This window comes from Loxodonta africana, chromosome 20 (genome assembly GCF_030014295.1).
Source record: "Loxodonta africana isolate mLoxAfr1 chromosome 20, mLoxAfr1.hap2, whole genome shotgun sequence".
NCBI lineage: Eukaryota > Metazoa > Chordata > Mammalia > Proboscidea > Elephantidae > Loxodonta > Loxodonta africana.
Genome location: NC_087361.1, coordinates 2,482,676 through 2,554,764, shown reverse-complemented (window position 1 = coordinate 2,554,764; position 72,089 = coordinate 2,482,676). Strand labels below are relative to the sequence as shown.

Below are 72,089 nucleotides of genomic sequence, written 5' to 3'. Positions count from 1 at the left end.
AAAAGAATGAAAAATCTGTCTTGTGAGAAGTACAGCCAGAGTGCTCCTTAGAATGGAGGACAGTGAGACTTTGTCGAATGAAATTTGGACATAATATCAGGAGGGACCAGTCCCTGTAGAAGGACATCATGCTTGGTAGAGTGTCAGAGAAAGAAAGGAAGACCCTGAATGAGATGGATTGACACAATGGCAGCAACAATGTGCTCAAGCATAGTAATGATTGTGAGGGTGGTGCAGGACCAGGCAGTATTTCATTCTGTTGTACATAGGGTCACTATGAATCAGAACCAACTCAATGTCATCTAACAACAACAAAAGGTCTAAAAAAATATATTTAATAGAAGCATTTGGAGAAAGAATGGAAACTAGAAACAATTTGTTTTGTTGGAGGATTAGCTATAACTGCAAGAATGTATACGTAGCTTGGAGACCAGAGCTGGAGACGGAGGGTAATAATGGCATACACTGGCTTTTCTCCCACTTTAGGTGAACCTGTGTGTGGTAGGAATTTCACTGGCTTGCTGAGGAGTTACTGCCTTGCATAGTTACCTAAATTGATCCTGGGCATTTACACGGCTTGTTTGGCGTAGGAGAGGGCAGAATCTGGGAACTCACTGTACAAGATTCCTTGGGTTTGACAGATGCCTCACTAGCTCTAATCTTCCAAATACAAATGCAAGATAAAAATATAAAAGAAAAGAGAGCTATGAAGTACAAAAGCTAACAATATTTAATAAAAGTTCTGGAAAATGAGAAAAAAATAAGTATGGGGAGAAGATATTTTAAAGAAATAATGACCGAAAATTCCCAGAATTAGAGAAAGATGTAAGGTCTCAGATTATGCAGTTCTTGGAAGAAAATTGTAGCTTTAAAAATACTGATCAGACAACAAGAAGGAGTCAATACAAATGAGCCAATCATTTAACTCAAGAAGCTAAAAAAAGAACAACTGAATGAATCCAAGGAAATAAAAAAATAATAATAATAAATGACAGAATTTAAGGAAAAAGAAAACATGAAAGCAAGGCAGAGAATGATCAAAACCAGAAACTGGTTGTTGTGGATTTGGACGTTAGTTGCCCAGATACCTCTTCAATAAAGGAGTTGCTGCTTCTGGGAGTTTTAAAGGACTGTCAGCACCTGAGAGATGCCCTAAATTGGAGAAAGGTCCCCTTGCCCAAGGTCATGTTCTTTCCTGAGCATCTCACATCCAGTAACCTATCCAGACTGGGATATAAAGCCTTTGACTTGAGGTGGAACAACTCTGACCAAAGATTTTAGCTACAGAGCTGCCCCATGGAGTTGGCCAAAGCTTTGATTCAGGCTTGTATCACAGCCTTCTACTTCTCTAAGTTTTGCTTTTGTCTCTTTCCTTCTACAAAGGTAGACCCCAAAGGCACTTCTCAATATCCTGTATCCTACACTCTGTCTTAAGGTCAGCTTCTCAAAGAAGCTAACCTGGACATTATTTTCTGGAAAGGTTAATAAGATGAACAAAAATTGGACAAAACTGAATTAAAAAACAAGAGAAAAATAACCAAAATCTAAAAAGGCAAATAACTACTTACACAACGGACTCAAAAAAAAAAATACTGTGACAACTTTCAAAACCTGAGAGAAATAGATAAAATTCTGGAAAAATGTAAGATGAGACAATTAGCATAAACATAAATAGGAAACTTTAATAAACTGATAATAATTAGCGAAATTGAACTGATAATCATGTACTTCACTCCAAATACAAATCCTTGCTTGGATGTTTTTACATGTGAATAGTACGAACTTTCAAGTACTAAACCATTCCTTTATTATACAACTTGATACAAAAGTAGAATGGAGATAACACTTCCAAACTCAGTCAATAAGGGCAGTATAATCTTGATTATAAAACTAGATAGAACTCTACATGAAAAAATGATAAGCTAATCACTTATAAAATTTCAAATAAAATATGAGCTAATTGAATACAGCAGAGTGTTTAATGTACCATAATATTAGCTGATCATAGCACATAACTAAAAATTAAATCTAAGAATAACTTTTAAAATTACAAAAAAAAAAAAATAATTAAAGGTCTTAGTCCATTAGCCAATAATGATACCTAAAAGGAAGACAGGGTGTCACGGATTGAATTGTATCCCCCCAAAATATCTATCAAATTGGCTAGGCTATAATTCCCAGTACTGTGTGATTGTCCACCATTTTGTCACCTGATGTGATTATCCTATGTGTTGTAAATCCTACCTCTACGATGTTAATGAGGCAGAATTGAGGCAGTTATGTTAATGAGGCAGGAATCAATCTACAAGATTAGGTTGTATCTTAAGCCAATATCTCTTGAGTTAAAAAAGAGAGAAGCAAACAAAGAGACATAGGGGCCCCACACCACCAAGAAACAAGAGCCAGAAGTGAGTGTGGCCTTTGAACCTGGGGTTTCTGCACTGAGAAGCTCTTAGATCAGTGCAAGATTGATGATAAGGACCTTCCTCCAGAGCTGACAGAGAGAGAAAGCCTTTCCCTGGAGCTGATACTCTGAATTTGGACTTCTAGCTTACTAGACTGAAAGAATTAACTTTTTGTTTGTTGAAGCTATCCACTTGTGGTATTTCTGTTACAGCAGTGCTAGATACCTAAGACAGAATTTGGTACCAGGGGTAGGGTGCTATTCTAACAAATACCTAAAATGTGTGGAAGTGGTTTAGAAACTATGAATGGACAGAAGCTGGAAGAGTTTTAAAATTGCCTTGAAGAGACTGTTGGTGGAATTATGGGCGTCAAAGGCAATTCTGATGAGGACTCAGAAGGAAGTAAGAACAGCTGTTACACGGGAGATGGTACAGACTACAAGAAGCAGTAGCAAAAAAATGGCAGCAGAAGAACCAGGAGACCATCAAGAGACAGCACTGGAGCTTACTCATGGAGTGAGGCAGCTGAGTGCCTTTGTGCAGGAGGCTTCCTGGTGGAGTAGGGTGCCTCCAGGCACTTATCAGTGCAGCTACAAAGCTTTGGAATACTTGCCAAAGCAGGGCAGATGTGGGCAGCGACATCCAAAGGGCCAAGAGGCCAAGGAACCAGGAAGCAGAAGGTGAAGACACAAGGAACACAGGAAGCTTGGCTGCCTCAGTCTCAAAGGGTGGAATTGCCACTCAGGTGGACTACTGAATGGGGCTGTCCAAAGCTGAGGTAGCAGAGTTGCCATTCCAATGGGCCTGGATGGTGGAGCTGAAGCTCAGGGTCAAGGGGCCTCCATGCAGCAAATCTGGAGAGCGTGGCCAATACCTAGAGTCTGGAAGGCTGGGCCATTGTGTAAATGGTCTCAGGAACAGAAGACTATTTTCAAGCCTTGAGAGCTAATATAATGTGTTTTGCTGATTTCCCTGGTGACTGTTATCCCTCCTTTGCCTCTAATTTCTCCCGTTTGTAATAGAAATGTCTCTCTTGTACTTGTTCCACCATTATACTTTGGAAGCAGAAAACCTGTATTCCAGATTTCACAGAGGAAGAGGAATTTTTAGATTTTGGACTTGGAGTTGATTTAAGACTTTTGCTATGATATGATGGGGTGAATGTTTTTTACATGTGACAAGGACATGAATTTGGGGAGACCAAGGGGTGGAATGTCATGGATTGAACTGTGTCTCCCAAAAATATCTGTCAACTTGGCTAGGCCATGATTCCCAGTATTGTGCGATTGTCTACCATTTTGTCATCTGATGTGATTATCCTGTGTGTTGTAAATCCTACCCTCTATGATGTTAATGAGGCAGGATTAGAAGCAGTTATGTTAATGAGGCAGGAGTCAATCTACAAGATTAGGTTGTGTCTTAAGTCAATCTCTTTTGAGGTATAAAAGAGAGAACTGAGCAGAGACGGGGGCACCTCATACCACTAAGAACCAAGAGCCGTGAGTGAGCATGTCCTTTGGACCCAGGGTCACTACACTGAGAAGCTCCTAGACCAGGATAATATTGATGATAATGAGCTTCTTCCAGAGCTAACAGAGAGAGAAAGCCTTCCCCTAGAGCTGACGCCCTGAATGTCACTTCTAGCCTACTAGATGTGAGAAAACAAACTTGTTTATTGAAGCCATCCACTTGTGGTATTTCTGTTATAGCAGCAATAGATAAGTAAAACACAAGGGAAGAAAAGTTCTTTTTTTGCAGTAGAATAGCAGATAATAAATGAAGGGGTACTGATAAGAGTTGATCATAGGATGCTAAAATCATTGGGTGAAGAGTTGTTTGGTGGGCAGGCAAGGTAATCATATGGTATCTAAGTATCACCTTACAGAATAGTTACAAATTTCAAACTGAATACTACCTTTACCTGGGAGAAATCACCTTAGGAGAGAAATAATAATATTTTAAATGTAATGAGACATTCTGAATTACGTACCTCCTGATACAATGCAATGTGAAATACTCAATATCATACATGAAGTATTGCAAAAATATTTTACGTGAATCTCTTCAAACCTTGAGATTAATTTCTAGTTTACAGGAAATATAGAGAATTAGTCAAAGAACACCATGAAGAAACAGATAATCCAAAATACGGTATATTGCACAAGAAAACTAACATTTTCTCTTCAAAAAGTCGATTACATCAAACAAGCGAACAAACAAAAACAGGCCTTCCTTGATTAAAAGAAGAAACTAGAGGGATAAAACAATTAAATGCAATGCCTGAACCTTCATTGGATCCTGGATTTTTAAAAGAAAGGTGCAAGATATATTTTGGGGACAATTAGGCATATTTGAATATGAACAAGATATTAGATGCTATCGTGGAATTACTATTTATTTTCTTAGGTTTGATTATGATACTATGATTATGGAGAATGTCCTTATTCTTAGAAGATGCACGCTAAAGTATTTAAGGGTAAAGAGTGTGTCAGGTTACTCTACCTACGCAAGGTAATCAATCATTAAGAAATTGAATACAAGCCTTACCAAATGTGGCAAAAATGCTAAGAAATGGTGAATTGTTACTATTTTTTCAATTTTTCTTTGATGCAAATTTTTTCAAATGAAAAAATGGCAGATATAATAATAAATTGTATCATAAGTTAGAACAACAACAAAAAATAAACCCAAATCTGTAGCCATCTAGTCGATTCCAGCTCATAGTGACCCTATAGGACAGAGTAGACTACCCCATAGGGTTACCAAGGAGGGGTTAATGGATTATAATAAGTTAGTGGTATCAAAAAATGCAATTGTATTTCTTTCTTTTGTGCTTCAGATTATTGTTTAAGCCAAGAAAATATGTCCTTACAGGTTGATTTTTCAACAAGAAATTCTTTGTGTCACACAACAGAATGTATTTTAGGCCAAGGTATTAAAAAAGCATTTTCATTTTTTTGAAGCAGACTCATTTTCAATTATGTTACCACAGACTGTCTGTGGATGGGGAATTAAGAATTAGCTCAACTCCAAACGTGCCTTTAGAGAAAGAAAGAAAAGATAGAAGAGTTTAAGCAGAAACTGTGATAAGATCAAAAGATTTCAGGTGTGAGTATGACCAAATTTCAAAGTGGGGGTTCCCTCAGTTTAATTTCTGTTTCTAAAGGCCCATCCAATCGGGGAAGACCAGCTTCTCCCATCCCTTCTGTTGCTGGGATTTCAGTGCACTTTTGGAAGTAGACAGCATGTTTGGTGCTGAAAGAGCAGTGAATGGGATATCAGGAGGACATGGGTTCCTCTGTAGACCTGGGACTCCCTGTAAAAGTCACTGTATTTTTACACCTTCATGCTCCTTGTATATAAATTGGGTAATAATATGTACTTTACTTTCTCATTGGAATTTTGAGAAGATCAACTGAGAACAAATTAGCTAATCTCTATGGAAGTATTTGGGATACTGAAGTCTAAGGCGGTATTATATTAGTATCAGAAAGAGGTCTTATCTGATAGGGAGCTCTGTGATAACAATGTTAGCTTATTTTTCTCTTTTAAATTTCCTTCATCAGGGCTGTGGGGACCATGGTCTCAGGGAGCATCTAGCCCAATTGGCATAACATGGTTTATAAAGAAAATGTTCTACATTCTACTTTGGTGAGTAGCATCTGGGGTCTTAAAAGCATGTGATCAGCTTTCATGGATTGAATTATGTCCCCCCAAAAATATGTGTATCAATTGGGTTGAGCCATGATTCTTGGTATTGTGTAATTTTCCTCTATGTTGTAAAGCCTGCCTCTTTGAGGTTAATGAGGGAGAATGGGTGGCAGTTGTGTCAGTGAAGCAGGACTCAACCTACAGGTTTGGATTGTGTTTTGAGGCAATCTCTTGAGATATAAAAGAGAGAAGCTGGCAGAGAGACAGGGGACCTCATACCACCAAGGAGGAAGCACTGGGAGCAGAGCATGTCTTTTAGACTCGGGGTTCTTTGGCAGAGAAGCTCCTAGTCTGTGGAAGTGGTTTTGAAACTGTGAATGGGTAGAGTTGTGACAGTGGCAGAGGACCAGTGCAGTAGAGAACCTGCAGCAGCAAAGAAGCCACAACAGCAGAGAACCAGCAACAGCAGAACCAAGAGACCAGTGGGAGACGGTGCTGGAGCCAACCCCCAGAGCGAAAGAGCTGAGTGCCTGTGTGCAGGCAGCTTCCTAGCAGAGTGGGGTGCCTCCGGGCACTTATTGATGGAGCTAGGCTTTCTGACTTATGGAGCCAGAGAGCTGAATGCCTGTGCGCAGGAGACTTCCTGGTGGAGCGGGGTGCCTCCGGGCACTTATTGGTAGAGCTACTGAGCTTTGGAACACTTGCCCCAGCAGGGCAGATGCGGTGTGAGGCCCAAAGAGCTCAGAGGCCAAGAAACCAGGAAACAGAAGCTGAAGAGACAAGGAAGACAAGAAGCTGAGCTGCCTCAGTCTCAAAAGATATGGCCATGACCTCAGGGGTTTCAAAGGGTGAAGCCATGGCCTCTGGTGTTTCTAGAGGTGGAGTTGCCACTCATGGACTAGCAGAATGGTGCCCTTAAAGCCAAGAAAGCAGAGTTGCTGTCCCAGTGGGCCTGGAAGGTGGAGTTGAACCCCAGGGCCAATAGGCCTCCACTCAGAATTCAGAGAGTGTGGCCGATGCCTAGCTAGAGTCTAGAGGGCTGGGCCATTGTGTAAATTGTCTCAAAGAACAGGAAATTACTTTCAAAGCTTTGAGGGTAGTGTAATGTGTTGTGCTGACTTGCTTTGGTGCCTGTAACACCTTCTTTTCCTCCCAGTTTCTCCCATTTGTAATGAAAATATCTAGCTTGTACCTGATCTGCCATTGTACCCTTGGAAGCAGATAACTTGTATTCTAGATTTCACAGATAAAGAAGAATTTTTGGATTTTAAACTTGGAGTTAAGACTTTTGCTATGATATGATGAGATAAATATGTTTTGCATGATGTAAGGATGTGATCTTCTGGGGACCAAAGGGTGGAATGCCATAGATTTAATTGTGTCCCCCCCAAAATAAGTGTCAACTTGTTTAGGCCATGATTCCCAGTATTCTGTGGTTGTCCTCCATTTTGTGATTGTAATTTTATATTAAGAAAATTAGGGTGGGATTGTAACACCACCCTTATTTGGATCACCTCCCTGACCCAGTGTAAAGGGAGTTTCCCTGGGGTGTGGCCTGTACCACCTTTTACCTCTCAAGAGATAAAAGGAAATGAAACCAAGCAGACAGTTGGGGACCTCATACCACCAAGAAAGCAGTCCTGGGAGCAGAGTGTGTTCTTTGGACCCGGGGTCCTTTTGCCTGAAAAGCTCTTCAACCAGGGGAAGTTTGAGGACAAGAAATCTTCCTCCAGAGCCAACAGAGAGAGAAAGCCATCCCCTGGAGCTGACAGCCTGAATTTGGACTTTTAGCCTACTTTACTACCAGGAAATAAATTTCTTTTTGTTAAAGCTATCCACTTGTGGCATTTCTGTTGTAGCAGCACCAGATGGCTAAACAGCGACCATCTAGGATACTCCACTGGTCTCACCCCTTTGGGAGCAAGGAAGAATGAAGAAAACTAAAGATACAAGGGAAAGATTAGTCCAAATGACTAACGGACCACATCTACCACAGCCTGTACCAGACTGAGTCCAGTACAACTAGATGGTGCCTGGTTCCACCACTGACTGCTCTGACAGGGATCACAATAGACGGTCCCAGACAGAGCTGGAGAAAAATGTAGAACAAAATTCTAACTCAAAAAGAAAGACCAGGCTTGCTGGCCTGACAGAGACTGGAGAAACCCTGAGAGTATGAACCCTGGACACCCTTACAGCTCAGTAATGAGGTTACTCCTGAGATTCACCCTTCAGCTGAAGATTGGACAGGCCCATAAAACAAAATGAGACTAAAGGGGCACACCAGCCCGGGAGCAAGGACTAAAAGGCAGGAGGTAACAGGAAAGCTGGTAATAGGGAACTCAAGCCTAGAAGGGAGAGTGTTGACATGTTGTGGGGTTGTTAACCAATGTCATAAGACAATACGTGTACTGTTTAATGAGAAACTAGTTTGTTCTGGAAACCTTCCTCTAAAGTACAATATAAATGAATAAATAAATAAATATCCCTCATCATACTTCCTCGTGATTTAGGGCAGGGCATACTCTTTTTCGTCTGTCTCAATCCAAAAACTTGTTGCCATCAAGGGAATTCCTACTTATAGAGACCTGTCCCATAGGGTTTCCAAGGAGTGGCTGGTGGATTTGAACTGCTGACCTCTTGGTTAGTAGCTGTAGCTCTTTACCACTGTGCCTCAATAGAAGAATAGTATTAAAGTCCTTCACGTCCCTGCTTGTTTTTGTTTGTTTTTAATATATCTGCCTTGTCTCCTCCTGAATATTCTGTCTAAATAAACTGGGCAATAAGTGGCCAGTGCTGTTAACTGTTGTCTTAATTACTTTTGATTTCAAATTGACCGTGGTCTTTGGAAATTCTGGAGGCCTTGTATTTCAAGTGGTTGTTTCAGATCACTTGAGTTTTAATTGACAAGCTGCTTCCTAGGAAATGGATATAGGAGAGATTCTGGTTCTGTGTTGAAGAAAATAGTATAATCTCTATTTCATAAATATGTTGTTGTGTTAAGTACTGCTGAGCCGTTTTCTGACTCAAAGCGACCTCACCTCACAGAGTAGAACTCCCCCATAGGGTTTCCGAGGTGTAATCTTTACAGAAGCAGATTACCAGGTCTTTCTTCCAAGGAGCTGCTGTGTGGATTTGAACCACCAACCTTTCAGTTAGCAGCCAAGTATTTAACAGTTTGTGCTACCAGGGCTCCATGATTTATTTATTCTACCATCGATGGGCATTAAAGTTGTTTCCAGTTTCTTTGTGATTATAAATAAAGCTGCTATGAATATTTCCATACATGTATATTCAGGAATGGAATTATTGGGTCATACAGTACTCAGATGTTTAATTCTAGTACAAAGATTTGAAAGTGTTTGTACCAGATACTGCGGTATGATTGCTACATAAAAAATCAACTTCTAAAATCAATATTTCTTCTTAACCTCTATTTATAGACACGTTTGCTTTTTAACATTCATTATATATAATCAAGATATATGAATTTATATATAAATTATATATATACACCTTTTGTTTGTATAATACACCTAATTAAAATGTCAATAATTTTTATAATTTCTGTTCTAAAATATGAGAAAATAAAATGCCTTCTAAAGTCATGAAAAAATATCAAGAAAATAATCTAACAACACACCTTTATTGAGACCTCGACTGGGATAATTTTTAACTTTATTGAAACCCATAAAAAAAGACATGAATAAATTGAAAGATACCATGTTCATGAATGAGATGGCTTATAAATGTAAAGGTGGCAATTCTCTCTAAAGTAACTAATAAATGGATTTTTTTCAAAATTCCATTAGGAGCATTTAAAAAAACCCAACAAAGGTATTGTATATCTTCTCTGGGAGAGAAAGTCCAAAAATAATTAAGTCAATTTTGACAAATAAGAACAAAGAAAGGAGATATACTCTAAAAGCTTTGAAGAAATACCACAAAGATGTAGTTAAAGTGAAACACACATGCATGTCTAAACGTACCAAATGATAGGTTAAAAAATAGTTCTATATGAAGATTAAACTTAGAATTTCCCAAATTAAATCCTGAATTAACAATTTAACTGGGGAGAAATAGTTTTTAACCTCTCCAAGAACTGACTTGGCGTCAGCAGGAGAGAGACCCTGCAGACATTCAGATAGGGAAGAAAAGACATAAAACTCAGGAGGGTAACAGTGAGACCCTTGCAATTATTAGTCAGAAACATCATAAAAGTTATTTGAAAGTGGTTGCAGTCCAGTAAAATCTCCTGGATTTTTTTATCTCTTTCTTTATGATTCATGGTACTGTCTTGGTAAAAAAAAAAAAAAAAATGTCTTGGTAGAGTGGTATTAATTTCTACAAAGTGTTTTTTTTTTTTTTTAACATAAAAATGAAATTATCTGCTATCTGCAACTTTGTTTTTCTGCATGTGAAAAGGAAAAGAATTTCTGCATGTGAAAAGGAAAAGAAATCCCAGCAGGAAAAGGATCTTGAAAAGTAAGTTCTATTAGGGAAAATAAAGAGGTTTGCAGTCAGTCACACATTAGACTGGAAACAGACCTGTTAGAAATATAAGGTCATTAGAACATTTAATTCTGTGTTTGATTTAGACGCTTAAGTCTGCAAGTTCTAAGTTCAGGCTCACACTGTTCAAATAAAATGTCATGGATTGAATTGTGTCCCCCCAAAAATATGTGTCAACTTGCTTAGGCCATGATTCCCAATATTGTGTTGTTGTCTTCCATTTTGTGATTACAATTTTATGTTGAGAGGATTAGGGCGGGATTGTAACACCACCCTACTTTATCGAGACATAAAAGAAAAGGGAAGCCAGCAGAGAGTTGAGGACCTCATACCACCAAGAAAACCACACCAGGAGCAGAGCACGTCCTTTGGACACAGGGTTCCTGTGCCTGAGAAGCTCCTCCACCAGGGGAAGATTGAGAACAAGGAACTTCCTCCAGAGCCCACAGAGAAAGCCTTCCCTTGGAAGTCAATGCCCTGAATTTGGACTTGTAACCTACTAAACCAAAAAAAAAAAAAAAAAAACCCAGTGCCATCGAGTCAATTCCAACTCATAGCAACACTATAGGACAGAGTAGAACTGCCCCCTAGAGTTCCTGAGGAGTGCCTGGCAGATTCGAACTGCCTACCCTTTGGTTAGCAGCCATAGCACTTAACCACTATGCCACCAGAGTTTCCTGTAACCTACCAGACTGTGAGAAGATAAATTTCTGTTTGTTAAAGCCATCCACTTGTGATATTTCTGTTATGGCAGCACTGGAGGACCTAAGACATAAAACACAGTGATTTAAACTTTTTATCAGGTACCCTTCAAGAAAGAAAATGATTAAAAGGGATTGAAAGTGCTTTACTTTCCTGATAAATTATAGTGAAGCAGAGAAACATTGACGATATTCTCAATTCTTTATTATGGACACAAAGACAAAAGGCTAAACAGTGGTGTCTTGCTTGGCATGGCGATTGTAATGTATAATTTATCAATTTCCTGTCCAAGCCATAAGACAAACCAAGAATGTATATGATCGTTCTGTAAATTTGAGAATTGCAGCAAAATTAACGTCAGAACTAAGGAAAATACTAAGAAATTTGCACCAGATTGTATATGTAATTAAAATATTAATTGTATAAATAACACACAAATTATTGCACAAGAAAATATAGATTTGCTCTATATAGCTCCCACAATCAATTCCATTTTCTTCCCTAGAAGTAACCAAGGTTGTTTGGTAAGTATCTCCCCAAAACTTTTCCTATATATTTGCATCCAAAATTAACATTTCATAATGTGTTTTATATATTATTGAAGAAATTAAGACAATGAACCAAGAATGTAAAATAAGATATTGTAATTTACTAACAATTGTACTGTAAGGAGGAAGATAGGGATTGTTAACCAGCCAGAAGCTGGGTGACCATCTCACTTTAGTTCTTTCACAAATCAAAAGACCTCTCCAAGAACTGACTTGGCGTCAGCAGGAGAGAGACTCTGCAGACATTCAGATAGGGAAGAGAAGACATAAAACTCAGGAGGGTAACAGTGAGACCCTTGCAATTATTAGTCAGAAACATCATAAAAGTTATTTGAAAGTGGTTGCAGTCCAGTAAAATCTCCTGGATTTTTTTTTATCTCTTTCTGTATGATTCATGGTACTGTCTTGGTAAAAAAAAAAAAAAAATGTCTTGGTAGAGTGGTATTAATTTCTACAAAGTGTTTTTTTTTTTTTTTTAACATAAAAATGAAATTATCTGCTATCTGCAACTTTGTTTTTGTGCTTAATTATGTCTCTGGGATCTTTCATGTCAGTAAATCTTTAGCTGTGACACACTTTTAAACTGCTGCCAAAAAATGGATAGAATGAATTTGCCTTTTTTTAAAATTCATTTCCCTAAAAAAAAAAAAAAAAAAAATTAGTTGTTTTCTATAATGCTCACTGTATACATATCCTTCATCTGGAAATGAAGTTCTCAAAGGTTGTATGCGTCAAAAATATTCAAAGATACTGTCAAATTGAACTCTAAGACATAAAGTGCAAATTTACACTCCCTGTAAGACAGTATAAAGTTTCACTCAGCATTGCTGAGACTTTAAATTGTCCAACTAAGGTCAGTCTATTTACTTGATTCTCTATCTTTGTTTCATCCTTCTATCAAGAGAATATTCCTGCCAAGCAAATATCTCTAGGCATAGAGAGCATTAAGAGCTGTAGTCAGAAATATTTTCCCTAAATTGTTAGTAGAAGTAACTTTAGATGGATGAGTTGGGGGTGGCATAGGGATATTTGCATTTTATTTTCTATACTTAATTATTTGAATATGAAGAACATGAGTTTGTTTTACAATTGGGGGGAAAGGCAGAGATCAAAATAGGAATTTCCATTCTCATCTAGAATGTATAACTTTCTATAAGACAACTGAATTAGACTTTTCAAAAAAAAATTATTTGTCACCAGAATAGCAGGAGCGGGCGTCTGGGGACCATGGTTTCAGGGGACAACCTAGGTCAATTGGCATAACAAAGTTTATTAAGAAAATGTTCTGCATCCCACTTTGGTGAGTGGCATCTGGGGTCTTAAAAGCTAGCAAGCGGCCACCTAAGATGCATCAATTTATCCCAATGCACTTAGAGCAAAGGAGAATGAAAAACACCAAAGAACACAAGGAAAATATGAGCCCAAGAGACAGAAAGGGCCACATAAACCAGAGACTCATCAGCCTGAGACCAGAAGAACTAGATGGAGCCTGACTAGCACCAATGACTGTCCTGAAAAGGAACACAACAGAGAGTCCCTGATGGAGCAGTAGAAAAGTGGGGTGAATAACTCAAATTCTAGTAAAAAGACCAGACTTAATCGTCTCACTGAGACTGGAGGGACCCCAGAAGACACGGCCCCCAGGCTCTCTGTTAGCTCAAAACTAAAGCCATTTCCAAAGCCGACTCTGAACTATAAGACATAAAATGATACTGGTGAGGAGTGTGCTTCTTAGCTCAAGTAGACACATGAGACTAAATGGAAAGCTCCTGTCCAGAGGCAAGATGAGAGGGCAGAGGGGGGACAGGAGCTGGTTGAATGGACACAGGAAATACAGGGTAGAGAGGAAGAGTGTGCTGTCACATTATGGGGAGAGCAGCTAGGGTAACATAACAATGTGCGTATAAGTTTTTGCAAGAGATACCAACTTGAATTGTAAATTTTCACTTAAAGGACAGTAAAAAAAATTATTTGTCATAGATAAATTGGCAAAAATTGATCTTAAGTTTTAACATACAAATATAATGCATGGGGTGCAGTCAAGATGGCAGACTAGTCAGATACACTAAGCCATTCCACTGCAACAAAGACCTGAAAAACCAAGTAAAACAGATATAGACATCAATCCTGGAACCCTTACCCTTAAATAGAGGGATGAACTATTAGATCAGAAGTCACTGAGAAGAGGAAACTGATATAAAATGGGGAAAGAATGGAGATATGAATGGAGGTTCCCAGCTAAACGGCATGACTCAGTGTGGCTGTCTTGGAATAAAACCAACAACCCCACAAGCAGAAAGGCACCTCTGCAGAATTCCCAGTAGGAGATGGAGATATGGTATGGACACACCCAGGGCTGCAGCTCAAGGATGACCCCAGGCTCTCTCACCTGATAACCACAGGGGCATGCTCCTACAACCCCCACCTCTTAGGTGAGCAGCGGCTATAACTGCCTCATCCTGGTAACCTTGACTCTTAGGAAACATAGTACCAACCCACCCTATTATTGTTCTTAATCTAGCCTCCAATGCCCCTGCCTTCCCCACCCTCCTACCTCTCTCCTCTGCCCTGCTGGCCATGGCCCTGAGGGGACACAGGCTGAATTCCAGCCAACTCATAAGAAATATTAAATGGTGTCCTTCAGGTAGAGAACTAAAAACATCACACAACAACCTGAATCAGGACACAGGTTATTATCAGCCAAATACCGACCTAGGTAACGACCTCTGAAGTATAAAACAAAACTAAAAGATTCAAAACTGGGAACTAGAGAAGTCAATCTCTAAATGATGACACCAGAACAATAAAAGGGGGGAATACATGGAGCAGATATAGGACTTTCAAGTGGAGAGGAAGTAAAAGTGATATCAAGTAATAAAAACTGGTTCAAACATAGGAAGATAAGGGTAATTTCAATTTCAAGTTTACCACAAAGAAAATAAACAAACCTACTCATCAAAATAAAGAAGAAAAACATAAAGTCTCAATAAACACAAAATCTACAATAATGAAAGAAACTTCACGAACAAAAGGAACTTAACAAAGGAGTGTAAAAGGAACAAAGAAAACGTCAGCACCACAAAAAAAAAAAAACACTACAAAATGACAGCAATAAACTCACACTTATAAATAATCACACTGAATGTAAATGGCTTAATGCACCCATAAAGAGACACAGTGACAGAATGGATTAAAAAAAATAATAATCCATCAATATGCTGTCTACAAGAGACACATTAGATACAAAGATATAAATATATTAAAAATCAAAGGATGAAAAAAAATATGATGAAAACCTAAGAACTATCAAGCAAAAAAAAAAAATAATAGCAACCAAAAAAGAGCAGGAGTGGCAATCCTAACCTCAGATAAAATAGACTTTAAGGCAAAATCCACCATAAAAGAAAAGTGGTTAAAGGGACAATCCGCCATGATGACATAACCACAATAAATATCTATGCACCCAATGAAAGGGCTCCAAAATACATAAAACAAACTCTAACAGCACTGAAAACAGAAATTGATAGTTTCACAATAACAGTAGGAGTCTTCAACACACCATTCTTGGTAAATGACATAATATTTTTAAAAAAACCTCAGCAAAGATACAGAAGATCTAAAGGCCACAATCAACCATCTTGACCTCATAGACATACAGAGAACATTCTATCCAACATCAGTAAATGTCTTAGGCTGTTCTCTAGAGAAGCAAAACCAGTAAAGCATAGAGACAGAGAGAGATTTATATCAAGGAAATGGCTCACGCGGTTGTAGAGACTGGAACATCCCAAGTCCATGGACCAAGATAGAGGCTTTTCCTGATTCACATAGCCACAGGGGCTGGCAAACCCAAGATCAGCAGGTCAGATTGCTCACAGGCTGTGAAGATCAATGAATCCCAAGATTGGCAGGCAAGACCACAGGCATGCTGCTAGCTCAAATCCCAAGAACTGGAGGTCAGATGAGCAGGAGCCAGCTGCAGAATCCAGAGTAGGCAAAAGCCAGAACGTTCGTCCACTTATATTCAGGTGCAGGTCACATGCCCAAGGAAATTCCCGTTCAACTGACTGGCTACTCACAGCAGACCCCATCATGGGGGTGGTCACATATCAAATTTCAACAGGGAAGTGATCACAACATTATATGACTGCCAAAACACAGAATCATGGCCCAGCCAAGCTGACACACAATCTTAACCATCACAGCAGAGCATACATTCTCTTCCAACACACATGGAACACTCTTCAGAACACACCACATCTTAGGCCACTACAGAACCCTCAACAAAATCCAAAACACTGAGATAACAAAGAGCATCTTCTCTGATCACATCACCATGAAAGTAGAAATTAATAACAGGAACAGCAGAGGAAAAAAATGGAATACAAGGAAACCAAATAACACCTTGCTTAAAAACCACTGAGTAATAGTAGAAATGAAAGATTGAATAAAAAAATTTCTAGAATCAAATAAGAATGAGAATATATCACACCAAAACCTTTGGGACACAGCAAAGGCAGTGATCAGAAATCAACTTATAGCAACAGGCACAGATATCAAAATAGAAAAAAGGGGCAAAATCCAAACCTTAGTCCTTGTCTTAGTCATCTAGTGCAGCTATAACAGAAATACAACAAGTGGATGGCTTTAACAAAGAGAAATTTATTTTCTCACAGTCCAGTAGGCTAGAAGTCTGAATTCAAGCCTTCAGCTCCTGGGGAAGGCTGTCTCTGTTGGCCTTGGAGGAAGGTCCTTGTCATCAGTCTTCCCTTGGTCTGGGAGCATCTCAGTACAGGAGCCAGATCCAAAGGACAAGCTCTGCTCCCAGGGCTGCTTTCTTGGAGATATGAGGTCCCCCTGCTTGCTTCCCTTTCCTTTTTATCTCTTGAAAGATAAAAGGTGGTGCAGGCCACAAGCCAAGGAAACTCTGTTTACATTGGATCAGGGATGTGACCTGGATAAGGGTGTTATAATCCCACCCTAATCCTCTTTAACATAAAATTACAATCACAAAATAGAGGACAACCACACAATACTGGGAATCATGGCCTAACCAAGTTGACAAATATTTTGGGGGGGACACAATTCAATCCATGACAGTCCTACAACTTGAACAAATAGAAAGAAAACATGGAAAGAAGCCCACAGCCACTGGAAGAAAGGAAATAATAAAGATCAGAGCAGAAATAAATGAAATGGAGAAGAGAAAAACAATAGAAAGAATCAACAAAACCAAAGATTGGTTCTTTGAAAGGATCAACAAAATTGAAAAACCATCGGCCAAACTGATAGAAGAAAAACAGAAGAGGAAGCAAATAATTCAAATAAGAAATGAAATGGGGGACATTACAACAGACCCAATTGGAATAAAAAGGATCATAACAGAGTACTATGAAAAGCTGTACAACAAATTTGAAAACCTACAGGAACTGGACAAATTAATAGAAACACACTACCAACCTAAACTAACACAAACTGAGGTAGAAAATCTGAACAGACCCATAACAAGAGAAGAGATTGAAAAGGTTAAAAAAAAAACCTCCCAACAAAACAAGTTCCGGCCCAGATGGCTTCACTGGAGAATTCTAGCAAACATTCAGAAAAGAGCTTGCACCAGTACTTCTCAAACTATTTTAGAACAGAGAAAAGGAAGGAATACTTCTGAATTCATTCTATGAAGCCAGCATAACCCTGATACCAAAACCAGGCAAAGACACTACCCCAAAAAAATGAAAATTACAGACCAATACCTCTCATGAATATAAATGCAAAAATTCTAAACAAAATTTTGGCCAATAGAATTCAGCACCATTAAAAAAAAAAAATACGCAACCAAGAAGGATTAATACCAGGTATGCAAGAATGGTTCAATATTAGGAAACCAATCAATGTAATCCACTATATAAATAAAGCAAAAGAATCATGCGATCATCTCAAACAAAACAGAAAAGGCATTCAATAAAGTCCAATACTCATTCCTGATAAAAACTGTCAAGAAGATAGGAGTAGAAGGCAAATTCCTCAAAATAACAAAGGGTGTCTATACAAAACCAACAGTCAACATCATTCTCAATGGAGACAGGCTGAAAAAATTCCCCCTGAGAACAAGAACAAAACAAGGATGTCCTTTATCACCACTCCTATTTAGCACTGTGCTGGAAATCCCAACTAGGGCAATGGGCAAGAAAAAGAAAAAAAAAGCATCCAAATTGGTAAGGAAGAAGTAAAATTATCCGTATTTATGGATGATACAATACTACACATAGAAAATCCTAAAGACTCCACAAGAAAACTACTGAAATTAATAGAAAGATTCAGCAGAATGGCAGAATACAAGATAAACATAAAAAATCAGTTGGATTCCTTATACACCAATAAATAGAACTACAAGAAGTAAGTCAGGAAAGCAATACCATTTGTACTAGCCCCCAAAAAAGTAAAATACATGCAATTAAATCTAACCAGGGACATAAAAGACCTATACAAAGAAAACTACAGAACACTACTGCAAGAAACCAAAAGAGACCTACATAATGAAAAAACATACCACTCTCATGGATAGGAAGACTCAACATTGTGAAAATATCAATTCTACCCAAATAATCTACCAATACAATGCAATCTTGATCCAAATACCAATAGCATTATTTAATATGATGGAAAAACTAATCATTAAATTTGTATGGAAAGGAAAGAGGTCCCCAAAAAGTAAAGAATTACTGAAGAACAAAGTAGTATCTGACCTCAGAACCTACTAGGCAGCTATGGTAGTCAAAACATCCTGGTACTGGTACAATGACAGACACTTTGAACAATGGAACAGAACCAAGAACCCACATGTAAATCCGTAGACCTAGGGCTACCTGATCTTTGGCAAAGGCCCAAAATCAATTAAATGGAGAAAAGACAGTCTTTTTAACAAATGGTGCTGGCAAAACTGGATGCACATCTGCAAAAAAATGAAGCAGGACCCATACTTCACACCATACATAAAAACTAATTCAAAATGGATCAAAGACCTAAGTATAAAATCAAAAATTATAAAAAACATTTAAGAAAAACTAGGGTCAACACTAGGGGCCCTAATATACAGCATATACAGGATACAAACCATAATTAAGAACACACAAACACCAGAAGATAAGGTAGATAAATGGGAACTTCTAAAAATTAAACACTTATGCGTATCGAAAGGCTTCACCAAGAGTAAAAAGAGAATCTACAGACTGGGAAAAAGAAATTTTGGCTATGACATATCTGACAAAGGCCTAATCTCTAAAATCTACAGGAAAATCCAACACCTCTACAAGTAAAAGACAAATTATCCAATTAAAAGTGGGCAAAGGCACCTGGATCAAAGGAGAATGAAGAACACCAAGGTCACATGATAACTAAGAGCCCAAGAGACAGAAAGGGCCACATGAACCAGAGACCTACATCATCCTGAGACCAGAAGAACTAGTTGGTGCCCGGCCACAATCGATGACTGCCCTGACAGGGAGCACAGCAGAGGACCCCCGAGGGAGCAGGAGATCAGTGGGATGCAGACCCCAAATTCTCACAAAAAGACCAGACTTAATGGTCTGACTGAGACTAGAGGAATCTCGGCGGTCGTGGTCCCCAAACCTTCTGTCGGCCCAGGACAGGAACCATTCCCGAAGACAACTCAGCAGACACGAAAGGGACTGGACAGTGGGTAGGAGAGAGATGCTGATGAAGAGTGATCTATTTATATCAGGTGGACACTTGAGACTGTGTTGGCATCTCCTGTCTGGAGGGGGGATGGGAGGATAGAGAGAGTTGGAAGCTGGCAAAATTGTCACGAAAGGAGAGACTGGAAGGGCTGACTCATTAGGGGGAGAGCAAGTGGGAGTACGGAGTAAGGTGTATATAAACTTATATGTGACAGTCTGACTTGACTTGTAAACGTTCACTTGAAGCTCAATAAAAGTTAATTAAGAAAAAAAAAATTAACTGTGCAAAATAAAAACAGAACTTAAAGATTTGAAAAAAAAAGTGGGCAAAGGATATGAACAGACTCTTCACCAAAGAAGACATTCAGGCTGCTAACAGACACATGAGGAAATGCTTGAAATCACTAGCCATTAGAAAAATGCAAATAAAAACTACAATGAGATAACATCTCACTCTGACATTACTGGCACAAATTTAAAAAAAATAGAAAATAACTAATGTTGAGATAATGGAACTCTTATTTACGGCCGTTGGGAAGGCAAAATGGTACAACCATTTTAGAAAGCAATATGGCACTTTCTTAAAAAGTTAGAAATATGGTTGAATGGACATGGGGTATACAGGGTGGAGAGGAGGAGCGTGCTGTCTCATTAGGGAGAGCACCTAGGAGTACATAACCAGGTGTGTATAAGTTTTTGTATGAGAGACTGACTTCATTTGTAAACTTTCACTTAAAGCACAACAAAAAAAAAAATTAGAAATAGGAATAAGATCCAGCAATCCCACTCCTAAGAATATATCCTAGAGAAGTAAGAGACATCACAAGAATAAGACTTATGCACACCCATGTTCATTGCAGCATTATTCACAATAGCAAAAAGATGGAAACAACTTAAGTTCCCGTCAACAGATAAATGGATAAACAAACTATGGTACATTCACACAATGGAATACTATGTAACAATAAAGAACAGTGATGAACCTGTGAAATATCTCACAAGATGGATGAATCTGGAGGCCATTATGCTGAGGGAAATGTCAGTCAAAAAAGAACAAATACTGTGTGAGACCACTATTATAAAAACACTTGAAAATGTTTCCATACAGAAACAATCTTTGATGACTTTGAGGGAGGGCGGAGGCGGGGAGGGAAAAACACCAATTAGGTAGTAGATAAGTAGTAACTTTGGTGAAGGGTAGCTTTGGGGAAGTAAGCACAAACTGACCAGGACAAAGACATGGAAGCTTCACAGATACATCCAAATGCCCTGAGGGACTGAGCGACTGGACTAAGGTCCGGTGTTGGATTGAACTGTGTCCCCCCAAAAATGTGTGTCAACTTGATTAGTCCACAATTCCCAATATTGTGTGATTGTCTACCATTTTATTATCTGATGTGGTTTTCCCACGTGTTGTAAATTCTCCCTCTATGATGTTAGTAAGGCAGGATTAGAAGCAACTAAATTAATGAGGTGCGGACTCAGTCTACAAGATTAAGTTGTATCTTGAGCCAATCTCTTTTGAGACATAAAAGAGAGAAGCAAGCAGAGAGATAGGAAAATCTCATACCACCAAGAGACAAGAGCCAGGAGAACAGTGTGTCCTTTGGACCCAGGGTCCCTGCACTGAGAAGCTCCTAGACCAGGGGAAGATTGATGACAAGGACCTTCCCCCTCAGAGTCACAGAGAGAGAAAGCCTTCCCCTGGAGCTGACACCATGAATTCAGACTTCTAGCTTCCTAGACTGTGAGAGAATAAATTTCTCTTTGTTAAAGCCAACCACTTATGGTATTTCTGTTATAACAACACTAGATTACTAAGACAGCTGGGTACCACGATCTTGGGGGACTTCTAGCTCAACTGGCATAACATAGTTCATAAAAGAAAATGTTCTACATCCTACTTTGGTGAGTAGCGTCTGGGATCTAAAAAGCCTGTGAGTGGCCATCTAAGATACGTCTACTGATCCCATCCTGGCTAGAGCAAAAGACAATGAAGGAAACCAAAGACACCAGGGAAAGATTAGTCCAAAGGACTAATGGACCACAACTACCACAACCTCCACCAGACTGAGCCCAGAACTACTAGATGGTCCCCAGTTACCACCACTGATTGGCCTGGCAGGGATCATAATAGAGGATCCCAGACAGAGTGGGAGAAAAATGTAGAACAAAATTCAAAGTCACAAAAAAAAAAAAAAAAACAGACTTGCTTATCTGACAGAGACTGAAGACACCCCAGGAATATGGGACCTGGACACTCTTTTAACTCAGCACTGAAGTCACTCCTGAGGTTCACTCCTCAGCCAAAAATCAGACAGGTCTAATGGGCCAATGATAACACGTGAGGAACGTGCTTGTTAGTTCAGTCATGTATGTGAGACCAATGGACACATCAGTCCAGAAGCAAAGATGTGAAGGCAGGAAGGGACAGGAAAACTGGACAAATGGAAAAAGGGAAACTGGGGTGGAGAAGAGAAGAGTATTGAAACATCGTGGGGCTGGCAACCAATGCCACAAAACAATTTGTGTATTAACTGTTTAATGAGAAACTAATTTACTCTGTAAACTTTCACCTAAAGCTATATGTATAATGAATAAACATTGATTGGATTTTGATTGAAAAATTTTTAGACACTTGTGGAAATTTTAAAAATGTCTGCTTTTTAGTTTTGGATATATTATTATGTCTGTAGTATGTTAAGTGTGACTGTAATTATTATAAAGTAATATGGTATTATAAGGCTCCCAGGTGGCACAAACGTTTTGCACTTGACTACTAACATAAAGGTTGGCAATCTAAACCCACCCAGCAGCATGTGGAAGAAAGACCTGTTGATGTACTTCCATAAAGATTATACCCTGGGGTCATCATGAGTCAGAATTGACTTGATGGAAACAGGTTTGGTTTTTTAATGGTATTCTGATGATGTAGATGGAGTCCTGGTGGCACAGGGTTAAAGTGCTTGGCTAGTAACTGAAAGGTGGGTGGTTCACACCCACTAGCTACTCTGCGGGAGAAATATGTGGCAGTCTGCATCCATAAAGATTTACAGCCTTGGAAACTCTTTGGGGCAGTCCTACTCTGTCGTATAGGGTCGCTGAGTCAGAACTGACTTGATGGCAATGGGTCATTTTTTTTTGTTGTTGTTTGATGCCCATGTAAAGGCTGTCCTTAGGAAATGCATACAGCATTTTTGGGGTAAAGTGTCTTAATGTCTTCAACTTACTTTTAAATGATAAAAAAAAATTCTATTTTTTATATAGACTATATATTCCAAGTAGGAAAAAAGCTAACACTTGTTGAATTTAGGGACGCTGTTCAGGTTTTTGTTCAGGTAATTCATTGTACTGTTTTCAACTCTTTTATGTGTTTTAGTATTTTCATAGTAAAGTTTAGGGCACAAAGGTGACATAGAGAAAAAAAAAATCCTATTTCTATGCGCACCTGGAGTCCCTGGTGGTACAAAATGTTAACACATTCAGCTGCTAACTAAAAGGTTAAAGGTTCAAGTCCACCCAGAGAAGCTTCAGAAGTAAGGCCCAGCAATCCAGTTCTGCAGATTCTATGAAGCACAGCTCTACTGTGACACACATGGAGTTAGCACGGATCAGAGTTGAATTAATGACAACTGGTTTCTATGGACACCTACCACTGGATCTTCTTCCAGGTGGTGAGAAGTCACTGAGAGTGACCAATTTATTCTAGGCTCCTTAGTGGGATTCATGAAAATAAACACTAGGAAATACCTTCTCCTCCTTCTTTAATACCTGGTTCTCCTCCTTCTTTAATACCTGGACATCTTTCCACGGTTACTATAGTCCCCATGCTGGTAAAAGACTATTATAGTGCCAACCCTCTGTCCGTGCGTTGCACCACGCAACTTCATTAGCCAAGAATGTTCTTAGTGGAATAGCCAAGCAACCAGTTTTCAGCTTTAGGAGTCAGAAGTAATCAATTTATCAACACTGTAACATTGTGTGGCTTTTTTTTAAATATATTTTATTTTGGTGCAAACGTCAAGGAGTAAGTGTTTATACACACACACTGAAACTAGTTGAGAGGATCCTACAGAGAACTGGTTAGAAGTTTTAAGACTAATTTCATAGGTTTTGAGTAAGACATCACCTTAGTGAACTCAAAATGCGAACATACTACATTAGATGAGATCTGTTATAACCATTAAATGACATTTATTACACTAATATTTTAAGGAACAACATTCAGAGTTTTCTCCTTTGGTAAGCAGATAATCAAGTTTCTTTCTTTAAGCTCTATGGTTACATACTCACAGGAAAAAAAAAATTATTTGGTTGTAAGACTATACCAGTTTGAAGAGTTAACATCTGTAATGTTAAATCATTCTTGTGAGGAAACACACTAATCTCACGCTTAAATTTGAAGCAAAAACCACACCAAGATACTACGTTCTACCATGTCAATTGACAAAATCTCCAAAGGGTAAACATTTCTAGCCAGGCCGTCAAATTAGAACAACCTCTATGGAAAGCAATTACATAATTAAAAATTACAAATGCATGTGCTCTTTTACTCAGCAATTCTTACAGGAATTTTATTGTACAAATACTCACATACAATATAATTGAACAGGGTTAACTGCATCAATTTTATGAGAAATATTTTACTCTATACCCTTATGTACCTTTTGAATACTGTGAATACATTTTAAGAGTAGTAAAGACAAATAGTCTATGTAGGTAAATGCTGAATATTAAAAATATTTACTAATATATTTTTCCACAGTGGAACTCTCTTCAAAGAGTATTTCATGTGGAGCCTAATATGCAGGAGAATGTCTTAATTGGAGTAGATGGGAAACCCTCTTCTTAATCCCAGCTTATGAAAAGCAGCAACACAGAAGTCACTTTTTAGCAGATCTCAAGCCTAAATTCAGACATTCTTTTCTGTAGTCAAAGATAAGACAGCACTTGGGATAGGTAACTCAGAGCACAGCAAACACTGGGATGCAAGTCAATTAGGGTATGGGCTCTCCATCATTGATTGTTTACTAATACTTTGCCCATCCAAAAGGACTGACGTTGGTGTGTTCACACCAGACTGCTTTTTCTTCTCCAGTGTAATTAATCTTTTCATCAACTTCTTATTCCTATAAGACAAGTTAGAAAACAATTTTGAAAATTGCTGAAATAAGAGAGACCATTCCCTACCAATGCCTTGAAAATGGTCAATAAAATAAGGAATCTACTTTTGTATTCTTGAATAATTTGCTCCACAACCTAAGGGTGGTTGGTAAATATAGTAAATGAAGGAACAGGGTGACCACTTATTCTCAGGACTCATGTTTTGTATAGTACAATCAGTCCTACTTTCTAATTCTTTACATACTCCCTTCTCTTCCCACATCTCCATCCCTCATTCAGACATGCTTATAGTTTTCCTATTAAATAACAAAAAGAAGTAAAGAAAGAAAGTGAGGAGGGGAGGGAGGAGGGAAGAAAAAAAGGAGGGAGTGAGAGAAGGAGGAAGTAGAAAAAAAAGACACCTTCCTTTACATTAGGGCCTCCTTTAACTGCAATTCTTCCATACGGATCACTAATATGTCTACTTTCTAGTTCTTCACATGCTCTATTCCTACCTATGCCAATCCCATTTCTGCTTCTACTGATCCCTTCAAGCTACTCTCAAATAGGCCACCAGTGACCACAAGAAAAAGTACTAGAACTGTTAGAAAAATTCAGCACAGCCGCAGTATACAAGATAAACATACAAAAATCAGTTGTATTCCTATACATCAATAAAGAGAACTACGAAAAGGAAATCAAGAAAGCAATACCATTATCCAAACCAAAAAACACGTTGCCATCGACTCCGACTCATAGTGACCCTATAGGACGGGGTAGAACTGCCCCATTCGGTTTCCAAGGAGCGCCTGGTAGATTTGAACTTCTGTCCTTTTGGTTAGCAGCCGTAGCTCTTAACCACTATGCTACCAGGGTTTCCAATACCATTATAATAGCCCCTAAAAAAATAAAATACGTATGAATAAATCTAACCAGGGACATAAAAGACCTATACAAAAAAACTACAAAATGCTACTGCAGGAAACCAAAAAAGGCCTACATAAACAGAAAAACATACCATGCTTATGGATAGGAAGCCTCAGCATTGTGAAAAGTTCAATTTTACCCAAAGCAATCTGCAAATACAATGCAATCCTGATCCAAATACCAAAAGTATTCTTTAACAAGATGGAAAAACTAATCATTAACTTTATAAGGAAAGGAAAATGGCCTGGAATAAATAAAGCTTTATTGAAGAAGGAAGCCTTGCACTAACTGACCTCAGAACCCACTATACGGATACCCACCCACCCACATACAGTGGTCGAAACAGCCTGGTACTGGTAAAATGACAGACACATTGACCAATGGAACAGAATCAAGAACCCACATGTAACTGTATCTATCTATGGCCACCTGATCTTTGACAAGGCCCAAAGTCCATTAAATGGGGAAAAACAGTCTTTTTAACAAATGGTACGGGCAAAACTGGATGTACATCTGCTAAAAAAAAAAGAAAGAAAGAAAGAAACAGGACCTATATCTCACACCATGCATAAAAACTAATTGAAAATGGATCAAATACCTAAATATAAAACAAAAAACTATAAAGATCATGGAAGAAAAAATAGTGTCAACACTGAACCTGTGGCCATTAAGTAGATTCCAACTCATAGCGACCCTATATGACAGAGTAGAACTGACCCATATGGTTTCCAAGGAGCGCCTGGTGGATTCAAACTGCCGACCTTTTGGTTAGCAGCTGTAGCTCTTAACCACTACACCACCAGGGTTTCCGGGGTCAACACTAGGAGCCCTAATATGTGGCATAAATAAGATATAAACCATAACTAACAATACACTGAGATCTCCTAAAAATTAAACACTTATGCTCTTCAAAAGACTACACCAAGAGAGTAAAAAGAAAACCTATAGGCTGGGAAAAAAATTTTGGCTATGACATATCTAACAAAGCCTAATCTCTAAAATCTATAGGAAAATCTAACACCGCTACAAGAAAAAGACAAAAAATTCAATTAAAATATGGGCAAAGGACCTGACAGGGAATACAACAGAGATTCCCTGATGGAGCAGGAGAAAAGTGGGGAGCAGAACTCAAATTCATGTACAAAGACCAGACTTAACGATCTGAGACTGGAGGAACCCTCAAAGCCATGGGCCCCAGATGCTCTGTTAACCCAGAACTAAAATCATGCTGAAGCCCACTCTTCCAAAGATTAGAACTGGACTAGAAAACAGAAAACAGTACTCGCTAGGAGTGTGCCTCTTAGTTCAAGCAGGAGACTGAATGCGTGGCTCCTGTCCAGAGGCAGGATGAAAAGGCAGGAAGGGACAGGAGCTGGTTGGATGGATACTGGAAACCTGGAATGGAAAGGGGGAGTGTGCTGTCACATTACAGGGATTACAACTAGTGTCACATAACAATATGTGTATAAATTTTTGTATGAGAAATTAACTTGAACTATAAACTTTCACATAAAGCACAATTAAAAAAAAAAGATACAGTATTTTAACATGCTCCATTAAAAAAAAAAATGGGCAAAGCACATGAATGAACACTTTACCAAAAAGAATATTCGGGCAGCTAACAGACACATGACACTAGCCAACTATGGTACATACACGCAATGAAATACTATGTAATGATAAAGAACAATGACGTGTCTGGGAAACATTTCACATGATGGATGAATCTGGAGGGCACTATTTTGGGTGAAATAAGTCAACCACAAAAGGACAAGTATTGCATGAGCCCACTATTATAAAAACTCATGAAAAAAAAAGAAACAAGATTTGATGATTACAATGAACGGGAGGAGAGAGGAAAATACTAACTAAACAATAGATAAGTGTTAACTTTGGTGAAGGGAAGACAGTACACAATACTGGGGAAGTCAGCACCACTGGACCAAGGCAAAGTCATAGAAGCTTCATAGATACATCCAAACTCCCAGAGGGACCGAGTTACTATGCTGAGGGCTGGAGACCATGGTCTCGGGGGGCATCTAGTTCAATTAGCATAACATAGTTATCTTAGTTATCTAGTGCTGCTATAACAGAAATACTACAAGTGGATTGCTTTAACAAAGAGTAATTTATTCTCTCGCAATCTAGGAGGCTAGAAGTCTGAATTCAGGGTGTCAGCTCCAGGGGAAAGCTTTCTCTATCGGCTTTGGGGAAGGTCCTTGTCATCAAATTCCTCTGGTCTAGAAGCTTCTCAGCGCAGGGACCCCAGGTCCAAAGGACATGCTATTCTTTTGGTTCTTGTTTCTTGGCGGTAGGAGGTCCCCATGTCCCTTTGCTAGCTTCTGTCTTTTATATCTCAAAAGAGACTGACTTAAGACATGACCTAATCTTGAGTCCTACCTCATTAACGTAACTGATGCCAATCCCATCTCATTAACATCATGGAGGTAGGATTTACAACACACAGGAAAATCACATCAGATGACAAAATAGTGGACAATCATGCAATACTGGGAATCATGGACTAACCAAGTTGACACATATTTTTAGGGGATACAATTCAATCCATAGCAATAGTTTATACAGAAAAATATTCTACATCCTACTTTGGTGAGTAGCATCAGGGGTCTAAAAGCTTGTGAGGGGCCATCTAAGATACACCCCATCTGGAGCAAAGGAGAATGAAGAAAACCAAAGACACAGGGAAAGATTAGTCCAAAGGACTAATAGACCACAACTATCACAGCCTCTACCAGACTGAGTCTAGTACAACTCGATGGAGCCCAGCCACCACCACCGATTGCTCTGACAGGGACCACAATAGATGGTCCTAGACAGAATGGGAGAAAAACGTAGAACAAAATTCAAACTCACAAAAAAAGACCAGACTTACTGGCCTGACAGATATGGAGAAACCCCGAGAGTATGGCCCCTGGACATCCTTTCAACTCAGTACTGAAGTCACTCCTGGAGTTCACCCTTCAGCAAAAGGTTAGACAGGCCTATAAAACAAACAATAACATAAGTAGTTCAACCACGTATATGAGATGAAATGGGCACACCAGCCCAAAAGCAAGGAGAAGGCAGGAAGTGACAGAAAAACTGGAAGAAAACGGAAATGGGGAAACCAAGGTCTAGAAGGGGAAAGTGATAACATATCGTGGTGTTGGCAACAACCCCACAAAAGAATTTGTGTATTGTTTAATGAGAAACTGATTTGCTCTGTAAACTTACACCTAAAGAGCGATAAAAAAAAAATAACTAATTTAAAAAAAGACTGCCAGTGATATCATAAATTGCCAATCCCAACGGTGCTGTATTGACCATTATATTACATGGCTGTCTCACTGCCAACCATTTCTTCCTCCTAAAACTGTTTACTGCTTCCTTTTTCTCACTTATCTCCCAGCCTCTTATTATTACTATTATTGTGGTAAATATATATGTAACAAAATATTTACCACTTCAACATTTTTTGCATGTAAAATTTTTTATCATGTTGTTCAACTACCATCATTATCCGTTTCCAGATTTTTCTATCGCCCTTAACAGAAGCTCACCTCTCCATGTACTTTCACTATTTCCATTGCCCACCTGCTGCTGATTCTCTTCAGGGTTCTGTTCTCAGTCCTTTGTTTCTTACTCAGTTTATGTGGTAATGGCTCCGGAAGTTGTTTATCTCTAACCGACACTTTTCTCAGAGCTCCAGACCCGTGTTAGAGCATGTCCCAAGTATCCTATATTCTTCTTCTCTGTCCTGGACTCCTACCTTTCTTCCATCTTATAAAACAGCATTCTGCTCCCTTTACTCCTTCATCTCTTGAATTTGTTCCATTTCTCTTTAAATTTTTTGTCAGGGTAGTAAATCTTTCAACTACCCTCCAATGTGGTCTCTCTGTTGCAAGATTTCAGTTCACTCTAAAATAGAATAATACTCCATCTGACATCCTTCTCACACCACCTCCAACCAGCTCTATCTCCTGGAGCTGAGTTTCCTGCTCATGAATGGACATCAGGACTTCTATGTTGTTAGTTCCCACCCCGTCAGTTAGGTCTTGTGGCGACCCATGTGTGGAGAGTAGAACTGCTCCATAAGGCTTTCAAAGCTGTGACCTTTTGTCACCAGGCCTGTCTTCCAAGGTGCCTCTAAGTGCGTTTGAACTAGCAAATTTCTGGCTCATAGTCGAGCACTTAACTGTTTGCCCCACTCATGGTCTATATACAATCTAACACAATGTATACTTGTACGCCCAAAGTATATTTTTCTGAAGGGAGGGTACGTAGTTATTGTTGTAGTCTCAAAAAATCTTGTGTCCCAAAAGTGAAAGACAAATAGTGACCTACAGGATAATACATGAGCCCTTTAACACAGATATAAACCCTTCGCGGTCTGATTATCCCCTCCTGAAACTTATTTCTCAGTATAAGCTTCCATCATACTGACCTATTTGCAGTTTCTAAGTACAGCATATTCTTTCATTTCCATGTGTATGTATGGGCTGTTCCCACTACCAATATGCCAAAATTATTACTTTCCCAGCTGGTAAACTCTTCCTCAGTATATCTAATCTCCCCTAAAGTTTCCTAAAGCTACTCCAATATAGATGCTTGCATCTATATTTAGCATCTGGGGTCTAAAAACTTGTGAGGGGCCATCTAAGATACACCCCATCTGGAGCAAAGGAGAATGAAGAAAACCAAAGACACAGGGAAAGATTAGTCCAAAGGACTAATAGATCACCACTGTCACAGCCTCTACCAGACTGAGTCTAGTACAACTAGATGGTGCCCAGCCACCACCACCGATTGCTCTCTTTGTATCTCTTACTCATTTCTATGAAGGCATATTATACGGATTTTATCTTACTAATCTTTGTATCCCCAGGTGAATATCGGACATGTCCTGAAAATTCTTAATATGTTTTTTGTTTAGTTTTTTCTTTTGCCTTTAAACTGGTGTTTTGGATTGAATTGTATCCCCCCAAAATATGGACTGGAATCCTGACACCTATGCCTGTGAAAGAAATCCCATTTGGGAACAGGGTTTTCCTTGTTATGTTTATGAGACTGTATCAGTGGAGGGTGTGTCTCACACCTACTGACTTTCCAGATATAAAAAAAAGCAGATTAGACACAGAAGCCAGCAAGCATAAGTGAAGTAGAGAATTCGCCTGGGGCGCCAGGCTACAGAAGCTCCAACAAGGACCTTCCCCCAGAGCTGACGGAGAGCTTTCCCCAGAGTCAGTGCCCTGAATCTGGACTTCTAGCCTCCTAAACTGTGAGAAACCACATTTCTGTTTGCTAAAGTCACTCACTTGTGGTGCATCTGCAGGAGTGCTGAGAAAGTAAGACGACCAAACCCACTGCCAACAAGTCGATTCCGACTCATAGCGACACTATAGCACAGAGTAGAACTGCCCCCTAAGAGTTTTCAAGGAGCGTCTGGTGGATTCAAACTGCCGACCTCTTGGTTAGCAGCCATAGCTCTTAACCAGGGTTTCCAGTAAGACCACCAAACCAAAAGACCAAACCGATTACCATCGAGTCGATTCCGACTCATAGCAACACTATAGCACAGAGTTGAACTGCCCCCACAGAGTTTCCAAGGAGCACCTGGAGGGTTCGAACTGCCGACCCTTTGGTTGACAGCCACAACGCTTAACCACTACCCCACCAGGGTTTCCGTAAGACCACAGTTTCCTCTAAATGGAGGCAGAGCTAACATGCCAGCAGGAGGCCTGACTTGCTGCCAAGAGATAAGCAGCGCCTGCTGCCGTCCAGTCAGTTCCAGCTCCGACTGCGACACTGCTCGTCAGAGCAGAACTGTGCTCCGCTAGGGCTTTTCAGTGGCTGGTTTTGGGGAACAGATCACCAGGCCTCTCTTTTGAGGTGCTTCTGGGTGGCCTCAAACTTACCAACCATCTTGTTAAGAACTCAGCACTTGTACCGCCCCGGGACTAAAATACATCTGTGTTCTAATCTACTACTAAGTTCTTTTTGCTTCCTATTTTTGCCTGCTCTAAATTGAAACCCTGGTGGCATAGTTGTTAAGCGCTACGGCTGTTAACCAAAGAGGCTGGCAGTTCGAATCCACCAGGTGCTCTCCTCGGGAGCTCTACGGGGCAGTTCTACTCTGTCCTATGGAGTCGCTATGAATATGAATCGACTCGACAGCAATGGTTTTTTTGGGGGTTTACCTGGCTAATTACGAAAAGGGCATACTTTCCCTCTGTCTTCCCCTACTAAATTATTTATGTACATCAGATACCCATATGGACATCTACTTTTCTGTCTGTTATGCTTAGAAAGACACGTCAGGGTTACCTCTTAGCACATTCAGGACACAGCATATTATCTTCTACATCTGGGAATGGGAAAACGCAAGCTGGTAACAGGAAGAGAGAGACCATCCTCCTGGGGGAGTCGGGCACCCAGGCCTGACCTGCATGGAACTGCAGGCGAACCCAGCCCTCTGTTTCTGCCGGGAGGACTCTGCCATGGACCACGCACCATCTGCTGCCTGGCAAGTGAAAGAGAAGTAAATAAAATCAACAAGATCAAGGAATAGCACTCCCAATCCAGCCTCTCAGCAAGTCAGTCTTAACTTTGCTCTTACATTTGGCTGACAAATCAACTGAGTGAGAAGCATGAAAATGTAGACCACTATACTCTAACACCACAAATACCACAGGAGGAGGGAAGACAACAGGTAGCTTTTTAGCATGCTTGCTGTGTGCCCAGGGTTTTGCTAAGTGACTTACAATTACTAACGCATTTATTCTTAAGAACACTATTAATATTTACCTTTTATTTACTTATTTACAAAGAAAGTGAAGTTTACTGTGTTAAATACAATACTTTCGCCGAGTCAAGACATGAACTCAGGTTCATTCACAGTTCATTTGCCTAACCACTACACTGCCCCACCTTAACTATAGAAAATGGGCAAAAAGTCTTTCTTAAAGTAGTGTGAGAAATTTGTACGTGTGTACGCAAAGACGTGAATAGGAATATTTACAGCAACATAAACAGATAACTAAATTGTGGTATATTGATACTATGAAATGCTAAACATCAATGAAAATGAATTGAAGCAGGGGTATATACAACAATGTGGATAAATCTCATGAATAATATTAAGGGAAAAAGCAAGTCACAAAACAATAAACCAAAAGCCCGTTGCCATTGAGTTGATTCCAACTACAGCAGCCCTATAGGACAGAGCAGAACTGCCCCGTACGGCTTCCAAGGCTGTAACTCTTACGGAAGCAGACTGCCACATCTTTCTCCTGAGGACAGGCTGGTGGATTTGAACCACCAACCTTTCAGCTAGCAGCTGAGCACTTAACCACTGTGCCACCAGCGCTCCATCACAAAACTATATATACAAAAAAAAAAATACAGTGTTATTCCATTTCTATCAAGTTGAAAAACAAGCAAAACTAAACTACATTATTTAGAGAAACATACATTACAGGTTACACTTTAAAGAAAAACAAAGGATTGATTATCACGGAATCTGACAGCGGAACTTCTGGAGATGAGGGGAGAGCCATGCTCGGGAAGCAAAGCCGTGGGGAACACAGAAAAAGTTCTGTTTTCTTTGAGCTAGTGTTTGTTTATAATCATTCTTTACAAAGGACACTTATGTCTTACGCATTCTACTCCATATGTGATGTATCTCACAATAAAAAGTAGGTTAAAAAAAAGTGTAAGAAACAATGCACTTGTGGGGAATTGGGATATCTGCAAGAGGACAAGGTAACTGGTACAGATACCAAGTGTCTAGAATTGAGAGAAGAGAGCAGTCACTGGAGGTTAAGTATCTGTAAATAAGCACTGATATAGCGTTCTTTCTCCGCAGGGAGACTCTAAGCAAGGGCAGAGATTATGTGTGTTCAGTACAATATGCACAATATGCCCAGCAACTAGGAATATTCTGGAATGAAGTTAAAAAAAAAAAAATTGCCGCCAAGTTGATTTCAACTCATAGAGACCCTATAACTCAGAGTAAAACTACCCTATAAGGTTTCCAAGGAGTGCCTGGGTGGATTCGAACTGCGAACCTTTTCGTTAGCAGCCCAGCTCTTAACCACTGCACCCCCAGGGCTCCTGGACTGCAGTTCATGTTTAATAGCTGCTGAATGAAGAGGGACATAAAAGGATGACTAAGTGTGGGATGCTACTAGCTCATAGAGCTTTTAATGAAAAATAGAAAGTTGTCATTTTTGAAGGCGTAGTCCCGCAGGCACACAGCTCACAGACAGTGCCTTTGCACAAATTACTAAAAGGGACATGTTCCTCCTAACATAAGGAAGTGCACCTTGGAAAAGAGAGACTGGGTAGGCCGATTTCTGTCCCTGGTCTTATTGTGGCTGGGTGCCCTGTGCAGTGAACAACTGGCTCTACCATACAAGCCAGCTGTGAGTAAAAGGGGATCTAGAGGACGTCTGGGGGTGGGAGGAGAGAGGATAAGGGTTCAAGCCATAATAAGGAAGGTGACTTTGTGCTGCCCTGACGAGTCTGCTGGAGGTGAAAACAAAAGTAGCAAGGTGTTTGAGCAGAAGTTGATGGAGACAGGTAGGGCTAAATTATTCTCAAGACATCCTATAGCACAGTGATCCCAGATCTTTTCATTATTATTGTCTCCTCAGTTCTGTGTCTCATATAAGCCTCACAACCCCTCTATGAAACAGGATACCAAGGCTCAGGAGCTAAGTCATTTACCAATGTCAATCCTAAAAAAAAAAAAAAACCCACTGCTGTCAAGTGAATTCTGACTCATAATGACCCTAGAGGACAGAGTAGAACTGCCCCATTGGGTTTCCAAGGAGCAGCTGGTGGATTCGAACAGTCTACCTTTTGGTTAGCAGCCGAACTCCTTTTTTTTTTTTTTAATTTTTATTGTGCTTTAAGTGAAAGCTTACAAATCAAGTCAGTCTCTCACACAAAAACTTACATACACCTTGCTGCATACTCCCAACTGCTCTCCCCCTAATGAGACAGCCCGGTCCCTCCCTCCACTTTCTTTTCGTGTCCATTCTGCCAGCTTCTAACCCCCTCTACCTTTTCATCTCCCCTCCAGACAGGAGATGCCAACATAGTCTCAAGTGTCCACCTGATCCAAGAATCTCACTCCTCATCAACATCCCTCTCTATCCCAATGTCCAGTCTAATCCCTGTCTGAAGAGTTGGCTTTGGGAATGGTTCCTGTCCTGGGCTAACAGAAGGTCTGGGGGCCTTGACCACCGGGGTCCTTCTAGTCTCAGTCAGACCATTAAGTCTGGTCTTTTTACAAAAATTTGGAGTCTGCATCCCATTGCTCTCCTGCTCCCTCAGGGGTTCTCTGTTGTGTTCCCTGTCAGGGCAGTCATTGGTTGTAGCTAGGCACCATCTAGTTCTTCTGGTCTCAGGCTGATGTAGTCTCTGGTTCATGTGGCCCTTTCTGTCTCTTAAGCTCATAATTACCTTGTGTCCTTGGTGTTCTTCATTCTCCCTTGGTCCAGATGGGTTGAGACCAATTGAAGCATCTTAGATGGCTGCTTGCTAGTGTTTAAGATCCCAGTCACCACTCTCCAAAGTGGGATGCAGAATTTTTTCTTAATAAATTTTATTATGCCAATTGACATAGATGTCCCCTGAAACCATGGTCCCCAAACCCCCGCCCCTAGCAGCTGAACTCTTAACCACTGTGCTACCAGGACTCTGCCACATACCTAATGTGGCAGGATTAATTACTTTTGTGTGTGGCCTTTCAAGCCATGGGCTTGTAACTCCCACCCAGGTGATTGTGTGATAGGGTAATCGTGACCTACCAAGGGGATTGGTCAGTTTTGCCTTAAAACTGATCCGGTTCCAGAGCAGAGAAGAGGAGCCCAGCAGCAGAGACCTGGCACCAGGGAATGGCAGGTGGGCCTCCTGGCCCATGGAGAGAGAAAGTCGAGTGCCTTTGGGCACAGACTGAGGGCCAGGGGGAGGAGTGCCTGCAAGCACAGCTGGCAAGAGGCTATCCTGATAGAAGAACTATACCCTGAGTGTTCTTGAGCCTGAATTGTAACTGTTACTTCCCTAGTAAACTCCATAATTGTAAGTATGGTCTGTGAGTTCTGTGTGGCCATTGCAATGAATTATAGAACTCAGCAGGGAAGTAGAGAGTGCTGTGGGAAGGACGGTTGGTGTCAGAGTTGGTAAAGGTGGCCTAGAGAGGAGGCATGTCTGACCTCCACCTCATAGGACTCAGCCGTGAGCTGTTGATCTTGGTTCTCCTTCCCCCTTGTGGGGTCGGAGGTGGTCACACACTGCCCCTGAGCTGTTTTTATTCCAAGGAAATGGTAAAGCAAGGATACGAACCAAGGCTATTCAACTCCAACACCTATACTCTTATCCATTATACTATGGTTGTTTTGGAGCCTTGGTTGCACAGTGGTTAAACATTTGGCTGCTAACCAGAAGGTTGGTGATTTGAACCCACCAGCCACTCTATAGGTGGAAGATGTGGCAGCCTGTTTCTGTAAAAATTACAGCCTTGGAAACCCTATGGGACAGTTCTACTCTGTCCTATAAGGTCGGTATGATTCTGAATCAACTGGGTGGTGGTGGGTTATGGATGCCTTGAGGAAAGGAAAAAGAAAATGGGATGACCTCAGGCTGTGGCTGATTCTACAATCAGATCATGCTTTCCTCCCACCTTGAAATTTTGTTTAGTGATAAGGAAGGATTACCACTTAATCACCTGGTTTAGAATCCATCCAGGAGAAACTCGGCTATCTATCCATCAAGGAAGAGATAAGCCTTACTTGAACAAATCCAATCTACAGATCCACATAACCTAACAGTTTCCATTTACTACCTCCTGTCTGGGACCAATAAAAGTTAACCTTGTTTCCCCTTCTAGAAGCGTGCTCACTCTTTAAGGTTGATCTTACCAGAGGCTTGCAGCAAAAAGGTCTCAGCTGAAGCAGGAATAGGACGTGAATTCACAGCCCTAGGCTGAAGAGCTTTGGAAGAAATTCTTGCCCAGGAAGCCAGTGTGGCCTCCTGAGCTGAAGAGACCACTTCAACTATATTCATCCCTTCCTCTCTCTCCCTAGCCTTACAACTTTCCTGAAGCTTTGCTCTCTTGGCCGCCATATTTCCTGGAAAACGGGCCTGTTTCCTGGAACATGGCTGCAGCTTGGCCTCCCGTGGTGTGTCAGGAATATCCTGCAAATGAAATTCATGGTGAGTCTTCAGTGAAGAGCTGCTGCAGTAGGAACCTCTGTCAGTTTATGACTCTTTGTACTGACCCAAACTGCATATCAGTGTGGGAAAGGTTTAGAAATATTAGTATGAGTCAGAATTGACTCAGCGGCAACAAGTTTGGGTTTTGTTTTAGAGCAATTAAAAAAAAAAACACCAGAAGAACTAGATGATTCCCAGCCGCCACCACCAACCGCTCTGACAGGGATCCTAACAGACAGAGCGGGAGAAAAATGGAGAACAAAATTCAAATTCACAAAAAAAAGACCAGACTTTTTGGTCTGACGGTCTGGGGGATCCCCTAAAACTATGGCCCCTGGACACCCTGCTAACTCAGAACTGAAGCTACTCCCGAAGCTCATGTTTCAGCCAAAGATTAAAACAAAAAAAACACTTGTTGCTGTTGAGTTGATTCCGGCTCATAGCCAAAGAGTACACAGGCCTGTAAAACAAACAATAACACACGTAATGTGCTGCTTAGTTCAGTCAAGCACATGAGACCAAATGGGTAACACCCGCCCAAAAGCAAAGATGAGAAGGAAGGAAAGGACAGGAAAACTGGACAAATGGACATGGAGAACCCAGGGTAGGAAGGGAAAGGGGGAGAGTTCTGACACATTGCAGAGATTGCAACTAATGTCACAAAACAATTTGTATATAAAATTTTTGAATGAAAAACTAATTTGTGTCATAAACCTTCACCTAAAACCCAAATAAATTAATGTAAGTGTAAACTGAAAAAAAAAAAAAGAAAAGAAACTCATTGCCACTGAGTCAATTTTGACTCCCTATTTTTTTTTTAATCAACCCTATGGGACAGAGTAGAACTGCCCTATAGGGTTTCCAAGGCTGTACATCTTTATGGAAGCAGGCTGCCACATCTTTCTCCATGGAGCGCCTGGTGGGTTCAAACCCCTGACCTTTTGGGTTAGCAGCCAAGGGCTTTAACCACTGTGCAACCTGGGCTCCTCTCAGAGCAGTGATTGTTAATCAGGTGATTTTACTCCTCAGGAAACATTCAGCAATGTTTGGAGAAATTTTTGGCTGTCAGAACTGAGTGGGGGGATATACCTCTGGCATTTAGTGGGTAGAGGGCAGGGCAACTGTTCAACATCCTACAACACACAGGACAGCACCCACAAGCAAAAAAGATCTGGCCCCAAATGTCAAAACTGCTTCGGCTGAGGAAACCTGTCCTAGAGGAGCAGCAAGCATGCAGAAGGTAGGAGAACCACCCAGGACCATACTCCTCACTCACCTGTTTTTGCTCAGGGTAAGCATGTTTCTGCAGCCTCCGATAAATATCTATTTTCTAAGGAAGTTAAGAAGGAAATAGAAATTGAAAGTTAACAAAGTTTCCTGTACATGTCTGAGCAGCAGATCCCCACCAGTGTACTCACCTGGCCGTGGGTACTCAAACGTACTTGCTGACACCAGTTCCTCAAAGTGTCCCGGTGTACCTCATTAACTGGGGGCAAAATGGCCGGCAGAGGAAGGGTTGGTGTCCTATAACTCGGTTTTGAGCGAGCTCTGAATTGTTCATTCATTTGAGGGAGAGGAACTGAGAAAAGAATGAAACCAATGTAGTCATAAATTACATTTGTAAGATTCTTCATAATTTTACACAGATTTTGTCACTTTTTTCTCCACCAACCAATTTGCACACACAAATATCACTTTTTTTTTTTTTTTCTTATTTTTCAAATTAGGGAACGGGAAGTAAAGAGCTTGCCCAAGATCACATGACCATTAAAATGGCAGACCTGAGACTCAAACCTCTGTCTAAAGATTCTAACTCCCAAATTCTTTACACTACATGCACCAGCCTGTTGTTTTCTGGAGCCCACGGCTTCCAAGTGGGTAGAAGGTTATGTTGGCTTGTTCCTCCATAACGTATGGATTTGGGACTAGAAATTTCAGCTGCTCCTACAGAAATCAAAGAATGTGCCCAACTCTACCCACAGCCAACTATGACAGCCTACCACATTTTTCTCTGTAGCACCCATGTCTCCTCACTCCCCTTAGCTCTGACCCTTCACTACTTACTTCATCTAAAAGTCATCATTATTGTCCCAGAAAATAAAATCATTCTGAAATACTTATTCTCTGCTCTTACACTAAACACTGAGAACAAATACAAAAGGTCATATTAGATACTTGATTAATATTAATTGCCAGGCAAACACTAGATGTTTCTCAAAATTATTTCCTTCCATAAGAGCCTAGAAGAGTATGTACGGACCTCATTTTTACAGGAGATTGAGCTTCGTAGGTTGAGAATTTGAGCTCATATCTAGCTGCCTGAAAAGCCCATGCTCTATTCAACGCTCTCCGGGTGCCTATTTTGTGACTTAAAAGCAAGGCAGCATGGTGCTTGTCAAATGAGAAGCGTGGGAGTTTAAGAAATCTCTTATGGTAGGTAATCAAAGAGGCCCGCTCCACGCGGAAGGTGAGCTTCAAGCTGGGTGGTGCAGTGAGAAGAGCAGGGGTAGGAACTGAACAATCCTGGCCTCATACCTTTGTTTTTCCTAGGCTTTTTCAGTGTGACCTCTGCCGTTTTTGCGGTGGAAGAAACACTTGGTTCTATTTGTTGCTCTCCGTTAGGTTCCTCTCTCACTGGAACCAATGTGATAACCAGACTGTCCTCATCTAACTCCGAGTCAAAGAAATTCTGGAAAGAGAAGGGTCAGTCACTGATTCTCATTTGATGCCACGCAACTAAACTGCTTACTTAAAAGGAACGACTAATGAAACGGAAACTGAAAAGCTAAGAGAAGGGTTACTGATATCCCTTGAATTTGATCTGAAGTCCACCACCACCAGTTGTGGTCCAGTCAAAACCGACTCCTGGTGGTCCTGTGTGTGTCAGAGCAGCACTGTGCTCCACAGCGTTTTCAATGGCTGGTTCTTCAGAAGTAGATCACCAGGCTTTTCTTCCAAGGCACCTTTAGGTGGACTCAAACTTCCAGCCTTTCAGTTAGCAGCTGGATGCACCACTCATCGTCAGACCCTTTATTAGATAAGGTGAGGAAATGGGCAAAAGCAAGTTACAAGTGGGTGATAAGGAAAGAGGAAATAGTGGGAAATCCTTCCGTTTAGGCTTAACAATTGCACTTTCCCCTTACGCCTTACTCCCAGGGGCAGACTGTCCAATAAGCAAGGTAAGCACAGGATTACTTGTGCTTACTTACTAATCTGTAGGGAACAATTCGCATGGGTTTCACCACATCAGAGATTTGGAGGAGGGAATGTGTCTGTTCTGCTCTCCGTTGCACTCACGGAAACTAACAGCACTTGGCACGGATCGCGCCCGCGGTGTTGCTTTAACGACCTAATAATCTAATGAACGAAAGAGAAAGTGGGAAAGCAGGAAGGTAGAAAGGAACTAATAGTTGTACCCCACTGCTAACCTAAAGGCTGGGGGTTTGAACCCAGCCACGCCACAGAAGACAGGTCTGGAGATCCAAAAAAACCCTATGGGGCAGTTCCAATCCCTAACACACGGGAACGCCATGAGCCAGAACTACTCCACAGTAACGGGTTCGTTTATTTATTTTCTTTTGCTTTTTGGTTTTACAGTATACTGACACTGTGCTAGGTGCTTCCTGTATTTCTATTTAATTCTCACAGTATACTTACAGAAATTCATTAGTTTTCCTATTTCACAAATGAGGAAGCTGAGTCTCAGAAATTAAATGACCAATGCCAGAGAGTAACACGTGCTAGTCTAAGTTTCTGAACTTAGCTTTTTCTTTCAAACTCAAAGGTGAATAAACTCCATTCCAGCATTCCAGTTCTATTGTAATACTCTCTAAGAAGAACAGGTAAATTGATCTCACGCTGCCATGCCCCTCCCCCACCATTTAAATCTCTTCGATGTCTCCCCATTGCTCTCAAACTCTCAACCTGGGTACAGGAATTTTGCATTCGTATACCACTTTTTCAAAGCATGGAGCTCTGGTGAGGTAGTGGCTAAGAGCTCGAAGGTTAACCAAAACCAAAAAGTCGGCAGTTTAAATCCACTGGCTGTTAAAAAAAAAAAAAAATTTTTTTTTATACCACTTTTTCAAAGCATGGAGCTCTGGTGAGGTAGTGGCTAAGAGCTTGAAGGTTAACCAAAACCAAAAAGTCGGCAGTTTAAATCCACTGGCTGTTCCTTGGAAACCCTATGGGGCAGTTCTACTCTGTCCTATAGGGTCGCTATGAGTCAGAACAGACTCTATCGCAAAGGTCTTTGTTTTTTTGTTTTGTTTTGTTTTTGTTTTCAAAGTACTCCCACACTTACTCTTGTGAGCTTAAAAACAAACAAAACTTGCCATTGATTTGGTGTTAACGATCCTGGGGATAAATGGGGCTCAGAGCAGTTAAGTGACTTGTCCGTAGTCATACACCTAATACTGGTCAATCCAATCCCCTAGGTTTCAGCAGTAACAGTTCTCCCTCTAAATACACCATTACGCCTTCTCACATACAGTTTCGCGTCCTGGCCACAACCCCCCAAGCCTAGCTGGAAGTCCATTTGGCACTAAGGCCGTTGGGAATAGGCTACTTCTTACCCCTGAAGAAAAGAAATCCATCGGTCGCTTCACTTTCTGACCTGACCCACATCACCCTTTCCCACTTTCTTTTCACCTTAAGTCTTCATTGCCTTGCAGTTTCTATCCTGCACACTACCGCACACCTCGTCTTTGTCACAAAGTCAACCTTTCCCTTTGGACTAGGAGCAGGGAGCTTTATTTCTGCTCCCCCCCCCGCCCCAAATGTACACAGAGCCACGATCAAGTGAAAGAAAAGTAACAATCCATTTAGAAAGGCGAGCAAAGAAGATGGAAGTTTCTTTCAGCCTGAAATTAAGAGCAAATTCAGGTTCCTGGCAAGAAAGGAACAAAACCGAGACCAAGAAAGAGTCTGAAAAGAGAGTCCATGGGGAACGAATTCCAGATGAAGCGAACTTACCTTTTCGCTGCTGCTCTGATTTGAGGATGCCATTTCCAGGAACACACAGGGGAAGAAAATGTCAGCAGTAAGGACACCTAAGTTTACTCCTTTTAACCTGAAGTGTTTCTTGTCCGTTTTCTCCTTTTATAAGCAAATGTCCCCTACTTCCGGTTACTCAGATGAGCTCTGGTTTCCTCTCTCCAGAAAAAAAAACCCAAAACAAAGTCATTGCCGCGGAGCGGATTCCGATTGGAGTGGATTCTGACTGGATTCCAACTCGAGTAGATTCTGACTCATAGCGACCCTATAGGGTTTCCAAGAAGCGCCTAGTGGATTCGAACTGCCAACCTTTTGTTTGGCAGCCAAGTTCCTAACCACTGAACCACCAGGGCTCCCAGCACCCCTATGGGATATAGTAGAACCACCGCCTAGGGTTTCCAAGGCAGAAATCCCTAAGATTGCGGTACCTTCGTCCCGCGAAGCGGCCGAACCCCTGACCTTTCGGTTAGGAGCCGAGCACTTTGAAGCACTGCCCGCCAGGGCTGGTGGTTCCTCTCTCCACTCCCTCGCCTGGCTGTGATGGTTTTCCCCCTGGGAAACCGTGGGTTGTCCACTAGCTGATCGTTGAGTTACTGGGTAATGAGTATCATTAATACTCTAAAAAAACCAAGATTTTTGTTCTTATGCCTTTATGGTGGGGTTTGGGAGAAAACGCAAAGTGACCGACTCTTGCTGACAAGTTTCAGTTGAGCGAACGGAACACGTTAGAAAATCTGTAGAACATTATTGGCAGCGGAGTGGCGCGATTATGGAAGGAGCAGAAAAAAATGCAGCGGATTGTAGGGAGGCATTTTTATAACTGATTTATGTGCACGGGTGTGTCCCTCGCTGGGAGACCAGATTTAAATTGTGGGGGTTGAAGAATGGGAACCTCTCTTGGATCTAGCTCTCCACGCAAGCTTTAAGCCTGCGATAATGGCACCAAACAGCAATAACAATGGTGAGCCAGGTGGAGAGGAAGGGTCCTGCTGTTTGAATAAGAGCAGAGAAAGCAGAAGTACTAAGGGCAAATGAGGGAATAATGAATACAAGGGAGGGAATCCCTGCAGCATAATTTGGAGGCAAGGTCCCAGGTTAGCACAAAAACAGTTGGCGCGCTTGTCTACTAATCTCGAGGTTGGTGGTTTAAACCGCCCCCACCCCCTGCGGCAATACGGAGGAATGCCTGGTAAACTGCTTCAATAGGATTACAGCCAAGGAAACCCTATTGAGCGGTTCTACTCTGTAGCATGTGGGGTCTCCATGAGTCGGAACCTACCGCAATGTTATTTATTTTAAGTTGGAGGGAAATACTCACGAACAATGTGGCATCACTGAATCTAATCGCCCAGATTCAGTGCTCTCGGCGGTTTTTCTCTGCCCTAGGAAAACCGTTTGGTCAGTCTGTCTCCGGACCCTAGAATACGGGGTCAGTTAAATGTTGCAGTATAATATCTTCAAGTTGTGGTCTGCAAAGGCTCAGCTTTTGATTAGCAGGGAATTGGGTAGAAATGTAAATTATCAGCTCCTCCAGACCTCCTGAATTTGATCACTGAGGAGGGGCGCAGTTATTTGTGTTTCAACTAGCCCTTTGAGTAATTCTTATGCACCTAAAGTCTAGAAGCACTGGTTGAGCCAGGGTTTGACCAAAGGGCTTAGAATTTGGCAGAGAGTGGTTGTAATTTTGGGTCCTCTTTTCTAGGATTTTTTTTTTTTTTTTTCCTAGGATAGAAACTTTGCTTACCCATCTGTGTGGCCCACCTGACACTGCTCTTTCTGGGTGATTATAGGGGCTGTGCCTTGGTGGTTTGATCTGGTCCTCGTGCCTTAGGTTGTGGGACAGGGCTACAAGTAGGGGACCATCTCATTGCCATATTTTCTTTTCCTCATAGGTTTTATTGCAATAAAGTTATCTTACTTATTTTCATGTTTTTCCACTTGCTTTTTAAAAATAAGAAAGTTCAAACATGTGTAAAAGTAGACAATAATGTCATGAGCTGCCATGTATCCCTCTACCATTATCAATTTACAGCCGATCTCATTTTACTCCCTGTGTTATTTTGAAGCAAATACCAGAGCTTTTATCATTTCAATTATAAATTTAGCAAAAGCACTCTTCTATTTTTCCTCAATCATAACCACAATACCTCTCTCATAACTAAAAATAATTTAAAATAATTATTTTGTGTTATCAGATTATTATTCTGTCCTTGTTCAAATATCCAACAGTATTCAAATATCCAATTGTTTTATATAATTTTTTGTTCTTTTATTGTGGTAAAATATATACAAGAAAACTTTTGACTTCAACCTTTTTTACATGTACAGTTCAGTGACATTGACTGTGTTTATCATGTTGAGCGACCATTACCACTATCCATTTCCATATTATTCCACCACCATTAACAGAAACTCATTGTCCCCTAAACAAAGACTTCCTCTTTCCGCCTTCCCGGTAACCACTAATAAGCTAATCTCTATAAAACCAAAAACCAAACCCAGTGCTGTGGAGTCGATTCCAACTCATACAGACCCTATAGGACAGAGCAGAACTGCCCCACAGAGTTTCCACGGAGCACCTGGCGGATTCGAACTGCCGACCCTTTAGTTAGCAGCTGTAGCACTTAACCACTACGCTACCAGGGTTTCCGATGATCTCTATACATTTCCCTATTTCTGTAAGTGGAATCCTGCAGTGTTTTTCTTCTGTGACTGACTTATTTCATGCAATATCGTGTTTTCTAGGTTCATTAGGACTTCATTTCTCTTTATGACTAAGATTCCATTTTATGTATGTACCACATTTATTTATTCATTCACCTGTTCATGGCCATTTAGGCTCCTTTCCCCTTTTGGCTATTGTGAAAAGCACTGTAATGAACATCAGTATGGGAGTTTCTGTTCGTGTTCCTGCTTTCACTTCTTCTGGGTATATACCTAGGATTAGGATTGGTGGGTCCTGTGGTAGTACTATGTATAACTTGCCGAGGAACTGCCAGACTTTTTCACAGAGGCTGTACTGTTTTGCATTACCACCAGCAATGGATGAGGGTTCCAATATGTCCAAATCCTTGCCGACACCTATTTTCCATGTTTTTGAATATGGCCATTCTAGTTGAGTTGAAGTATTATTTCATTGTGGTTTTGATTTGCATCTCCCTAATGCCCACCCACTGCCATCAAGTCAGTTCCAACTCACAGCGACCCTGTAGGACAGAGTAGAGCTGCTCCATAGAGTTTCCAAGAAGCACCTGGTGGATTCGAACTGCCGACCTCTTGGTTAGCAGCTGTAACACTTAACAAATATGCCACCACGGTCTCCCTAAGGGAGCCCTGGAAACACTGGTGGAATAGTGGTTAAGAGCTATGGCTGCTAACCAAAAGGTTGGCAGTTCGAATCTACCAGGTGCTCCTTGGAAATCCTATGGGGCAATTCTACTCTGTTCTATAGGGTTGCTATGAGCCAGAATAGACTCATCGGCAATGGGCTTGAGTTTTTTTGTTTTGGAATGAGAAATGATATCGAGCATCTTTTCATGTGCTTGTTGACCATTTGTATATCCTCTTCGGTGAAATGTCTATTTAAGTCTTTTACCCGTTTTTTGATTGGGTTGTTTGTGTTTTTGTTGTTATTGTAATATTTTCTCTTTTCTCATTTTCTTATTTTAACAGTTTGGTTGAATCAGGATCTAAATAAGGTCTACACTTCGTAGTTAGTTGATAGGTATCTTAACTCTTTTTAATCTGTAAATTCTACCCGCCCCCCCCATTTCTTCTTAATTTTTTGTTGTTATTGTTTGTTTTCATAGAAAGAATTGTGTGGATTTCCTGTAATTTCTTGTCTGGATTTTGCTAATTTCACTTGTTCCTCCATTTAGCCTGTTTATATATTCTCTGCATTTACTACAAATTGATTCGATCATATTCAGGGTTGGCTTTTTTTTTTTTTTTTTTAATGAGAATATTCTTTTCTCTCCTCTTTACCTGCCTGACTCTTCATACTTTAAGCTTAAATGCCCATTTCTTGGAGTGACCCTAAAAGAGATTGCTCCTGTTATCCTCTCATTTTTTTCTTCATAGGATTTGATTGTAATTGTAGTTACATATGCATTTGAGATTTCATTTGCTTAACCTCATCTCCCCAGTTAGACTGCAGGCTGCATGAGAGCAGTGGTGAGCCTCTTGGCCTCACCTTTGGTCTACCCAGCACCTTGCACCTATCTGGCTCAGACTTAGTTATTCATACTGCCTTGGTCTCCACCTTTCCCCTCATCCCACCCAGCTCCCTTTTAGAGTAAGTACCCCTACTCTGTGCTAGAGCACTCAATACAAATGCTGGTCATAGGCCGAAATGACTGTCTCTCCTACCAGATTATGAAGCTCTCAAGTTCTCAGGCTCATTTTCCTGGGGCCCAACACAGTATTTGACCAATAAAAAAAATAGAAAGCTTTTAATTAGGTGCAATGAATGACAAAAAAACAGATCATACCAACTTAAATGTGTAGTTTAGTATATACCTAAAGCTAAAAATTAGCCACTAAAAGAATTCAGGGCATTAATAATAAACTGGGTTCGATTTAATTCAGCTTCGTGTTCTAATAGTTATCCCAATAATACACAATAGTCCTGAAATAAAAATTCGTTATCTCATTTGAATAAATATTTCATTTAAAAACCAGTTGCCATGGAGTTGACTCCAACACATAGCAACCCAAGTGTCTCAGAGTAGAACTATGCTTCACAAAGCTTTCAGTGTCTAATATTTCAGAAGATCACCAGGCCTTTCTTCAAAAGCATCTCTGGGTGCAGTTAGCAGTTGAAAGCGTTAACCATTTGTACCATCCAGGAAAATTAAATATTTATAAATGCCTTGTATTTCTTATTTAGATAAATGCTTTTCAATATCTCTCCCTCCTCCCTTTTTTTTTAATTAGAAGAACATACTCAACAAAAGTAAATGTTCTAGAACTCCAATATATAGTAAGCAAAAGTAGAGAACTCTGTTTGAAAAAATCAAAACCCACAAGGCATCCATAGAACCCAAAGTTTCTGAGAAAAAAAAAAAACTCAGTTTAAAATCAATGGTTCAATGTCACTACATATTTGGAAGGTGTATCTTCTGAGTTCTTCAGTTCTCTTAGAGAAAAATGAAATGGCCCTGAAAGAGCTTCTCAACTCTCCACATCCTTTAGTTCAAGAAATTCCCACTTAAAAGGATTACACCTAACCCACACTTATTGGCTACCTTGTTATCCAACATTTCACATTCACAATAATAGTAAAGAACCTGCTATTCGACAATTTTGCGCATTAGTGACGTACATCTGGCAGTAAGGAAAACGAAGGTGCGAGATGAGAGTAACACTGGCTGTGATGGTGAAGGTTCTGTGTCAGCTTGGCCAGGCCATGATTCTCAGTGGCTTGGCAGTTATGTAATGATGTAATTTGGCAGTTATGTAATGATATAGCCATCCTCCATTTTTGCAGAATGCCATTTTCATGTAATGACCTGGTCTTTGGAATTTAATCCTGTTGATAAGTGAGGAGAGGGCATAGTGAATTAATTTCACTTCAGAGCAATAGTTACAGATCATTATCTTTTTACCTAGAATAAATTGGTATTTTTGTACTTTTTTTTTTCCTTTTGAAAAAGTCTCTTCCATATCATGGAGCAATAGTCACAATTGGGAGAATCTCAAATTCAGCATCCACAGAAGTTTAGGGCTGCCTCCTTAGTTCTGTGTTTAGCACAAAGAATGTGGTTAGGACAGGTTCTCCAATATTAATTGCAAATTTAGGCATAGCCTCACGAGAAAGTGTCCTTGGCTGTTCAAATAAAGTCTTTTCTCCTCCTCGTCTTTGTGTATTGAGAGCTTTTCATTAAGATCTGATTCCTATGAAACAAATGGAATATGTGTTAAACATACAGGATTTGGAAAGAGCGATTCGTTTTGTGCTTTAAAGGTAGCTGACCTCCTGGTGGTTAGAACTCCTGGACTCCTGAGCAATTGTCCCACAATCAGGGTGGTGGGTCAGGAAGGGTAGGGTATCAGTGGTCAAGCAAACCCAGACTGCTCCCATGTCCCCATCAGTCACCTGCTCTTTCTTGAGTTTTCTACCTCTCTCTCTTCACAAGTTCTTCCCCACCAGCACACAATATTTTTAAGCCTGTCCCATTAAAAACAACCCCGACCCAGTTTCCTTTCACATTTCCATTCCTATTTAAATATTATTTTCTACTTTCTTTTACAGTTCAACTTTTGAATATTATCTTCTTACTTTATATAGCAACTTGACATGCTGGTCTAATGGTTATTCAGTCTCTTTTTCCTACCTAACTCCTAAAACATTGATATCCCATGAGGTTAATTCCTCTACCCTGGATCACCCCTACATACTTCCCTTGAGCAGCCACATCCATTTCCCTAATTTCAAATACCACCTATGTGTTGGTGACTCCTGTATAATTGTTTCAAATTTACATACCAAAAACTAATGCCAAATGTGAAAAAAATTGAGGATTTTTTCAAACTTCTGTAGTCTGAAATTGATCAAACATGCAATCGAGGTGCACTGATAATTACTAGTGATTGGAATATGGAAAGTTGGAAACAAAAAAGGCTTGGTAGTTGGAAACAAAGGTATTGGTGATAGAAATGACTCCAGAGAATGTATGACAGAATTTTGTGAGACCAATGACATATTCATTGCAAATACCTTATACAACAACGTAAATGATGACTATGCCCATGAACCTCACCAGGTGGAATACACAGGAGTCAAATCGACATCTGTATAAAGAGACAATGGAGAAGCCTAATATCATCAGTAAGAACAAGGCTAGGGGCCAAACACGGAACAGACCATCAATTGCTCATAGGCAAGTTCAAGTTGAAGCTGAAGAAAATTAAAAGAAGAGCCAAAACACAACCTTGAGTATATCCCAGCTGAATTTAGAGGCCATCTAAGAATAAATTGATGCATCAAACAGTAATGACTGAAGACCAGATGAGTTGTGGGATGACATCAAGGACATCATATATATTTGAAGAAAGCAAAAGATCGTTAAAAAGACAGGAAAGAAAAAAAGAGACTCTGAAACTTGTTGTTGAATGTAGAGTAGCTAAAGCAAAGGGAAGAAAGGATCACGTAACAGAGCTGAACAGAACATTTCAAAGGACGGCTCAAGAAGACAAAGCAAAGTACTCTAATGAAATGTGCAGAGATCCAGAGTTAGAAGCCAAAAGGGGAAAGCATTCTTAGCATTTCTCAAGCTGAAAGCACTGAAGAAGCAATTCAAGCCTTGAGTTGCAATATTGAAGGATTTTATGGACAAAATATTGAACGAAGCAGGAAGCATCAAAAGAAGAAGAAAGAATACAGAGTCACTGTACCAAAAACAATTGGTCAATGTTCAACCATTTCAGGAGGTAGCACGTGACCAAAAACCAATGCTATTGAAGAAAGAAGTCCAAGCTGCACCTAAGGCATTGGCGAAAAACAAGGCCCCAGGAATTGACAAAATACCAGTTGAGATGTTTCAACAAACAGATGCAAAGCTGGATGCGTTTACTCATCTATGCCAAGAAATTTGGAAGACAGCCACCTAGCCAACAGACTGGAAGACATCCGTATTTATGCCTAGTTCAAAGAAAGTGATCCAAAAGAATGCTGAAATTATCAAACAATATCATTTACAGCACATGCAAGTAAAATTATGCTGAAGATAATCCAAAAATTGTTGCAGCAGTACATTGACAGGGAACTGCCAGAAATTCAACCTGGATTCAGAAGAGGATGTGTAAGGAAGGATATCATCACTGGTGTCAGATGGATCTTGGCTGAAAGCAGAGAATACTGGAAAGATGTTTACCTGTGTTTTATTGACTATGCAAAGGCATTCGACTGTGTGGATCACAACAAATTATGGATAACCTTGCGAAGAATGGGAATTCCAGATAGCTTAATTGTGCTTGTGAAGAACCGGTACATAGACCAAGAGGCAGTCTCTGAACGTAGCCTGCATGGTTTAAAATCAAGAAAGGTATGCTTCAGGGTTGTTCTACCTGTCTGCAGAGCAAATAATACAAGAAGCTGGACTATATGAAGAATGGGGCATCAGGATTGGAGGACGTCTTATTAACAACCTGCAACGTGCAGATGACAACCTTGTTTGTTGAAAGTGAAGAGGGCTTGAAGCGCTTACTAATGAAGATCAAAGACTTCAGCCCTCATTATGGATTACACCTTAACATAAAGAAAATCAAAATCCTCACAACTGGAACAATAAGCAACATCATGATAATCGGAGAAAAGATCCAAGTTGTCAAAGATTTAATTTTACCTGGATCCACATGGAAGCAGTAGTCAAGAAATCAAACGATGTATTGCAATGGGCAAATCTACTGCAAAAGACCTCTAAGGTGCTGTCTTAGTCATCCACTGCTGCCGTAACAGAAATACCACAAGTGGATGGCTTTAACAAAGAGAAATTTGTTCTCTCACAGTATAGTAGGTTACAAGTCCAAATTCAGGGCATTGGCTACAGGGGAAGGCTTTTTCTCTCTGTTGGCTCTGGAGCAAGGTTCTTATCTTCTGTCTTCCCTTGGTCAAGGAGCTTCCCAGGTGCAGGGACCCTGTGTCCAAAGGACCCATTCTGCTCGTGGTGCTGCTTTCTTGGTGGTATGAGGTCCCCAACTCTCTACTTGTTTCCCTTTCCTTTTATCTCTTGAAAGATAAAAGGTGGTCCAAGCCACACCCCAGGGAAACTCCCTTTACCTTTGGATCGGGGAGGTGACCTGAGTAAGGGTGGTTTTACAATCCCACCCTAATCCTTTCAACATAAAATTACAATCACAAAATGGAAGACAATCACTCAATACTGGGAATCATAGCCTAACCAAGTCGATAACACACATTTTTAGGGGGACATAATTCAATCCATGACAGGTGCTAAGAAGCAAAGATGTTACTTTAAGGACTAAGGTGTGCCTAACCCAAGTTGTGATATTTTCAATAGCCTTATATCCATGTGAATTCTGGACAATGAACATTGAAAACTGAAGAAGAATGGATGCACTTGAATTATGGTGTTGTCAAAGAACATTGAATATACCATGGACTGCCAGAAAAACAATCAAATCTGTCTTGGAAGAAGTACAGCTGGAAGGCTCCTTGGAAGAGAAGATGGTGAGGCTTTGTTTCACATACGTTGGACATGTTATCAGGAGAGAGCAGTCCCTGGGGCAGGACGCCATGCTTGGTAAGGTAGATGGTCAGCAAAAAGGAGGAAGACCCCCAATGAGATGGATTGACACAGTGGCTGCAACAGTGGGCTCAAGCATAACAACAATTGTGAGGATGGTGCAGGACTGGACTGTGTTTCATTCTATTCTACAAAGGATTGCTATGAGTCAGCACTGACTTGACAGCACCTAAGGACAACCCTGGTGGCGTAATGGTTAAGTGCTAGGCTGCTAACCAAAAGGTCAGCAATTTGAATCCACCAGGCGCCCCTTGGAAATTCTATGGGAGTTGGAATCGACTCGATGGCCATGGGTTACGGGTAAGGACAACAACATATAAATACTTCTAGCCCAATCTTTTTGCCTCAATCACTGATCCATCTATTAGCATATGCTATTTTTTTTTTATTTTATCCATTTCAAACATTTAAACAAACAACCAAAAAAAAAAAAGAATTCATTGTCTTCCCCACTGTTTCAGTCTCCTGTATTTCCTTTGTTGAGAGGTGTTATCATCCATCTTGCCATCTAAAGACAGAAATATAGCAACTGCCTTAAATCACCACCTCTCCAGTGGGTCAAAATGTTATGGAACCCAGCACTTACACATGTGTACTGACTAGATCTCTCCTGTTACTACACTGCCTCACTTCTGGTTTAAAGTATCTGTAACCTGGTTTATGGAAATCTCTAACTGATCATGATTACCTCCCAGTCCATCCAGTCTTGATGCTACAAAATATTGATTGCATGCCACCACAAGCTGAATTTCTTAATGAAGGAATTTAGGAGCTATGTACACCATGCACCCTCCCTCCCACCCTCCAAAAAAAAAATTAATAATTTTTTTCATAAATGCTGATTTTCAGTTTTCTGGGAATAGGGTACATTTTACTTTTTATTAAATTCTCAAAGGAACTTAAGTCCAAGAAAAAATTAAAAAACACTGGCTTATGGAAATTCAAGATCTTTAATTTGCTGTACAAAAACTTGTTTGCTGGAATCAGCTTATACCTGCTCTTGAGAAAACTGATTATTATACAGTCAGAAATTTTGCAAGCCTGTTAAATTGTTGGTAGCTAGAAATTGGCCATGGTGGGGATAGTCACTTCATGAAAGTTCACACCGACTGTATATCAAGATTTTTATTCACAGCCGGTTTACCAGCAGATGTCTGTTACTCAATCTCAAATACATTTGCTTCTGCTGTGCTGAATTACAGGGTTTCTCAAGTCTATGCTTTATTTGTAGGCCCCTGGGTGGAGCAAATAGTTTGCACTCAGTCTCAAGTCTTAAGTCTATGCTTTATTTGTAGGCCCCTGGGTGGAGCAAATATGTTGCACTCAGCTACAAACCGAAAAGGTCAATGGGTCAAACCCACCCAGCAGCTCTCTGGAAGACAGGCCTGGTGATCTGCCTTCCATAAAGATTAAAAAAAAAAAAAACAGCCTAGAAAACCTTATGGGACAGTTCTATTCTTTCCTATAGGGTTGCTATGAGTCAGAATCAACTTGATGACACACAACAACATAGAGGATGAAGAAATTTGTCTTTTACTTGCAGGGTATATCCTAGAATGCCCCTGAGCATTGGACCCCCATAGGCTTGTCTCCCACAATGGGTACATGTGCCTTACCAAGGTCTCCAGCATAATAGCCACCTCTTGCCCATCCTGCCCCATCAGTGTGATATCATTAATGTGATGAATCAGTGTGATGTTCTGGGGCACCGCCAGGCAGTCCAAGACTCTTAGGGCTATATGCCAACAGAGGGAAGGAGAACGAATACAGCCCTGAGGTAAGAATGAAGTGAATATTGTGGTTTATATCGTGTGAGTGCAAGTTTTCCTCATTATTAACCTGCCCTGGAAACTCTGGTGGCTTAGTGGTTAAATGCTACGGCTGCTAACCAAAAGGCTGGCAGTTTGAATCTACCAGGCACTCCTTGGAAACCCTGTGGGGCAGCCCTACTCTATCCTATAAGATCACTATGAGTCGAAATCGACTTGACAGCAATGGGTTTGGTTTTTTTAGGAATGATGGAGGAGGAGGCCTGGTGATGAAATGGTTAAGTGCTCGGCTACTAATTGAAAGGTCGGTGGTTTGAACCCAGTAGCCTCTCCGTGGGAGAAAAGACCTGGAGATCTGCTTTCATAAAAGTTACAGCCTAGAAAACCCTGTGGGGCAGTTCTGCTCTTTCCGTTAGGGTGGCCATGAGTCAGAATCGACTCCACAGCACACAACAGCAACAAGAACAGCAGAATCATAAATCCTGTCCAGCAGCTGCAGTAAGGCTTACAGCTTGTTTAAGTCTGAGGTAGTCGTCTACATAAGTCTGAGGTAGTCCACATAAGTCTGAGGTAGCCTACATAAGTCTGCGGTAGTCCACATAAGTCTGAGGTAGTCCACATAAGTCTGAGGTAGTCCACATAAGTCTGAGGTAGCCTACATAATTCTGAGGTAGTCCACATAAGTCTGAGGTAGCCTACATAAGTCTGAGGTAGTCCACATAAGTCTGAGGTAGCCCACATAAGTCTGAGATAGTCCACATAAGTCTGAGGTAGTCCACATAAGTCTGAGGTAGTCCACATAAGTCTGAGGTAGTCCACATAAGTCTGAGGTAGTCCACAGAAGTCTGAGGTAGTCCACATAAGTCTGAGGTGGTCGTCTACATAAGTCTGAGGTAGTCCACATAAGTCTGAGGTAGTCCACATAAGTCCGAGGTAGCCTACATAAGTCTGAGGTAGCCTACATAAGTCTGAGGTAGTCCACATAAGTCTGAGTAGTCCACATAAGTCTGAGGTAGTCCACATAAGTCTGAGGTAGTCCACATAAGTCTGAGGTAGTCCACATAAGTCTGAGGTAGCCTACATAAGTCTGAGGTAGCCTACATAAGTCTGAGGTAGTCCACATAAGTCTGAGGTAGTCCACATAAGTCTGAGGTAGCCTACATAAGTCTGAGGTAGTCCACATAAGTCTGAGGTAGTCCACATAAGTCTGAGGTAGTCCACATAAGTCTGAGGTAGTCCACATAAGTCTGAGGTAGTCTACACTCATTCTCATGATCCTTCTGGTTTCTGCCAGGTGGGCAGATATGACAGAGCTGTGCTAGAGACCCCACGTCTGCATCCTTTAGATCATTAATGGTGGCACTAATCTTCATCATATACCCTTCCCCCAGGATGTGATAACTTTGGTTTAATACCTTGGCCAGGATGGTATGAGAGGTAGTTCAGAGGTTTTTAATCGATCTTCCCTAAAAAAAAAAAATTTTTTTTTTTTTTTTTAGTCTGATAGCTATTACCCTGCAGGCCAAGAACCCAAGTGCCAAGTATATTCATTCCAATTAGACATTCCAGGATTGGGGTAATACCCCTTCTGTGGGTCCACAAACCCAGTGGGATCCCTTAAGCTAGGCTTTACCCAGGACTTCATTTACTACCTGGCCTTTGTAAGCTCCCATGGGTATCAATGTTAATTCAGATCCTGTTACATAGTCTTCAAAATGTTGTATTTCCTTTTCCAGTGTACAGACACAGGAAAATGAGTAAATGGCTGTAGATCCCGTGGGTGGACAAAAAAGGACTGGGGAAACCATTACAGGAAATGCTTGCCACGTTAGTACAAGATCCTTCATCTCAGGGACTCAGCAATCTCTTCACTCAGGGGGTTCCGTACCTGAACATAGACTCAGGGAAGTGAGCAAGAGATTACGACTTTCTATCAGGCTGACTACCCTCAGCCTCCTGCTCCTCCATTCTTGACTTTTTTGCTTGTAGGTGTTAAGCAGCACCCTTGTTAGCTGTCTTTCTATTTTGTCCCGTGGGACACCGTGTCCTATTAATCACCTCCACAATCCCCTGCAGGTTAAGCTCCCTTTGCTTCTCTTTAACCTTTCTGGTAATTGCTGCCTCCTGGCTTCTGATGGTTAAGTGTTATCACCTGAGCTCTATCCCATCAGAATGAATACAGCCCTAAGGTAAAAATGGAAGTGAATATTGTGGTTTATCTCAAGTGAATGCAAACTTTCCTCATTATTAACCTGCTCTGTAAACCCACATGGCTTAGTGGTTAAGTGCTACAGCTGCTAACCAAAAGGTTGGCAGTTCGAATCCACCAAGCTCTCCTTGGAAACCCTACGGGGCAGTTCTACTCTGTCCTATAAGTTTGCTATGAGTTGAAATTGACTTGACGGCAACCGGTTTGGTTGCATTAACAAGCCTAGCTCTGTGACCATTTCACCTACTGTCAGTCTTATCTGTAGAAGAGAGTCCCTGCTGAACTTAGTGATGCTGGTGCTATTCTCCAGCACATTCCTGATGGCCTTGAGGCGTGCTGGGTCTACTAGACGCTCCTGAGGAACATTCCTAGGTAGTCTCTGACTTCGCGTAATGTATCCATTCTTTCAGGCCTACTTCCCTCAGCCTGTTCTTACCTTTAGTCTCTGCCAGTGCAGCTTGGGCATTTCTACTTTATTCATTGTTGGCCGTTGCTTTCACCGGGTCTCTAAGAGCCACCCACAGTGTGATGGATTGCTTTCCGTGTGGCCTTTCTCACTGTGGTTTTGTAACTTCCACAAATGATTGGGTGGGACATGCTAATAAGGTACATCAAACTCTAATAAGGGCATTGGTCAGTTTTGCCACCCCGCTAGGCTTAAAAAGAGAGCCAATCCCAGAGCAAAGAGAGGATCCCATCACCACCAACGAAGAATAGCCAGGAGTGGAAAGCGTGTCCTTTGGACCTGGGTTCCCTGCATTGAGAAGCTCCTGGAACCAGGAGGCCGAGAGAGAGAGTTGTAACCCTGAAGACAGCAAGAAGCCATGGCAGAGAAATGACAGCAGGAGAGGGCACTGTGGGCTTCCTGGCCCACAGAGAGAGAAAACTGAGTGCCTTTGGGTGGAGGCATATGTCTTAGTCATCTGGTGCTGCCACAGAAAAAATACCAAAAGTGGACGGCTTTAACAAAGAGAAATTTATTTTCTTACAGCCTAGTAGGTTACAAGCCTAAATTCAGGGCGTCGGCTCCAGAGGAAGGTTCTCTCTCTATCAGCTCTGGAGAAAGGTGCTTGTCCTCAATCTTCCCCTGGTCAAGGACCTTCTCAGGCTCAGGGACCCCAGGTCCAAAGGACATGCTCTGCTCCTGCTGCTGCTTTCTTGGTGGTATGCTTGCTTCTACCTTTTATATCTCAAGAGATTGCCTTAAGACACAGTCCAATCCTATAGGTTGAGTCCTGCTTCACTAACACAACTGTTGCCACCGCCCCTCATTAACATCATAGAGGCAGGATTTACAACATATAGGAAAATCACACAATACCAAGAATCATGGCCCAGCCCATTTGATACACACATTTTGGGGAGGACATAATTCAATCTATGACAGCGTACTAGCAGAGTGGGGTAATTCTATTTCCTCCTTCAGGGGAGGGCGCCTGTTACTTTGTGGGAGAGGGGCCTATGCAGTGTCTTCCAGCACAGGAGAAGTGCTAACACTCTGAGAGTAGACTGCCTCTGCAAGTTCTGAGAATTCATAGAGGACTACAGAGTAATGCTGTCAGGGATACTCATCTAGGTGTCCTCAGTCCATGTTTCATGGTCCCAGATTTAACCAACCAGAGTGCTGACTTTAGCAAAGCAGATCTCCCTTAGTTGAGAATTTAAAAGTCTCTGGAGCTTGGTAACTTTAACTATTAGTTTTGTTTGCTGCTTAACTGTGTCCATTCTTCTAATTGCAAGAGATATGGGTCTCTTTGTAAACTACGGAAAAGGCTCATTTGTGTCCACCCTTGTCTGAACACTCACTAATGACCCTCCTTTCTCATTATTCTGTTGATGGACATGAATACAGATAAGCAATAAACAGCCAACTCCACTGTCATTATTGACATTTTTATACCCATATTTTCCAAATGCCTGAATTATTGCACTTGCAAGGGCATTTCCCTCTAGGAGGACATTTTTTTCAAGTCACCTACAGTGAAATCTTTAGTAATTGAACCACCAGGAACTCTCCATACCCCATACACCACTTAGGATGTGGTCCTTTTTTGTCCAGGAGGTGAGTGAACCAGTTTCTGAACCCCATCTTATCATCTGTTTCCTCTGACCACTCCTGACACAATATGTGTTGGTTCAGGTCCTCTAAGAAGTAGACGTCAAAATGAGATTAGGCATGCAAGAAATTTATTGTGGAAAACAGCTATAAAGGAAAAGAGATGAGGGTGAGAGGAGGCTGGGAGAACTGTCAGAGCATGATGCAGGTTTGACCTCTGGGAAGAAGAGAGAGAAGGAAAGTTGAGTAGAAATTGTCTTACTGGCAGTGCAATTTTAAGAAAGTTTCAGCAAAACTAATGAGAAGTCCTTGAGCTTAAGTGATAGGAATGGTCCAGGCTTAGAATCCCTGTAGCACTCAGTAGCCCGTGGGAGTTGTAGCCTGTTGTGAATAAACTAGGCTATAGTAGAGTCAATTCCAGCTCATTCAACTCCATGTATGTCAAAGTAAAACTATGCTTCTTAGGGTTTTCAATGGCTGATTTTTCCAGAAGTAGATTTCCAGGCCTTTTTTCCAAGGTGCCTCTGGGTAGACTGCAACTTCCAACATTTTGGTTAGCAGCTGAACGTGTTAAACATTTGCATACCCAGTGACTCCAAGGTTTTGAATCTAGTGGTGAGTTCAGAGCTGGAACCACTGAGCAGTTACTCTCCTTGCAGTAGATAACTGAGAGTAACACATGCTTGGCCACAGCACCATAATGTTATATACTTCCTTGGCCTGGATGCCTTGAAGAAAGGGGAGAAAAGTAGGGGATGCCCAGGTTGTGGCACTCCTCTTCTGAGCACGTCAGCATTTTCTACTTCCCTCTGAAATTATACTTGGTGATGAGAAAAGATCAGGGTACGACTACTCGGCTTAGAGAACAATTCAAGAAAAGCATCGGCATCCACCAACAGAAAGTGAGCTACAGCTCAGGGAGAGATTTCTTATAGGAAAACATTTCCCAGTCTATGAACTATTAAATTGTAAGTGGCTTGTTCCATCCTCTTTCATTTGAAGATAATTAAAATTGACCTTGTTCCTTTTCCTAACCAGAAATGACCTTGTTGCCCTTCCTAACCAGCAATGACCTTGTTGCCCTTCCTAACCAGAGACTTCTTGTGTCAATGACTGAGAGGTGTTAGTAATAGTAGCTGAGGCTCCTGCTACAGGGTTTTCTGATCTTGATCCTTTTCCTGAATATAATAACTTCACAGCCCCTTAGTCTGAGTTAGCAGTTGTAATTTTTTAGTCATATTAAGGACAGTAGTCATTTCAGTCTTCTTTCCTCTTTTAGTCCTTTGCTAAAAACCTAAAAGGCAGTTAGCATTGCTAAACTGGTACCATCAAGCCCTCTCCTGAATGTGACAGCTTATGAACCTCTTCTGCTGAGGTGGAGATATTTTGCAAATAGGTTTTATGATCAGTGTCTAAAAACTGAGGTACTACTACCATTTTTATGAATATCAACATTACTTTCCTCATTAGTACAAAACAGGTAGAAGTGGGGTAGAATGTGGAGAGGCAAAACCAGATGCAGAGTTGATTCTACTCCTAGTCAGTTCCCACTCATGGCAACCCCACGTGTGTCAGAGTAGAACTGTGCTCCATAAGAAAAAAAATTGAATGCTATGTACTAAACTCTTAAAAGTAAATAAAATATCCTTGGGAACAGTATGATCAATGATTTTACTTCCTACTTTTTATGTCTTAAAAGTCTTTGAAATTTTATAGTTAACACATGTTTTTGTAATTAGAAAACTATTCCTATAAAGGAACTTTTTAATGAGTGAAAAAAAATGTTTTGATTTGTATACCCTTAATTAAACACCCCCTCCCTCAATGAAAAGGAAACCAAAGAGAGAAAGTGACATGCTAATTCTAAATTTAGATATAAATATATAAAGAACTCCCAAAAGTCAATAACAAGAAAGGAAACAACCTAATACAAAATGAGCAAAAGATTTTGATACTTGGTCAAAGAAGATAATGGAGGGCAAATAAACACACTTCTACTGGCCATACAATCATTTTATACAATCAAATGGTACAATCATTTTGGAAAACAGTTTGGCAGTTTCTTGTAGAGTTAAATGTGCAAATAACATAAGAACCAGTAATCTCTCTCCTTGGGTAGTACTGGAAGGTGAGCCCCTGAGGTAGGAAGACACTCAAAATGTAACTGGAGGAAAGCTGCCTCCTCAAAGTAGAGTCGACTTTAAAGACATGAATGGAGTCAAGCTTTCAGAATCTTCATTTGCCGATGTGGCATGACTCAAACTTCCATTAATAATTGGAGTGTGGAATGTATGAAGTACGAGTCTAGAAAAATCAGAAATTGTCAAAAATGAAATGGAACACACAAACATCAATATCTTAGGAATTAGTGACCTGAAATGTACTAGTAGTATTGGCCATTTTGAAACATATGGTCTACTGTGCCAGGAATGACAGCTTGAGGAGAAATGACTTTGCATTCATTGTCAGAAAGAACATTTCAAGATCTGTCATGAAGTACAATGCTGTCAGTGACAGGATAATATCCATATGCCTACAAGAAAGACCAGTTAATAAAACTATTATTCAAATTTATGCACCAACCACTGAGGCCAAAGAAGAAACTGAAGATTTTTACCAACTTCTGCAGTCTGAAATTGATCCTTTATGGAATCAAGATGGATTGATAATTACTGGTGATTGGAACGGGAAAGTTGGAAACCAAGAAGAAGGATCAATAGTTGGAAGATATTACCTTGGTGATAAAAATGATGCCAAGAAGGCGGGGCCAAGATGACGGACTAGATAGACACTTCTGGCAAGCCCTCTTACAACAAAGACCCCAAAAAACAAGTGAAACGAGTATATTTATGACAAGCTAGGAACCCTGAATATCAAAGGCAAGGTTAGAAAATGAACTGAGGGACAGGAGAAGGAAGAGACGGTTCAGAAGCAGAGAGGAGCTACGGGACCTGAATTGCCAGGAGCTCTCAGGCACCATTACAGGGAGTGGCTGCAGTGGGCCGGTACTAGCGTTTGGCCACAGTTTCCTCAGAAAGAAGCAGCCAGCCACACAGCTTTACTCATACTTCCGGAACCAGAGAAGAATGGCGCTCTCAGGAAAAGCTAAGTACTTGCTTATATTTTACTGTGCCCCCTGCCCCCAAGCCAGCTTCAGCAGCTGTTGATTTCCCTAGGCCTGAGATAGGCCCTGTTGAGTGCCTACAGCCACCCTCCAGACCCTGGAGAAGGAATAAGTTTGCAATTGAGGGAAAACATAATTTGCGAGCTCCACTAATGGGGGGAGCTCAGGACAGAAGCAGCTCCTGGCCAGGTATAAATGGTCTGTGAATTTTGAGTACCTTTCCCCTCTTCATGGACCTCTGTGGGCCTAATTCAGGAGAATAGGCTCTTATTGGAAGGCTACAACTGTTTCAGCTGTGTGGGGGAGAGGTGAGTGTTTGATGTTTGACACCACTTTGCCCTTTGAACAGGGACCTCACCTACCCACATCAGGGGCCTAAGGACTGATAGTTCTACTCAGGTCACCCAGCAACCTGTGACAGAGGTCAAAGGACAACTGGTACCTCCCAGTCCTTACAACCAAAAACATTGGGTGCCCATGGTCCATCTAGAGAACCCACCCACCTGTATGCTCTAGGAAAGAGAGAAACGCTTTCCTCAGAGACACTTGGGGGACAATTCTCAGCCCCCTGCCTTGTTCAGGGCATGACCCCCTGCTGCAACCAAACACCGGTACCTAAACCAATAACCCCTGCCCCTCTAAGACTGTAGGACAGAGCCTGTACCACACACTTGGTGATCAGCTACCTGGACACCAGAGCTGAATTCTTACAAGAAAAGTGAATGGACTCCTAGGTGGATAAACCTGATAACAGCTCTAGCCATCTGGGGAAAGGACATCAGAACTCCAAAGGTGAAAATCATCAAGCGAGCTCACTCAAGCAACCCATTCGGGCATATCAAAACAAAACAAAGCAAGAAGCTGTGATACAGTAAGTAAACATATAATAAACTACTACAATAACTTACAGATGGCTAGGAGACAAAGGTCAATATCAAGTCATATAAAGAAACAGACCATGATTGCCTCAACAAGCTCTCAAAACAAAGAATCAAGGGATCTTCTGGATGAAAGTGCCTTCCTGGAATTACCAGAGGCAGAATACAAAAGATTAATATATAGAACACTTCAAGATATCAGGAAGAAAATCAGGCAATACACAGAACAAGCCAAGAAACACAGATAAAGCAGTGATTTGTTGGCAGAAAACATCTCTGACATTGTGAAAGATGAGAAGATATCTATCCAAGATGCTCATCGTACTCCACATAAGGTAGATTTTAAAAGAAAGTCACCAAGATATATTATAATCAAGTTTGCCAAAACCAAAGATACAGAAAGAATTCTAAGAGCAGCTAGGGATCAACAAGAAGTCATCTACAAAGGAGAGTCAGGAAGAATAAGCTTGGACTACTCAGCAGAAACCATGCAGGCAAGACGGCAATGGGATGACTTATATAAAAAAATTGAAGAAAAAATTGCCAGCCAAGAATCATATGTCCAGCAAAACTGCCTCTGAAATATGAAGCTGAAATTAGGACATTTCCACATAAACAGAAGCTTAGGGAATTCTTAAAAACCAAACCAAAACTACAAGAAATACTAAAGAAAGTTCCTTGGTTAGGAAACTAATAGTATCAGGTATCAACCCTGGAACACTGGGCAGAGCAATCAGATGTCAACCCAGACAGGGAAATCACAAAAATAAATCAAGGTTAAAAAAAAAAAAACACTCAAAACGGACACAGCAATGTTATTATGTAAAAGAAGACAACATTAAAACAATAAAGTGGGACTAAGAAATGTAGTCATAGATCTTTCATATGGAGTGGAAGACAAGGGAATACAAAGAAATAAAATTTAGATTTAAATTTAGAAAAATAGGGGTAAATAATAAGGTAAACACAAAGGAGACAATCTATCCTACACATCAAAATAAAATACAAGAAAAAAATAGAGATTCAGCAGAAACAAAATGAATATGAGGAAAAGACAATATATAAAGATAATCTACTCAGCACAAAAACATTAAGTGGGAAAAGGAAACTGTCAACAACACAGAAAAAAAGGCATCAAAATGATAGCACTAAATTCATACCTATCCATAATTATGCTGAATGTAAATGGAGTAAATGCACCAATAAAGAGACAGAGAGTGGCAGAATGGATTAAAACACACGATCTATCTATATGTTGCCTACAAGAGACACACCTTAGACTTAGACACACAAAAAAACTAAAATTCAAAGCATAGAAAAAATACATCAAGCAAACAACAATCAAAAAAGAGGAGGAATGGCAATACTAGCTTCTGACAAAACAGAGTTCAAAGTTAAATCTACCACAAAGGATAAGTATGGACACAACATAAAGATTAAAGGGACAATGTACCAGGACGATATATATATTAAATATATATGCACCCAATGACGGGGCTGCAAGATACATAAAACAAACTCTATCAGCATTGAAAAGTGAGATAGACAGCTCCACAATAATAGTAGGAGACTTCAACACACTACTTTCGGTGAAGGACAGGACGCCCAGAAAGAAGCTCAATAAAGACACGGGAGATCTAAATGCCACAATCAACCAACCTGACCTCTTACACATATACAGAACTCTCTGCCCAACAGCAGCCAAGTATACTTTCTTTTCTAGTGCACATGGAACATTCTCTAGAATAGACCACATATTAAGTCATCAAGCAAGCCTTAGCAGAATCCAAAACATTGAAATATTACAAAACATCTTCTCTGACCATAAAGCCATAAAAGTAGAAATCAATAACGGAAAAAGCAGGGAAAAAAAATCAAACACTTGGAAACTGAACAATACCCTGCTCAAAAAAGACTGGATTATAGAAGACATTAGGGATGGGATAAAGAAATTCATAGACTCCAATGAGAATGAAAACACTTCTTATCAGAACCTTTGGGACATAGCGAAAGCAGTGCTCAGAGGTCAATTTATATCAATACATGCACACATCCAAAAAGAAGAAAGGGCCCAAATCAAAGAATTATCCCTACAACTTGAACAAATAGAGAGCAACAAAAGAAACCCTCAGGCACCAGAAAAAAACAATAAAAATTAGAGCAGAACTAAATGAAATGGAAAACTGAAAAACAATTGAAAGAGTTAACAAGACTAAAAGCTGGTTCTTTGAAAAAATCAACAAAATTGATAAACCATTGGCCAAACTGACAAAAGAAAAACAGGAGAGGAAGCAAATAACCCAAATAAGAAATAAGATGGGCAATATTACAACAGACCCAACTGAAATTAAAAGAATCATATCAGATTACTATGAAAAATTGTACTCTAACAGATTTGAAAACCTGGAAGAAATGGATGAATTCCTAGAAACAGACACCTATCTAAACTAACACAAACAGCGGTAGATCAACTAAATAGACCCATTACAAAAGAAGACATTGAAAAGATAATCAAAAAACTCACAACAAAAAAAACCCCTGGCTCCAACGGCTTCACTGCAGAGTTCTAGCAAACTTCCAGAGAAGAGTTAACACCACTACTACTAAAGGTATTTCAAGCATAGAAAAGGACTCATTCTATGAAGGCAGCATATGCCTGATACCAAAGCCAGAAAAAGACACAACAAAAAAAGAAAATTACAGACCTATATCCCTCATGAACTTAGATGCAAAAATCCTCAACAAAATTCTAGCCAATAGAATTCAACAACATATCAAAAAAATAATTCACCATGAGTAAGTGGGACTCATACCAGGTATGCAGGGATGGTTCAATATCAGAAAAACAGTTAATGTCATCCATCATATAAATAAAACAAAAAACAAGAATCACATGATTCTATCAATTGATGCAGAAAAGGCATTTGAAATGAGAAAATGCCCATGATCATTAGCCATTAAAAAAACAAAAGCCCAGTGCCGTCGAGTCGATTCCAATTCGTAGTGACCCTATCAGACAGAGTAGAGCTGCCCCACAGAGTTTACAAGGAGCGCCTGGTAGATTCGAACTGCTGACCCTTTGGTTAACAGCTGTAGCACTTAACTGCTACGCCACCAGGGTTTCCATTTTCCATTAGAGAAATGAAAATCAAAACTACAATGAGATTCCATCTCACTCCAACAAGGCCGGCATTAATCCAAAAAACACAAAATAATAAATGTTGGAAAGGTTGTGGAGAGATTGGAACACTTATACACTGCTGGTGTAGTGTAAAATGGTATAACCACTTTGAAAATTGATTTGGCACTTCCTTAAAAAGCTAGAAATAGAACTACCATATGATCCAGCAATCCCACTCCTTGGAAAATACCCTAGAGAAATAAGAGCCTTTACATGAACAGATATATGCACACCCATGTTTATTGCAGCACTGTTTACCATAGCAAAAAGATGGAAGCAACCAAGGTGCCCACCAACGGATGAATGGATAAATAAATTATGGTATATTCACACAATGGAATACTACACATTGTTAAAGAACAGTGATGAATCTGTGAAACATTTCATAACATGGAGGAATCTGGAAGGCATTACGCTGAATGAAATTAGTCAGTTGCAAAAGGACAAATATTGTACAAGACCGCTATTATAAGAACTTGAGAAATAGTTTAAGCAGAGAAGAAAATATTCTTTGATGGTTACGGGGGGGGGAGGGAGGGAGGGAGGGAGGGAGAGAGAGGTGTATTCACTAATTAGTAGATAAGAACTACTTCAGGTGAAGGGAAAGACAACACACAATACAGGCGAGGTCAGCACAACTGGACTCAAACAAATGCAAAGAAGTTTCCTGAATAAACTGAATGCTTTGAAGACCAGCATAGGAGGGGTGGGGGTTTGGGGACCACGGTTTCAGGGGACATCTAAGTCAATTGGCATAGTAAAATCTATTAAGAGAACATTCTGCATCCCACTTTGGAGTGCAGTGTCTAGGGTCTTAAACGCTAGCTAACGGCCCTCTAAGATGCATCAATTGGTCTCAACCAACCTGGACCAAACGAGAATGAAGAACACCAAGGAGACAAGGTAATTATGAGCCCAAGAGACAGAAAGGGCCACATAAACCAGAGTCTACCTCAGCCTGAGACCAGAAGAACTAGATGGTGCCTGGCTACAACTGATGACTGCCCTGACAGGGAACAAAACAGAGAACCCCTGAGGGAGCAGGTAAGCAATGGGATGCAGACCTCAAATTCTCATAAAAAGACCAGACTTATTGGTCTGACTGAGACTAGAAGGACCCCGGTGGTTATGGTCCCCAGACCTTCTGTTAGCCCAGGACAGGAACCTTTCCCAAAGCCAACTATTCACACAGGGATTGGACTGGACAACAGGATAGAAAAAGATGCTGGTGAAGAATGAACTTCTTGGATCAAATAGAGGGTTGAGACTATGTTGGCATCTCCCATCTGGAGGGGAGATGAGAGGGCAGAGGGTGTTAGAAGCTGGTGGACTGGACATGAAAAGAGAGAGTGGTGGGAAGGAGTGGGATGTCTCATTAGGGGGAGAGCAATTAGGAGTATATAGCAAGGTGTACATACATTTTTGTATGAGAGACTGATTTGACTTGATTTGTAAACTTTAACTTAAAACAAAATAAAAATTAAAAAATAATAATAAGGGTGATGCTGAGGTTCCATGATAGATTTTTGAAGACCAATGGCTTCTTCACTGCAAATACCTTACCTTCTTTCACCAACATAAACAGCGACTATACATGTGGACCTTGCCAGATGGAATACACAAGAATCAAATCAACTACGTCTGTGGAAAAAGATGATGGAGAAGTCAACATCATCAGTTAGAACAAGGCCAGAGGCTGATCGTGGAACAGATCATCAGCTGCTTATATATAAGTTCAAGTTGAAACTGAAGAAAATTAGAACAAGTCCACAAGAGCCAAAGTATGACCTTGAGTATATCCCACCTGAATTTAGAGACCGTCTCAAGAATAGATTTGATGCATTGAACACTAAAGACCGGAGAGCAGACGAGTTGTGGAATGACATCAAGGACATCATACATGAAGAAAGCAAGAGGTCATTAAAAAGACAGGGAAGAAAGAAAAGACCAAAATGGATGTCAGAAGATACTCTGAAACTTGCTCTTGAACATCGAGGAGCTAAAAGGAAAGGAAGAAATGATGAAGTAAAAGGGCCAAACATTAGATTTCAAAGGGCTGCTCAAGAAGACAAAATAAAAGCATTATAATAACATGTGCAAAGATCTGGAGATAGACACCCAAAGGGGAAGAACATACTCGGCATTTCTCAAGCTGAAAGTACTGAAGAAAAAATTCAACCCTCGAGTTTCAATATTGAAGAATTAAATTCTACAGGGAAATATTAAATGATGCAGGAAGCATCAAAAGAAGATGGAAGGAATACACAGAGTCACTATACCAAAAAGAATTGGTCGACAGTCAATCATTTCAGAAGGTGGGGTATGATCAAAGACCAATGGTACTAAAGGGAGAAGTCCAAGCTGCACTGAAGGCATTGGGAAAAACAAGGCTCCAAGAATTGACGGTATACCTACTGAGATATTTCAACAAACGGATGCAGTGCTGGAAGTGCTCACTCCCCTATCCCAGGAAATTTGGAAGACAGCTACATGGCCAACCAACTGGGAGAGATCCATATTTATGCCTATTCCAAAGAAAGGTGATCCAACTGAATGCAGAAATTATCGAACAATGTCAATATCACATGCAAGTAAAATTTTGCTGAATATCATTCAAAAAGTACATCAACAGGAAACTGCCAGAAATTCAAATCAGATTCAGAAGAGGACATGGAACCAGGGATATCATTGGTGATATCAGATGGATCTCGGCTGAAAGCAGAGAATACCAGAAAGATGTTTACCCGTGTTTTATTGACTATGCAAAGGCATTCTACGGTGTGGATCGTAACAAATTATGGATAATCTTGTGAAAAACGAGAATTCCAGAATACTTAATTGCGCTCATGAGGAACCTGTACGTGGATCAAGACGCAGACTTTCGAACAGAACAAGGGGATACTCTGTGGTTTAAAGTCAAGAAATGTGTGCGTCGGGTTTGTATCATTTCACCATACCTATTCAACCTGTATGCTGAGTAAATAATTCTAGAAGCTGAACTAATGAAGAACGGGGGATCAGGATTGGAGGAAGACTTATTAACGATCTGCATCATGCAGATGACACAACCTTCCTTCCTGAAAGTGAAGAAGACTTGAAACACTTACTGATGAAGATCAAAGACCACAGACTTTAGAGTGGACTACACCTCAACATAAACAAAACAAAAATCCTCACAAATGGACCAATAAGCAACATCACGATAAATGGAGAAGAGATGGGAGTTGTCAAGGATTCATTTTACTTGAATCCACAATACACACCCATGGAAGCAGCTGTCAAGAAATCAAAAGACGCATTGCATTGGGCAAATCTGCTGCAAAGGACTTCTTTAAAGTGTTGAAAAACAAAGATGTCATCTTGAAAACTAAGGTGTGCCTGACCCAAGCCATGTAGTTTTCAATTACTTCATATGTATGTGAAAGCTGTGCAATGAATGAGGAAGACCATAGAAGAATTGACGCCTTTGAACAAATCCGCCTCGGAAGAAGTACAACCAGAATGCTCCTTAGAAGCAAGGATGGCGAGACTATGTCTCACATATTTTGGACATGATATCAGAAGGGATCAGTCTCTGGAGAAGGACATGATGCTTGGTAAAATAAAGGGTCAGAGTAAAAGAGGAAGACCCTCAATGAGATGGCTTGACACAGTGGCTGCCACATGGGCTCAAGCATAACAATGATTATAAGGATGGCGCAGGACCGGGCAGTGTTTCTTTCTGTTGTACGTACGGTTGCTGTGAGTCAGAAGTGACTTGATGGCACCTAACAACAATAGTGAATTTCAATCCAGTACGGATTAGAAAAAAGGTAGTCTTAAGAGTTGGAGAATGTTGATCAAAGAAAGTTATTAAGGATGACTTCGGGAAGGAATGAGATTTCAGTACGGTTTTGAAGAAGCAGCAGAGTGTAGAAGTTTTTAAACTTTGTGTTCTGGTCTCAGACCTGCATGAATTCCAGGCTTTTCTTGTTTCCAATTTAATTTTTACTCACCCTTAAGTCAGACGTGAGTGCAAACATTTTTTCCAGGAAATATTCCCTTACGTAATGCACTCAGAAGAGAAAAGTAACCTTTTCTGGAATGACCTGTCTCCTCCATGTCATTCCAATCTAGGTATTCCATGGCCAGGAAGAGAACATGTTGACACAAGCTAATCTTTCTACGGAAAGACGTATTCTGGGCCAGGTTACTTCTTTTTTGTAAGCTGATATCTCCTTCTACTTCCTGTCTCCCACCAATACAAAAATTCCCCCTCTTTTTTCAACTTCTGCAAAAAAATATGATTTTAGCGGTGTTCTTGGGTGATTGAAATGCTGGAAAATGACTGCTGTTACTACCTTTTCGTATCACATTCTAAAATCTTAGGGTACGGCAGAGGAGAAAAACACAATTCCAATAAGCACTTTAAAAGGAATTTGTGAAAGTCCCTCTAAAATAGTGTTTAAGAGGGAATTAAAGTATGACATTAATGGAGGGGCCAGAAAACAGAATTCTGAATCCTTTTTATATGTGACAGAATTTTTTTTCTTTCCAAACTGTGACTTACAGCAGGATATTAATTTCCCAGAGAATAATGACTAAAAATGGGATATATACATACACGCATACATACATATACATATACATATAAAAAAAAAAAAAAACCCAGTGCCGTCGAGTCGATATACAGCAAAAACCAAACCCATTGCCACCGAGTTGATTCTGACTCATAGCAATCCTATAGGACAGAGTAGAACTGCCCTGCAGGGTTTTCAAGGAGGGGGCTGGTGGATTCAAACCGCCAACCTTTTGGTTAGCAGCTAAGCTGTTAACTACTGCACTACCAGGCTTCATATATATGTGTGAGTATACATATATATACACACGTACATACATATATATATATATATATATATATAGCCACAATGAAGAGCCGGAACTAGGTGAAACTGCTTTGTTTTTCCCTGTGTTGCAAGTTTTGGTACAGTCTTACCACTTTTCCATTATTCGTTTTAGTGAAAAATATTTTTAATTTTCCTTCTCTGACAGGTTTCCACCTCACACAGGTTTTGGCTTTCACAGGTTTTACTGTATGTGTATATATATGTGTGTGTGTGTATAAATAAATATACATAATTAAAACCCAATAAATCCGTTGCCCTCAAGTCAATTCCAATTCATAGCAACCCTATAGGAGAGAGTAGAACCACCCCACAGGGTTTCCAAGGAGTGACTGGTTAATTCGAACTGCCGACATTTTGGTTAGCAGCCAAGCTCTTAACCACTGAACCACCAGGGCTCCATACACACACACACATATGTACATATATATGTATGTGTATATACGTGTGTGTGTTTTCCCAGATAATATTAAGTAAAATTAGAGTTGGGAAAAAATGGGCCATATATATAATGATACCCTCCCCCCCCAAAAAAACTTGCAATCCCTTCCCTTTTGTAATTCCCTCCAAACCTTTTTAATCAGTTGGCAAATATTTGCTGAGCACTGGGTGATATCAGGTACTTTTCTAGGAGCTTGTGATACTGAAGTGAGAGAAACAGAGTGGGAATGGAGTCCACAGCAGCTGACGACAAAAGCGGCAGACAGACAATAACAAATTCGCCTTACGGGAGACAAATGTTATGAAAAAATAAAAAGGTAGACAGGGTAAGGGAGATACGGATTGCTAGTAAGGGTTGAGGGACAGCTTGGGATTTTAAATAGGGGGCTAGGGGTGTGCCCCTGGGCCAAGGCGAGGCTTGACAGTATGGATGCTGACCATATTAACACCTGGGGAATGAGCATTCCAGCCAACCAAGAGGCCCTGAAGTAGGAGCGCAGGAAACAGCAAGATTAGCACGGCTAGATGGGAAGAAATAGAAGAGGTCAAAAAGATAAGGGGGCATGAGTAGGAAACAGACTGGGAAAGCCTTGAGGGGATCACAGGGACTGGTTTTTCCTTGAAGAAATTTGGATCCATTTGAGGGCTTTGTGCATAGGGACGTGATCTGAATTACATTTCAAAAGGACCTTTTCATATAGACAATTGAGAGTTTTTCCCGATTCTTTAAGTAGAGTCCTAGTGGTGAAGTGGTTAAGGGCTCAGCTTTTAATCACGAGGTCTGCAGCTGACTCCACCAGCCGCTCCTCGCTCCTCGGAAGCCCTGTGGGGCAGTTCTGCTCTGTCCTATAGGGTTGCTTTGAGTTGGAATCTACCTGATGGCGGGGGATATTTAAAAAATTCCAAACCTAAAATTTGGTACATAAACACTTGTATATTCTTTGCCTCATTAACCAATTAACATTTTTGCAATATTTGTGTGTATGCATATATGTATATATATACACACGTATATATAATCTCCACACCCCGCCCACCAAATGCCAGTGGATATGAACTGGTATCTCACTGTGATTTTGATTTACATTTCCCTAATGACTAATGACTAATGAGGAGCCCTGACGGTGCAGTGATTAAGAGCTCAGCTCGGCTGCTAACCAAAAGATCACAGTTTGAATCCACCAGCCACTCCTTGGAAATCATAGGGGGCAAATCTACTTTGACCTACAGGGTTGCTTTGAGTCGGAATTGACTGGGTGGCAGCGGGTTATTTATTTATTTGGTTTATACAGCTACACAAGTGTTATCACAATCAGTAAATTTAACATTGGTATATTATCTAATATTTACTCCATATTCGAAATTTCCCAAAAAGTATATAACTAGGGTTAACTATTATTTCACTTAAATCAGCAATAATATTTAACTTACATGATGAAATGTGCTCATTAGTGCACAGCTCTGTGGAGTTTATGTATGGATAGGCCCATGTAAGCACCTCCCAGAACAAGTTAGGCTCAGTTAATAACTATGCTGAGACAACAGTTACAATCAGAACTGACTGCTTCTTCGTGAGATTCAAGTTTAATCTGTTGGCAAGATCATGTGATATTGTGTACTTCCATTGTCATCATTTTTGGTCGTGCTAAATTTGAATATTTGGCTAAGGTGGACATAACCAAACCTTACCTATACTCTATTGTATAAGTCTCATCTTGCCAAGATGTAGACATTTATTTGGGGCACTTTCAGGTAAATTTATTCCAGTTTAGTGAGTTAATTTTAAATTTCCCTTCTTATCCCCACCTCTGAACCTAGGAGATACAGCCATTCCCACTTTTATGTTACTAAGTACCGGGCTTTCTTTATGGAGGTCCATTGGACTCAGCCAATCTCTTGGCAGGTACTGACTCAGGTTCAGTTACTTCAGCACGCTGACAACCCCTCCCCAAACCTGGGAGTCTTCCACTTTTCTTTGGAGTGCGGGGAATTTCGGGATTTCAGCTCCAGACTTCTCAAACCTGTTACACCTCATACCTTTTGCACACGTGAACACACACGCAAACACAGGCATGGCTGTTGCTTTAACTTCCAGGTGGAAAATCAGAGTACAATTCTTTCTCTTGGCTCTCTCCAATCCAGGGAATCGTTTCATGTGGCCCCTTTGCCATGGAACTTATCTGGAGCCCACAGATACAGCTCCTACCCATTCTCTTCTTTTTAATAGTATTCTGGGAGCAGGGGAAAGAGACATGGAGCGGGGGAGAGTAGGAGAGTCAAATCTTATAGACATTTCGAGGCACGGGCATGGAGATGAGGATGAGTTGAAGTGTAGACCTAACTTTGAATCTTCATCTTGTGGGGGTAGGAAGGGGTCAATAGATCCTTAGTGGCGAAATACGATTATTTTCTACAGAAAAAAATTTAAATGAATTAGAAACAGGGCATCTTGTACAGGCAGAAAGCAAAGTGAAATAACCAAAATAAAGGGGGAAGTAAATGGAACACAAATTTGACCAATCCTA

The 72,089-nt window shown here is 40.6% G+C and overlaps 1 protein-coding gene across 1 annotated transcript; it reads right to left on the bottom strand.

The window, feature by feature from the left end:
- Window positions 1–24,505: 24,505 nt before the first annotated feature.
- Window positions 24,506–41,907, bottom strand: DPPA2 (developmental pluripotency associated 2). The gene is made up of 7 exons (XM_003421245.3): window positions 41,737–41,907; window positions 39,298–39,451; window positions 38,181–38,341; window positions 38,039–38,092; window positions 36,468–36,744; window positions 31,867–32,062; window positions 24,506–24,641 (listed from the first exon to the last, which is right to left on the bottom strand). Exons 1-7 carry the CDS (start codon window positions 41,767–41,769, stop codon window positions 24,506–24,508), a joined length of 1,011 nt encoding a protein of 336 aa, XP_003421293.2. The 5' UTR covers window positions 41,770–41,907.
- Window positions 41,908–72,089: the final 30,182 nt, after the last annotated feature.

What these genes read in the sequence shown, in the direction of transcription:
- DPPA2 (XM_003421245.3), bottom strand. Translation starts at nt 41,769, where the DNA reads ATGGCATCCTCAAATCAGAGCAGCAGCGAAAAG. An exon ending in GTTTGAGTACCCACGGCCAG is followed by an intron (nt 38,093 to 38,180) that starts GTGAGTACACTG and finishes TAACTTCCTTAG; the next exon opens with AAAATAGATATTTATCGGAG. An exon ending in CTTTTTGCTGCAAGCCTCTG is followed by an intron (nt 32,063 to 36,467) that starts GTAAGATCAACC and finishes TTCACTTGCCAG; the next exon opens with GCAGCAGATGGTGCGTGGTC.